This window comes from Eptatretus burgeri, chromosome 5 (assembly GCF_056783735.1).
Source record: "Eptatretus burgeri isolate ZD-2024b chromosome 5, Ebu_testis_v1, whole genome shotgun sequence".
Lineage (NCBI taxonomy): Eukaryota > Metazoa > Chordata > Myxini > Myxiniformes > Myxinidae > Eptatretus > Eptatretus burgeri.
Window position 1 is genome coordinate 5,653,662 of NC_140965.1, and position 69,672 is coordinate 5,723,333.

General features: G+C 43.5%; 1 protein-coding gene across 1 annotated transcript; it reads right to left on the minus strand.

The window, feature by feature from the left end:
* Nucleotides 1-7,996: 7,996 nt before the first annotated feature.
* Nucleotides 7,997-59,322, minus strand: BBS10 (Bardet-Biedl syndrome 10). Its single transcript, XM_085880542.1, has 4 exons — nt 58,956-59,322; nt 27,905-27,987; nt 20,300-20,531; nt 7,997-10,971 (listed from the first exon to the last, which is right to left on the minus strand). The coding sequence occupies exons 1-4, from the start codon at nt 59,015-59,017 to the stop codon at nt 9,186-9,188; spliced, it is 2,163 nt and encodes a 720-aa protein (XP_085736668.1). The 5' UTR covers nt 59,018-59,322; the 3' UTR covers nt 7,997-9,185.
* Nucleotides 59,323-69,672: the final 10,350 nt, after the last annotated feature.

Genomic DNA, 69,672 nt, shown 5'->3' on the forward strand with positions numbered 1-69,672 from the left:
CCAAGGAACTGTAGTTCTATTAGAGTGGTCATTGGTTTATTGGACATCTCCCTGACCAAGGTCCTTCTTGCCCATTTGGTCAGACGGCCAGCTATAGGAAGAGTCTGGGTTCGTTCCATATTCTATCTATTTCTTAATAATGGAGCTCACTTTTCTTAATAATGAAATCTTAATCTTAAATGAAATCTTAATCTTAATAAATATCTATTTCTTAATAATGGAGGTCTTGGAAACTTTGAACACTCTAGAAATTGTTGTATACCCTTCCCCAGGTCGATGCCTCCTCACAATTCTATCTCGGAGTTCTACGGACAGTTCCTTGGACTTCATGGTACAGTTTCTGCTCTGACATTCAGTCAACCGTGGGACCTTATATAGAAAGGTGTGTTTCTTTCTAAATCATGCCCAGTCACTTGAATTAGCCACAGGTGGACTCCAAATCAAGTTGTAGAGACATCTCAAGGATGATCAATGGAAATTGGATGCACCTGCGCTCAATTTGGTGCGTCATCGGCAAAGTCTGTGTCGGAGTGGCGACCCGTCCAGGATTGTAACCAATAGCAAAGGAGACTGCTTTGGCAGCACCAACGCTCTGCACAGAGTATGGTCCCAATGGATGGATAGGCAGAGTGTTTGAACACTTATTGATGTAAGACATTTCAGCTTTTCATTTTTAATTAATTCGTAAAAAATTTCTTAAAACAAGTTTCACTTCGTCATTATGGGATATTTTGTGTGGCTAAATATACATTTCAAATAGTTTTTAAAAAATAGCATTAAATTACAGAAACTGTGTGTATGGTACATTCTTCATTGAAATGCATCACAACGCGGACACTTAAAAAACAGTTTTGGTTGCTTTCGGCCCCTTCTGAGTGTGGGTCGAGGCCCGAGGCACCATTGCAAACGCAGTGTTGGTCCCAGGATGTCTCCGTGTCTATGTCCCAGACATCTCAAATGTGTCTGTGTCCAAACGTTTTGCTCTCTCTCTGGGTGTAACAAGGAAAAGCAATTTGTGGTTTGTTCTGTTGTTCCGCAATCGTGGCAACAGCGATATATATATTTTTTGTTTGTTTTACAAGAAGGCAGTTGTTCCCGTAATTGACGATTTTACCAGCAACCACAAGGAGTATTACTAAGAAAAATGAGAAAGTTAAGGATTTACCAAAAAAAACCAGCTGTTAACCGGTTTCAAAATGTGTGAAAGGAAGTCCCGAGCAGGGGGGTTTGTTCATTTAGACTTTGTGGCTATTTCATCATTCTCCTAAAGCAGACTTCAAAGAACACTGCCCCGCATAGTGAGATCCCACTAGCTGCACAAAATTATACCAGAACGGAACCACAAGTCTCACTCACTTAGTAACGCGTGTTCAGTGAGGTTTCGTAAGCATTGGGCACCAAAACGTTTTCTGATAGCTTTACAAATCACTGATCAGAAGTTCCGCCAGTGAGATGGACGGAAGTTGTTTTCACCTGTTAGTTTCTGAGCAGGATATCTCAAAAAGCGGTGGACGGATTCGGACAAAACTTGGTGGATGAATAATGTCATAAGGTAAGTAGAATGGCACTCAGTGGAGCACACACCTCCTCCAAGGTGAACAGTTTTATGTTTTGTATCCCGCTGATAGGCTGGATTTGGATCCAGACCTTAACAAAGATCGAACCAGCTTGTTCTTGTCACCTCCCGAACTCATCCACCAAGTTTTATAATAATCCATGCACAACTTTTTTGAAAAATCCCACTCACAGAAAAACAAGCGGGGGTGAAAACATAAGCACAGGTGGATTCTGTACAACGATGTGAGATTATTAAAGTTAAAATTCAAACATTGATAACAACTAAATGTGTTCACACTCTGCATGAGAGTATGAAAAACCCATGCCATTCAGCATGAGCAAATGCAATGTCAGTGAATTTCACAGTAATTTCTGTACAGACGACCATGCCTAGCCTTTTGTCGACCGAGTGTCTGTGAAAAGCACTTGGACGCATCACAGACATGCGTGCACCCTCAAATGGAGGACGTGGTTGTGACTGCCATGCATCGTGCATGGACACACAAATGGAAGACATTGCTGCCTCCACGTACATTACTCATTCACCAAATTTGCTGCTCAATGCCACTTATTTATCAATACTAATAAATGTCAGTGTGTCTCCTCCACAACTCAAAAACTATGAAACCGAACAGCCTGAAACTTTTCATGCATACTAACTAATAAAACTCCAAGGAAATGCAAGAGTGAAAATTGGGTGTTTGGGTTAATTAAAACACTCATTTTGAAGATATAATTAATGGCCTTATTTAATTATATCCTTCATCAGGCGCATCCTCGGTCACCACTCTCGATGAGCTATTAAGGTGTTACCTGGGTAACCTCGCTGGGATCTGAAGCCACCATGTTTTTTTGGCCTGCTCAACCATGCTTTGACTTGGAACAGGCCGCAACGATTTCTTAACAATAACATTTTTTTTCCACTTTCCTCACTCATATTATATCGAATGCCTGTTCATCATAGCGATGAATCGCTGGGTGCATTACAACGCTTAAAAATGCCTGGAGACGCCAGCGTTTGTGGCTTTATTTCATCTTCGCACATGCGATCACCACGAGTATCTCTTAAACTAAGGAGAGTTACAAAATGTAAGCTCCAGAATCAAAATTACAAGCAGTTCCGACTCCTAGAAAAGTGTTCATTTGTCCATTTCGGAAATATTTGACATTTTGGGCGTCTTCGGAGGTGTTTGTTTAACATGACGGTTCGGTGATTGCTAATCGCCTGCCAAGCAAGCTGTTTCTTAACCGTTTCATTGGAGTGCTTAAGCCAGCGCTCTACAATATTCGCACCGTCACTGAATACCGTACGTCCATCGACGTGAACAAAGTTCAGGGGTCACTCACATACGTTGTTAGCCACGTGTTGTTCTGCGGAGCAATAGGTGATGGCTGGCTCGCTGAAAATGTGAAATTTTATTTTACATGACGTTTCCTCTTTTTGTACAATCTTCCATTATATGACTCGTCACCGGCATAGATAAATACAAATAAAAATTGTTTCATTTTTAAAAGTTTCTTCAATCATTTTACTTGGCGAGCATTTAAGTTTCAATGGTGAGACCGCGCTTCTATACTGCAGGTAGGAAGCCAAAATAAATTATTTGATCACAATGAGTAAAAAATCTTTTCAGTGATGAAATAATGAATCACCACACCACGGCGGAAATCTGAGAGGTACGCATGCTTGCTCTGTGTCGTCTGGATTCCAATCCTGACCCAGCAATAAACTGTCATCCCGGTGTTTCACAAGCAGGGTGATTCATCACTGTGTGCCGTCTCTCGGATAGATGATAAACTGGGCGTCACACATGCTGAAATCCCTCACCCCTCTGCCTCCCAACCCTACCCCCTCTCCCTCTTTACGACCCCTCGCCTCCTTTCCTCTTCCCTCCCTCTATCTCTCTCCCACCCCTCCCCCTGCTCCAAAACCTTCTCTCTATTGACGGGGACGAGCATGTGCGAATCAGATTTGAAGTGAGCCGACCGGTGGGGTGCAAAGGTCGCTGCATGTACGAGCATGCATGCTGGCAGACCTTTGCCAGGAAGATAGCGCAGGTTTTAAATGCTCACACTCCAGGTCTCAAAGTATCCGAGTGTGTGTACGTACGAGTTGCTGTTGTTGCCTGCCATCTCCACATGTGGTGGATGGTTTTCATGATGTGAAACAGAGATCTACGAGGTCTCAAAGTGTATGTACACGTGTGTACGTGCAAGTTGCTGTTGTTGCCTAGCTCCACGTATGGGTGAGTTTCACCTGGAGGTGAAACAGAGACCTACCAGGTCTCACTGTGTGTGTGTGTGTGTGTGTGTGTGTGTGTGTGTGTGTGTGTGTGTGTGTGTGTGTGTGTGTGTGTGTGTGTGTGTGCTTGATTGGTATCTACATATGTGGGTTTCAGAATGTGGAATGGAGTCCTCCCAGGGTAGGCTCCCAGGCTCAAGGTATCCACCTACATTTCAGTAATGGGGTCACTATTCATTGACCAAGTTGTGAAGTTTTCTGTTCTCAAATTTTGTGTTGAGGGCTCTCTTCAGGACCATCATTGAACCCCGGACAGCTTCCAACTGTGGTTTGTTTGAAATAATATTCCCAGGGATGGTTTATAATATCTTTGTGAGGTTCTTTATCATTATTCCCATAGCCCCAACTGTTATTGGTACAACTTTGGCATTCTTCAGCTTCCAGGATCTTCTCACTTCATTCTTGAGGTCTTGGTATTTGGTCATTTTCTTGATTTCTGCATCGTTTAGTCGAAAATCACTGGTATTAACACCTCACTTAAGCCACTGTCACACCTTGACGATTGAGCCAGCGTATGCCGATTTTTGAAAAATTTGTCTAAAACGCTGGCACACGTCAAATACATTATGGGTACGTTTTGTATACGTTAAGACCACGCTGAAAAACACTGCCATACGTCGTAGTACGCTGGCTTTAAACGTTGTACTTTTGGGTTGTCCTCAAATTTTTGCATGCTTGAAATTTTACGACGTATGCCAGCATATGACTCACACGTTCCACTACGCTGGCCATAAGTCGTAGGCACGTTATGCGATCGTTGACACACGTTACTTGTAAGTTACTCATAAGTCGAAACACGTCGAGGTAATGTTTAGCGTACCCGAAACTTATTTCTAACCTTTGTGTAACATTTTGTAAGCACGCTACACGAACGTTGTTCACACTTTGCAACACGTTACTTGAAAGTTCCCAATACGTCGAAACACGTCAAAGTAATGTTTAGGGTACCCGTGACTTATTTATAACCTATGAGTAACGTGCTTGGGAATTATTTGTAAAGCATGTCCTTCGCACAAATACATATGTAGACGCACTTGACGTCTTCAGGACGTCCACAGAACTTAATGAACACGTTTCTAACTTACAGATACCGTATAATGGCGTATTGGCAGCATTTAGGGGAATTGGTATATAAAAAGGGGCTTCGGAGGAGGAACCCGTCTTTTTTTTAGACTTCGTGGTGATTACATGTCCATGTCATTCCGAGAGATGGAGGATATGGCAAGGCTGAGACGACAATACCTACCTGTCCTCGAACATCAACATGACCTCATCGAGTTGACACTGCACCAGTTGCGTGCCAATAGAGCCGGGAGAAGAAGACGTGAACGGAGAAGAAGGAACTGGGTCAGACCATGGATCGGGAGGCGACGCCATTACGGCATATATGACCAGCTCATGGTGGAACTCCGGAACGAGGACCATGCATCCTTCATCAACTTCCTGCGAATGCCCCCAGCGATGTTCGACGAGCTGCTAGCCACAGTGGGTCCAAGGATAACCAAGCATTATTATTAAATCATTTCAATAGTCCAGTGGAAGCGATTTAACTCGTTCAATGGAAACGATTTCAATTGCCAAGCACCAGCGTCCAAAAACAATAGGCGAGTGACAGCCATTTATTAAAAGTGAAGTTTCAGCCTATGTATACAAAACCTCACGTAATCGTCGACGATACGCTGCCACGCTTTGCATATGTTAGGCTATCGTTGGGTATAGGTTGTGGACGCCCAAAACACGCTAATCAATCGTTGGTATAACTTATGTATAAGTTATCGAAGCGTTCTGTGTTCATTACGAGTACATTATGCATTTGTCCAAGTCGTTTTGAATACTTTTAAAACTGAAACAAACAAAAAAGTTCATCGTTGGAATGAGAAAAAAAATTAGCTGAAAAGAACATCAAACAATGGTGCAAAGTAGTCTCCTATTCGTGGAGGCAACGAGGATCCATCATCACCCACACCCTCCCCATCACGCTCACCTACTACTACTGACATGGACATACTACTACTACCAGCAATACTACTACTACTCAACTGACACTCTCACCTACTACTACTACTACTGACATTGACATCTACTCAACATGGAGTCTGGAACACTGATGGGTTCCTCTTGTGAAGCCCATTTGTATATACCAATTCCCCTAAACGCTGCCAATACGCCATTATACGGTAGATATAAGTTAGAAACACGTTCAGTAAGTTCTGTGGTCGTCCGGAAGACGTCAATCAAATTCGTCTTCATACGACAATGTGCGTTTGAGATAAGTTACACATAGGTTCAAAGCACGCTACTCATAGGTTCAAAGCACGCTACTCATAGGTTTAAAGCATGTTACTCAAAGGTTAAAAATTAAGTTTCGGGTATGCTAAACATTACCTCGAAGTGTTTCGACTTATGAGTAACTTACAAGTAACATGTGTCAACGATCGCGGAGTGTGCAGAGAACTTATGCCAGCGTATGCGGAACTTGTGAGCCATAACTTGAGTACGTCGTAAAATTTTCAGGATGCTTGAAATTTCACGATGTACTAGACGTACCACGGAATATGACAGCGTACTTCCTCGTTTTTCAGCGTGCTCATAACGTATATACGACTTACCCATACTGTATTCGACGTGTGCCAGCGTTTTACTCACATTTTTCATAGGTCGGCATACGCTGGCTAAATCGTCAAGGTGTGACTGCGATGTTGACACTTCAATTTTCAGGTGGTTATGATTTAAATTGGCGTGCGGCAGGTTTTTAACAGAGAACGCCATGAGTTCGTCGGCGATACGAGCAGCGCGCTATGCTGAAGTTAAACTATCATTGGGCATAGGTTGTGAACGCCGACAACAGGCTAAGCATTCGTTGGTATAAGTTATCTATAACACAACAAAACGTTCTGTGCCCGTTACTAATATGTTATGCATACGACCAACACGTTATGAATAAGACCAAAACTTTAAAAAAAATCCTCAAAACTTCAGCGTACGCCAACGTTTTACATACATTTTTATACGTTGCCATTGCTGGCTAAAACATCAAGGTGTGACAGCGCCTTTAGCAATGTCTTCTTCTCTTTTTTGTACCCAAGTATGACATCTGCTCACAACACTTTGTTTTCGATGATCACGCTCGATGGGATCATTAGGTCGTACATGAGAGGTACATTTTCAGTGATTGCTTTTGGTTCATATTCCCACAAATTTTCTGGAACTGGGACATCAAAGTTTTTGCTGATGTACCAGCGGTTAACTTTACAAACCCTGTTGTCATTGTGTGTCCAGCTATTCTGACGTTTTTTTTTATTTTTATTTTTTTGTGTTCGACCATTAAGTATCACATATCATTGTCTTTGCTAACCCCACCTCCACCCTCACCTTTCTATCTTTTTTTTTCCTCCTCTCCTCCCCCTCCCTCTTTCCCCCTTCCTACTTTCCTCGCCCCTCCCTCTGTCCTCTCCCTCTCTCCTCTCCCCCCCACCCCTTAATATCCCCATCAGTGAAGCAACGGGTTGTATTTCCTTGTATTATAATAAAGAGTGAAAGACACTGGGCTGCCATGATAGCCTTGAGTGATGTGCACCCACCTCAGAGCTGTCTTGCCTGGGTTCAAAAGTTGACCCAGCCGTCAACTAGCACCCTGGTGTTTCGCATTCAGGGCGATGCGTCACCGTGTGCGCTATCCATCAGAAGGACATTAAGCCGGAGGACCACACGTCCTGCCAGCTCTGGTCACTGGTGGATGTTAAGGAGGCTACGGTGTCTTTCGCAAAGAGGAGGTGAGTTATCACCAGCACTCTGAATAAATTACAAATTCCTGCCAAAATCGCTTTCAGTCAAGCACAGGCCTGGCCATCCCGGTTCCAGAAACACTTGGGCCAGAACCGTTTCCTCCCGGCTGACCCAAGAAGGTGGGAATAATGGCTGCCACTAAAGAAGAGTAAAGTGACTAATTCTCCAATGATCAGACATAATAATTCTGGGTTTTTGAAGTGTAAGTTTAGTTTGTATTTCCTGCAAATGCAAATGAACTTGTAATACTGAAAATCTTATCGAACTGGTAACCACTAATAAGACTAGCAATTCAGTGAAATATATTAACGTACGCAGTTAAACATCCACTAAATTATATCCTGACCTACCATAATGGACAGAAGATAATTGAGGTTGTTCATGTGGTGCGACACATCTTCCCAGCAGCACGACAAAGCTGTGAAGGTAATACAGGAGTTTTTTGTTTTTTAAGTCAAGGGTGGAACAGCATTAAACAGGCCCTGCAGTCACGGATAGTTGTCAAACAGGTTCCACTGAAGCAATCAATGGCTGAAAAGGTGGCGAGGGGTGGTGACCCTCCAGGTGTGAGAAAAAAACATTGAGAAAAGGCAGTAATGGGAGAGGCATTGGGAGAAAATGGAGTGTTATGCTGGGAAATGTTGGCAGGACATGTGTATCGGGAAGGCAGGGAGGCACGAGGGGTGAGCAGGGGGTTAGGTCGTCAAAGAGAAGCAAGAACATAAACATTCAATTCCGATGCATAAAAGGGAAAATGTTAGAAACACTTATCAAATGTAACCGCTGTGAAACTTACTGAAATGATAGGGGAGTCTCGACTGCCAACCAGCTTTGTCTCTGGTTATCACCCTCAAAACACACATAAACATTTCTTTGAAAAGCTAAAGGCCAAACAAATGTCACCAATTGTTCTGGAGTGATGCATTATATTTGTTCATGTCATTAATCCAGCTTCAAGCTCATTATGGAAGAGATAAACTACAGATCATACAAGGTCAGTGCACAGAGATTGATGCAGATGCAGCGAAGGAAAAACATACGATGATGACTCAAAAATGTGATCTGTGAATTATCTAAAACTATAATGGTCGGCGCGGTCGTTTGTATGCAGCACGTGGCTGCGGATTAGCATCAGTTCTTGCAAGTGTGCCGCAGTGCCGCTAATGCAGTGCCTCCTGTAGGTTAGAGCAGAAATTTGGAATTGTTCAGGGTGCGGTGATGGCTCGACTACTCTTCACGAAGGGATCTTCAATGTCCACCAACTAAGGCTGGCAGACAGGACGCCCAGTGTAACGTCCGTCCGGCGGACGGCACACTTGTTCGTGTATTGCCCTGCCTGTGAAACACCAGAATGACAGTTTGTAGCTGGCCCAAGATTTGATCGCAGACTAGACAGCTCAGGTGCAGGTGCGCATACGTCTTGGCTATCCTGCCAGCCCAAACTATGATGGTAAAGCACAAGCACATTGCTATTCATACAGACTGCCAATATACTCACATAATGTGTGATCATTTCGTTTAAATGCAATAGAGTTACTCCTCAATCACTATCACCACTACCATCATCATCCTCATCGGAGCTATTAAGGCTGACAATTTTGGCCTTCCCATCGATGGGTACAACAGCATCTAATGTAAGCAGCTGCCTGCAGCATTGCACAACTGCATCGACGAGAAGACATTTTGTAGCAAGAACATCTACAGCATCCGTGTGACAAAGCAGGCCCTCTCTAATCCAACCGTTTGCTTTCAGAGAAGCTTGTGAGTCAGCCAACAACACAAGGAAGCGTCTCTTTGCTTGAGAACTGCAGCGGTTTTGCAGTAGTTGCTGGGGTATTGATAGCAGGGCTTTGGCCAACACCAAATAGGCCACGGTCTCGGAACCGTTGTCACTGTCCAGACGTGTGGCGTAGCTCATCAGAAAGTAATGCGTAAGAAGCTCGAAAGTGCCTCCAGCAGGAAGAAGACAGCCGGCGTTAATCAGATCATGCTGCTTGCCAGGTTCCAGTTGATCAGAAAGTATGAAAGCATTGCCAGCGACTTGAGATGACCTTAAAGTTGCATCTGAGTTCAAACATACACTCTTCTTACTCGTATCTGCAGCTCGGAGCTGTGGGAGTGTTGTGTTCGAAATTGGATGGCCCACCAGATTCTGCAGCATCATGTTGTCAGGAAGAAAACCATTAGCAGCGCTCTGCTCAATCGGCACGACAGTGTTATCTTCTGTAGTTTTAAACCATAGGCGAAGAGTTTTTAATGCTCCCAGAAATGCTGCAGAGGATTGAGACACAAGGCCCTTAATTGGAGCACAGAGTATCAAGCTACAAGGGAAGAATCCTTCCGAAGTTTTCTCCAACTGGAGGCAAACGCACCGCTGCTGCCCCAGGAGAACAGACTTCATGGAGGAAGCCTGTCCTACAAACCTGCAATCGATACAGGAAATCTCACTGAGTGACGGGCACGGAAAGATGTTGGCAAGTTTGCACAGCAATTGGCCTTCTTCTTCCGGAAGGCATTCGACCAGTGAAAGTTCATTCAATTTCAAATAAAACTGGAAACTTGGTATCTGTTTAACCGTGGACAAAACGGCATGCACGCCAATTTGCACAAGTCGTTCAACGAGTTTCTGGACATATCGGGAAGCCCCCAAATGACATTTCTGGAAATCGAGTTCATCGGAAAAGCTAAATGTAAGGTCATGCTCTTCAGAAGATAATGGCAGTAATGGTTCTGTGAAAACTACAAAAAAAACTAAAGACTTGTCCTTCAGTGAAGAATGTTGCACTGCAAAATCCCTGTGCAAAACAAGACCCTCCAGGTGATGTGATCGATCAACTGGACGACCCAGCACCTCGGTGCACAGCTCAAAATGGTTGTCCAACAGGAATCGAACAGTGCCACTCAGGCCGTGTAATCCACAAGCAAATCTCATGACAAAGTCACAGACCAAGGTTGTGAGTACACCAGACATCCTGGCATGAACCTTAGTTGCAAAATACGACTTAAGCACTCTTTTAAGAACTCGTCGTCCACGCTCATCGGTTGTCCAATCTTGTGCAACTGCATGACCTGGAATCTCTCCTTTGAAAATCTCGTGCAAGGTCTCTCTACTAACGGCTTGCAAATCTGAGGCGAGCCTCTTCTGCTGGGCCTTTCGAAATTTATCCCGAAAGCACGTGTTGCTGCTGCTGTGGCTGAGTAACCCCAGGTGTTCCGCTTCAAGAGTCTGTTTGCAACCTCGGAGCAAGGCAGAAAGCAACAGCACAAAGGATTTCGCGCCATCGCCAGTGGCTCGGCAATGAGTGGAGATGCAGTCAACCACCAACCTGGATGGTGAAAATGATTTTAAAAAGTTAATATACAACTGACGTCACATCGAGTATTAATCAATCAATTTACAATGCACAGCTGATAAAACTTCCAGTATTACCGTTATAACATTACATAGTTTCCAACATAACATTGTCTTTCAACCCTAAAGAGTCCCTGCCACCAGGAGCAAGCGAGCCATGGCCAATCTGGCTAGGCTGAAATCCCTTTCGCGTGGGAGTCGGAAGATTAAGGCCTTCATGGAGATGTGGGGTTATGACACAAATGACAATGACCTATGCAATTGGGGAGAAGCCCCCCAGACAATGGATAACCTCCTCGTCTGCCCTCTACTGCCAGAGCCATGCAGACCAAATGACCTGGAAGCTTTCAATGCACGTGTCACAGCCTGCGTCTTGCAGTGGCTGAGGAAGATGTGGCGACACGAGAAGAAGAAGAAGAAGAAGAAGAAGAAGAAGAAGAAGAAGAAGAAGAAGAAGAAGAAGAAGAAGAAGAAGAAGAAGAAGAAGAAGAAGAAGAAGAAGAAGAAGAAGAAGAAGAAGAAGAAGAAGAAGAAGAAGAAGAAGAAGAAGAAGAAGAAGAAGAAGAAGAAGAAGAAGAAGAAGAAGAAGAAGAAGAAGAAGAAGAAGAAGAAGAAGAAGAAGAAGAAGAAGAAGAAGAAGAAGAAGAAGAAGAAGAAGAAGAAGAAGAAGAAGAAGAAGAAGAAGAAGAAGAAGAAGAAGAAGAAGAAGAAGAAGAAGAAGAAGAAGAAGAAGAAAAAAACGAAGAAGAAAACGAAGAAGAAGAAGAAATAGTTAATGAGTTATTTGATGGTCAATTTCATTACACAAAGGTTTTTTTTGTACACATGATGGAGGCTCATGGAGGAGGTGGAGCGGAATTGAAGGGAACAAAATTGAAAGGGGGAAACACCAAAAGTAGAGTTTAAGTGAGAGTGAGAACAAGGGGAGGGGGAGAAAGATACATGGGGGGTGAACAAGCTGCACTCAAGTCGAATGAGGGAGAGGGGGGAACATCACAATAACCTGGGAAAAGGGAGTGCTTGGGAATGGGGAAATTTGGCGTACAAGAGGTCATGAGTATGGATGGAGGATGACCTGAGGTAGTGGTGAACAGCCGTTTTGAATCCCTGGAAGGAAGAATGGGATAGAACAGACTGAGGAAGTTGGTTCTACAGGTGAGAGAAAAGAAGAACAAATGAGTGGAGGTGAGTAGTGAGCCTGGATTTTGGGAGTTTAACAAGAAGAGGGTTACTGGCAGACAATGTGCACCCTGCAGAAACCTGGGTGAATCGGTGCCAAGAGAGGGCAGAGGATGCATGACCAAAAAGGAGGCGGTGCAACGCAGAGCGGTCACCAACCTGCTTGTGATGTGAGATCCCACTTGTTATCCCTTTGTATCAGAAGGCCATTGATGTGCAACATGCGAACCACCTGATAAATTTGTTTATCGTGCAGAAGCTGCAACTCAGACAGCAAGCACACTCTGAGATGGCAAGCAGTATTGTTGCGGAAATGGTCCTTAGTGTGTTATTAAATATAGGATTAGCCCAGATTCCCCCTTAAATGCATATTTAGTCAGGTTGTTCGGTAATTGGACGTTACATGTGTGTCGGGAGGTATAGCAGGCTGTCCAGTGTTCGTACAGTGGTGGTGGACCAGGAGGCGCCTTGCTTATTTTTCCTTCCCCTCTCCGAACTAGCCCCGCCCAGCGCTTTGAGAGAGTCAGTCGGCGAGAGGTGTCGGCAGCCAATTGGTGGAGAGCAGCTGCAATCTCGAGCGATGGACCAATCACGGGTCCCCGGGGGAGTGTCGAGAGAGTGAGTGCCAGGAAGGCAAGAGAGTAACTGCCTGAGTGTCAAGTCGCGATCTGCTGAATAAGCAACGGCTAGTGGGAGTCTGCGATCGGCTGTAAAAATAAACTGGCTGCGTTGTGAGTCTGGGATCTGCTTTGGTGAGAAGAGTGAGCCCCAGGAAGGCAGGAGGAACTGCATGAGGGGAGTCGGCGATTGACTTTTATGAGGAGGCCATCGACAGGTTCATCCGGAGTCCAGTGATGGAGCCTCGGACTGTCCCTCCTCACTGCACGGCTCGACACGTCTTGTAATCCCGTCGATCCGCCTGCAGAGCCCAATACCCCAATTTGGCCTGATCTGGTGAGCAGGCCAGGCCTGGATTTGTATGCTGGACCTTGTGAGAAGCCAGCTGGAGCACACTGTGGATCTTTCGCTCTTGTGCCGTCGACCTCACGGGGGCTGAACGCGCTGACGCTGGTGTGCAAGCGGTGCCGGGAGAATGAGTACGAGCGCCATCTTGCCACGCTGCATGCTCAAGCTGGATGCTCGAATCCGTTGACATCGGCTTGTCACGAGCCGCATTCGTGCCTTTGACACTTTTCCTCTCGTCCATGAGGCATCACCAAGTACTCTGTGTCTTGTCTGCATGTTGTCTAAAGGCCCGGTCACACCTTGACGTTTTAGCCAACGTATGCCGATTTTTGAATTTTTTTTCTAAAACGCTGGCACACGTTGAATACGTTATGGGTAAGTTTTGATAACATTGAGAGCACGCTGAAAAACACTGCCATACGTCGTTGTACGTTGGCTTTAAACGTTGTACTTTTCGGTTGTCCTCAAATTTTTTCATGCTTGAAATTTCACGACATATGCCGGCGTATGACTCACACGTTCTGCTACGCTGGCCACAAGTTGTATGCACGGTCTGTGATCGTTGACAGACGTCAACACATGCTACTTGTAAGTTAATCATAAGTTGAGACACGCCGAGGTAATGTTTAGCGTACCCGAAACTTATTTCTAACCTATGATTAACGTGTTGTTGGCACGTTACGCGATCGTTGCCACACATCGACAGACGTTACTTTTAAGTTACTCATAGGCTGAAAGACGTCGGTATAATGGATCGTCCTTGCATCAGCGTCCACGGCCACGGCCAGGACACTTATTTGCAGCATTCTTCAAACTTTTCTTCGGCATGACAAGGATGTTCACACTTCGATGTCTAGCTTGGCTATGATTCCAATTGTCCATCGGCAGCGTCTATATAAAATAGTCGAGTTTGAGCGATTTAACACGTTCAGAAGAAACGCTTCAAATTTCCAAACCCCAGCGTCAAAAAACAAAGGCGAGTGACAGCAATTTAAATCGTTCATTGTAAACAATGAAAATAGCTGAGTGGTACCGTTTAAAAGTCGTTGAGTGTAAAAAAAATCCAATTGTCGAGCACAAGCGTCTACTTTCAATAGTGGAGATGCAGCCATTTAAATCGTTGAGTTTATCATTTAAATCGTTAAACGCAAGGACGATCCATCATAACCCACACCCTCCCCCTCACACCCACCTACTACTGCCAACATGAACAAACTACAACTAATACTAATACTGATACTGATACTGATACTGTTACTGCTGACATGGACATCGACTCAAAAAGGACTCGAAAACACTGTTGGGTTCCCCTTTTATGAGCAGCATTTTTATATACCAATTCCCAAAACCGCTGGGAACACGTCTTTATATGGCAGTTGTAAGCTAGAAACACGTTAATTTATTTTTTTTTGTCGACCGGAAGACGTCATTGGAATACGTCTACATACGTCGATGTGTGTTGGGACTACGTAAAGAATTGGTTCAAAGCACGTCAAACATAAGTTAGAAATAAGTTTCGCGTAAAAAAGACATTACCGCGACGTGTTTCGACTTATGAGTAGCTTATAAGTAGCCTTTGTGGACGTGTGTAAGCGTGAACATATCGTGTGTAAAACTTATCCCCATCGCATGCGGAACGTGTGTCATACGCCGAGTACGTCGTAAAATTTTGAACATGTTTAAAATTTCTTGACGTACTCTACTTACTACGACGTATGATAGCGTACTTTAGCATTCTACTCACGTATACCAAACTTACTCATACCGTATTTGACGTGCCCCAACATTTTAGACACATTTTTCTTAGGTCGGCATACGCTGGCAAGATCGCCGAGGTGTGACCGCGATGTTGTCACTTCCATTTCTACGGCAGTTATGATTCGAATCGTTGTGCGTCAGCCTTTTAATAGGCTACGTCACGACATCGTCGGCGATGCGTGCAACGCGCTATGCCTAAGTTAGACTATCGTTGGGCATCGGTTGTGTAGGCTGACAACAGGTTCAGCATTCGTTGGTATAAGTTATCTATAACACAACGAAACATTCTGTGTCCATTACCAATGCGTTATACATAAGACCAAGTCGCTATGAATACGTCCGAATCTTTAAAAAAAAACATCAAAAGTTCAACGTAAGCCAGCGTTTTACATACATTTTAATACGTTGCGATCGCTGGCTAAAACGTCAAGGTGTGACCGGGCCTTAAGGTTTATCTCGCGAGGGTTCCCTTCGAAACCCGTAATCTGTAGCTCCCTAGTTAAGAGCGGGTTATAGATTGATTATAACATTGTCATGAATGTTTTGCTTGTGTCGTGTTCCCCGATGTGTCCCCAATAAATCTGGCTGATTCATATGAAAGTTGCCTGCATTGAGTTTATTCGTGCCGTGCTGAGGAAAATTCGCTCGATTTGTATTTAAAACCAAAATGGTTACGGACTGGCAGACTTCGCTCGGTCTCTGACAAACCCAGTCTGTAACCGGGGTCTATTTCCCCAACTGGCAAGGCACAGGTGTATTTTGGTATCGTGATCTGAGGCGCGTTACCCAAAATCTGTGCCGAGCCAGCCGGTGTTATAACCCCGGAGACGGCAGTGCTGTTAAGTGACGCCAAATATTCAACATTTGGCTGTCAAGAGAAGGGTGTGAATCCCGCCACCGCCGAATCCTTTACAGTATAACCTGATGTCAAAGAACGTCCAAGAAGCCCAGACCACTTGCCACCTGAAGTTCAGGGAGTAATTCTTCATGGTGCCGACGATAGCTCACCTACTCTTCACGAATAACAACGTGGGATCTTTTACGTCCAACAAATAATGTCGGCAGACGGGACACCCAGTTTAACGTCCATCCGGGGAACAGCACGCACGGTGATGAATCACCCTGCCTGCGAAACACCGGGGTGACAGTTTATAGCTGGGTTAGGATTCAAACCCAGGTTGGACCGCTTCAAAATGAGTGCACATACACTCTGGGCGGCCTAAAACAAATCCAAATTGGCAAATCCAGGAATTGGGTAGGGGGGGGGGGGTTCCAAATAAATTATTGTGAGCTGTGAGTGGTTTATTGTTTATTAGGTACTGTATTGATACAGTTTTTCTGAGGCTTCTGGCTTTTTTTTGTGGCACACTTTTGTGGGAGAGGGAGTTCTGGGTGACCAGGGAACCCCTGGGTTTGCCACTGTAATGGTAAATTTTTTTTGTTGGGAGGGGGGTCTCCGGGCAACCAGGAAACCCCCCTGGATTTGCCACTGCGGGCCATCCTGCCAGGCACCAGCCCATGGTTTTATTTATATACAAAGTTTTCATTAACCTTTTGCTTTCGTGCACAGTCAGTGATGTCCAAATGGTGAATGCCTGGGATGTTTTACCAACACCAAAGATGCTTTTTGTTCTTTTTTTTTTGTTACACTTTTATACGACGTTTAGAAAACCATAATTATCGGAAAGTTTAGAGCAGCTTAAAAGCAAGTACCATACTTGGTACAAGTACAAGTTAATCTACACTTGGGGTCCATCGAGTTGTAATTATTATCAGAAATCAACCAACCTTCATTCCCATTATATCCATGAATAGCGTCTAGTCGTGGATGGTGCAGCTGTAGTGAGTTTGACCCTTGACCTGTCCAGTCTGGGTTTGATTCCCGAGGCGACTATAAACCATCAGGTAGGTGCTTCACAGGCAGGGCATTACATCCCAAAGATGGAAGTAAAGCCCGACGTCTCGTTCGCTGGCATCAGCTCATGGCCGTTAAGGGCTTGACGGTGTCCGTCATTAAGAGTAACCGGGTTATGCTCACCCGAAACAAATTGCAAATTCACAACCAGATCAGCTACAATCGAACGACAACAAGCCAGGCCAGCTGGTTTGTGTGTCAGACTAAAAGGTTCCCACCGAGCCTGGTGTTGGCTCAGTGGTTAGGGTGTCAGCTTGGGATCCTAGGATCCTGAAGTGGTTAGGGTGGCGGCTTGGGATTCTAGGGTTCTGAAGTAGTTAGGGTGGAGGCTTGGGATTCTAGGGTTCTGAAGTAGTTAGGGTGGCGGCTTGGGATTCTAGGGTTCTAAAGTGGTTAGGGTGGCTGTTTGGGATTCTGGGGTCTTGAAGTGGTTAGGGTGGTGGCTTGGGATCCTAGGGTTCTGAAGTGGTTAGGGTGGCGGCTTGGGATCCTAGGGTTCTGAAGTGGTTAGGGTGGTGGCTTGGGATCCTAGGGTCCTGAAGTGGTTAGGGTGGCGGCTTGGGATCCTAGGGTTCTGAAGTGGTTAGGGTGGCTGTTTGGGATTCTGGGGTCTTGAAGTGGTTAGGGTGGTGGCTTGGGATCCTAGGGTTCTGAAGTGGTTAGGGTGGCGGCTTGGGATCCTAGGGTTCTGAAGTGGTTAGGGTGGTGGCTTGGGATCCTAGGGTCCTGAAGTGGTTAGGGTGGTGGCTTGGGATCCTAGGGTCCTGAGTTCAAGCCCCGTTGGCCGCTGAATTAATACACCAGGGGGTTGACTCAGCCTGTCATCCTTCCGAGGTCGGCGAAATGAGCACCAGTTTCAGTGTGTGTACTGGTAGAGGGGCACTGCATCAGCGACACAGTCGCGCGTCAAGAAATGATAGCTACCCCGGCAGCTAAGCTGCCATACGACCACCAAAGGTTCCCACGGCGAACCCCACAAGGTGAGAATACTGTAATTGCGACCGTTACATATGTAGTTGTAGTAGTCGTTTAAATTCACCATCCATTTGAATGGGATCAACAAGATATATATATATATATATATATATATATATATATATATATATATATATATATATATATATATATATATATATATATATATATGTAATTCCAGCAATGTGTGTGTGTGTGTGTGTGTGTGTGTGTGTGTGTGTGTGTGTGTGTGTGTGTGTGTGTGTGTGTGTGTGTGTGTGTGTGTGTGTGTGTGTGTGTGTGTGTGTTTGACCGCTGTTTCTCGACAACCACCGGTCCGATCTAATTGAAACTTGCCAGATATATTGTTGGGGACCTGAGGATGTGCCTTTTTAAGGTTTGATATTAATTGGACAAGTGCTTCCCAAGTTATGGCCATTTATTTACCAAACCAATGACAAGACACGTTGTTGCGTGGGTGTGGCCGATGGGGGAAGGGAAGCTCAGCCGCATTCGCCATTACAGGTTACAATGTACGGGCTTCCGGATAATGATGACTTCGTGTATTCTAATAATTTCTCGATTTCTTATGCGCATTTATAGATAAACACAATGCCCCCAAGTTATGATCGTTTTCATATTAGACGGTGCATAAATTTCGGTAACATCACAGTGCTGGTATGCTCCGAACCAGGAAGTAAATTTTTTTCTCTCTTCTCTTCTCTTTTTGTTTTTCCTTGCGACGACATTGCGAAAAGGTAAAATACGTTGGCGCTGATTGAATAATTGGCCATTAAAACCTAAATTGCGAATCATCGTAACTGTGATATGCGAACTTCCGCGCCACGCACGTACGGGCACGCGAGAGCGAAGAAACGGTCTGTGTGGTTGTTGTTTCTTGCTCGCGGTTGGAATATTTATTTATTAAATGTTTTATTTTTTTTTTACTGGCACGTACTGGTATATATAATTCCAGCAATCTGTGTGTGTGCGTGTGTGTCTGTGACCGCCGTTTCTCGATAGCCGCTGGTCCGATCTGATTGAAACTTGCCAGGAATATTGCCGGGGATCCTCGGATGTGCCTTTTCAAGGTTTGATGTTAATTGGACGAGCGGTTCCCAAGTTATGGGCATTTTATTGCTTTTTTCAGTGTTGGAAAGGTGTATACCTCGCAGCTGAAGTGTCGTTCCACCTTATCATGCCATTTTTCCCAAAGATATCTCAGAATAATGATAACAGCATATTAATAATAATAATAGCACAATAATTGGCAGTAATAAAAAGAATAACGTGATACAATGACCAATGTCTGTCAACCAATAACGACCTATATATTGTCCGTCAACCAATAATGACCAATAACGTCTGTCAACCAATGACAGGACACGGTGCTATGACATCACAATTAATGTTTATTTATTTATTTTTGCACGATTGACGTCACAATTCTTCTTCTTCGTTTGGTATGACGTCACAATCGACACTGGGGACCTGAGTATGTGCCTTTTCAAGGTTTGATATCGTTCTTCATCCGTTTCAGCTGTTTCCCAAGTGTTTCCCAATGTTTGAAAGCTGTTTTTTTTCCCAAGCTTTGAATTAATTGTTCAAATTATTAATGAATCCCAAGGTTTGAATTTTCCCAAGGGAAACAGCTGTTTCCCAAGGGTTTGAAAGCTGTTTTTTCCCAAGGTTTGAATTAATTGTTGTGCTTGGTAGACATTTGTGAATACATTTACAGAGAGAGGGGCGAGAGAGGAGGGGGAGAGAGAGGAGGGGAGAAAGAGGAGGGCGAGAGAGGAGGGGAGAGAGGGGGCGAGAGAGGAGGGGCGAGACTAGGGGGGGCGAGAGGAGGGTGTTTTTCCCCAGGTGTTTTTCCCCATGTTTCCCAGGTGTTTCCCAAGTTATGGCCATTTATGATACGGTTGGTCCGATCTAATTGAAAAAATGCCCCAATCCAGTCGTTTATGAGTGCGAAGGAACGAAGCTGCACCTACGGGCCCGCACGTGTGTGTGTGTGTGTGTGTGTGTGTGTGTGTGTGTGTGTGTGTGTGTGTGTGTGTGTGTGTGTGTGTGTGTGTGTGTGTGTGTATATATATATATATAGGCTAATGCTGTCTGTCTGTCCCACCCTGAAACACGGAAACGCTCCTCGAGGAAAAAAATTATTAATTGCATAAAGTAAATAGAAACCTCCGGGATAATAAAATTAAAAAAAAAAAATCATCAGACAAAAATATTGTTCCCGGGCGGTGTATAACCACAAAGCGCTGCCTCGATCGCTACTGGGAAAATTTTTTTTTGCTGTTAAGAAAATATATAACCTCCCATTTTCGAGCTCTTTCAAGCAGAATAAGAATTGAAAAGGGTTCCTTTATACAATTTTTTGTTTTTATATCGTATTTTTACCACGACCTTGTGGTCGTTTTCATTAATTAGATTCAACACTCCATTTTCGTCGGTTTATTATGAACGTGAAGAGCTCAGGACGTAACACGTGTCACGTGAGAGGTAATAATATTTAAATAAATACCGAGCGGCGGGATGAGCCAGGAGCAGAGATCCGAGGATCTGGTTTCCATCGGACGTGATGACCATCCGGTCCTCAGAACGGCGAGCGAGCACCACGTGTCCGCCTTCTGGACCAAGGCAGGGCGCCACGGCGGCCCGCAAGCAGTCAGTCAGGCACAGCAAGCTGGACAGGTCGAGCGGCACCTCCATCACTTCGTGACGACCACAGCACAAGCACTTAATGCCGTCAGGATCTTAAAACAACGAGAAAGGAAGAAAAACAACGTCAACGTTCAAGCGAAACAAAATTGAGTGCTGTTCAGCACCATGGCAACCGGATGTATACACCGAGTTGATTGGCTGAGGCATTGACCAATTGGCGATGCGCTTACTGAGCGGCTAAAGTCATGTGACTCGCTCTCTGATGTCATTTCCGGGTCCGTTGGCTCAAAGGGTTCTCATGATCGGGGGATTCGAGCGATTTGACCTCGTAGTTGATTAAACTGAAAGGGAAGAGTTCATCGGGTCACAAGTTGTGTCTGGTAGAACGCGGGACAAGACCGTCGGGACAAATGGGATGACTTTTCATGTCGACAACGTCCAGCCGTTTGTTTAAACGGTTTTATATACAGTACACCGTACTGTACATCATTGCGAAATGTGTGTCGCGGCTCCTTGTAAATCTCTGTAAACATTACAAGGACATTCATACGAACAATGGGGGCGACTTATCGATTGGAAATTAATCAATCCTCGTCAATATAATCAATACATCAACTTCCAATGGTCTGTTTCGCTTGATCGGACAAAATGAGTCATCGATTTATTACGTACAATGTTCGAGATTGCACCACTACTCCGTCAACTTAAAAAAATAAAACGAGTGGAGCCCGGGGGTCAAGGGAGTGAACCCCAGGGGACGTGGCCCCCACCGTCCCTCCCGACTCCAGTGTTGGTTGTTGCCCGTTTGGAAATGATGTTGGACGGGCATCCAGGGAATAATAGGATGAACGAAAGGAAACCACAAGTGTTGAATCGGTCATGCCAGTTCAACATACAACATACAAGCATGAAAACCCCCCCCAAAGACCTTCCATTGAAGCACGACATGACAGATGTGTGAAAGTTCCTCTTCGGCGTTGGTTGTTGTTATCTCCATGTGCAGGTTTGTGGTTGTTCTCCAGTATCGTTGTTGATCAAGTACGTGTAGCTGGGTTCGGTGCGCCATCTCACAAGCCCCCGATGTGTCACGTTCCCTTTCCCATTCCATTTGATAGAAATGCTCATTATGTCGTTTTTTTTGTCTTTTTTCACTCTTATACTGAGGATCGAGATGTCATCATTTGTCTCCGCGTTCGACGCCATTTAGGAAATATTTGTTGCCGTCGTCTTGTTTTGTTGTTTCATGTTCTTGCTTGTTATTGCCGCTCCTTGTGCTGCTGCGATTCCTCTCCGTGCTCCTGCTGCTCCTGCCGTCCTGCTCCTTGTGCTGCTGCTCCTCTCTGTGTTCCTGCTGCTCCTGCCGTCCTCCTTGTGCTGCTGCTACTCCTCTCCGTGCTCCTGCAGTCCTGCTCCTTGTGCTGCTCCTGCAGTCCTGCTCCTTGTGCTGCTGCTGCTCCTCTCTGTGTTCCTGCTGCTCCTGCAGTCCTTCTCCTTGTGCTGCGACTCCTTGTGTTGCTGCTCTTCTCTGTGCTCCTGCTGCTCCTGCAGTCCTGCTCCTTGTGCTGCTTCTTGTGCTGCTCCTGCTCCTCTCCGTGCTCCTGCAATCCTGCTTCTTGTGCTGCTGCTGCTCTTCTCTGTGTTCCTGCTGCTCCTCTGTGTTCTTGCTGCTCCTTGTACTGCTGCTACTCCTCTCCGTGCTCCTGCAGTCCTGCTCCTGCAGTCCTCCTCGTGCTGCTGCTACTGCTCTCCGTGCTCCTGCTGCTCCTCCTCTCCGTGCTCCTGCTGCTCCTCGTGCTGCTCCTGCAGTCCTGCTCCTTGTGCTGCTCCTCGTGCTGCTCCTGCAGTCCTGCTCCTTGTGCTGCTGCTACTGCTCTCCGTGCTCCTGCTGCTCCTGCAGTCCTCCTCGTGCTGCTGCTACTGCTCTCCGTGCTCCTGCTGCTCCTCCTCTCCGTGCTCCTGCTGCTCCTCGTGCTGCTCCTGCAGTCCTGCTCCTTGTGCTGCTCCTCGTGCTGCTCCTGCAGTCCTGCTCCTTGTGCTGCTCCTCCTGCTGCTCCTGCAGTCCTGCTCCTTGTGCTGCTGCTCATGCTCCTGCTACTCCTCTCCGTGCTCCTGCTGCTCGTGCTGCTCCTGCTCCTGCTCCTTGTACTGCTGTTGTGGCAGCAGCATTTTCTTTTTGTGTGCGTGCGCATTTTTTTTTGTGCATTTTGCTCGTTACCTCCACCACCGAAGATGAAGGAGGTTATGTTTTCACCCCTTTCTGTCTGTTTGTTTGTTTACAGGATATCTCAAAAAGTTTTGGACAGATCCAGATTAAATTTTGTGGACAGGTTGGGTGTGTGACAAGGACAAACAGATTCGATTTTTGTGAAGATCCGGATCCAGATCCAACGACTTGAATTTTTTAAGTGTTTCTTCACCATTGAGGGATAGGGACAAAAACGATATAGTCCTGTGTTGCATGATATTACAAAAATGTATATGTTCTCATGAATCGAGCATTACATGGCGGAGGTATGCGCTCCACCGAGTGACCTTCGAGTATATAAGTGGGTTAAGTGTGGTTTAGACATCTATATTATAAAAGGAGCCGTGTCTGTCTGTTTGTTTGTCATGTTATAACTTGAGAACGCATTTCAATGAAACCAACAACAGTGGATTCCGAGAACTCTGGATCCAGATGCAATATATAATAATTATTATTATTGGTTCGCAGGCGCCAGCAGTGACCACTATTTTTGTTGTGTCTGTCTGTCTGTCTGTTTGTGACTCTCTCCAGCGCATAGCTCCGTGACGTTTGATGTGATCTTGATGAAACTTGGACACAAGCTAGATATCATGGTCGAGTTGTGTCTTTTTGTATGAGGGGCATCCCATGCCCCCCTTGTGGGCAGAGCCACGCCCACTTGAACTTTTTATTTATTTTCTCGATTTTTTTTCTCGCAATTTCATTTCCAAGAAGCTGTGTGTAATGTCCATAAGTACAACATATAAAAAAAATCCGATTTGATTTGGTCAATTTTGACGGAAGAGACAGGTTTTTACAGTTGGGCTTCCTCAAAAGCTTCCACTAACTCAATTGTACCTATCGTGGCATTGTTCAATAATGCCCGCGAACCATCGTCGCCTCCCGGCTAGTTATAATAATAATAATAATAATAATAATAATAATAATAATAATAATAATAATTAAAACTGGTAAACCAGTAATCCCGGGCTTCAAGGCGTGCCTCCATTTTAACAAATTTCAACACCATCACCCTGTCACATGATGTGGGTTATCCGAGTTAGAAAGTTAGTTCAAGTCTGCAATGTGGCCCAGCTACGGGGTCCCTCGAGTTATATCGATGAAGGACTGAAAAGCCCATAGCAATACATGATAGAGAAAGAAACTTCACATTGGACAAATCGAGGCTGGACAAATTTTCAAGTCCCCAAAAAAGTCCAATAACTCCACATTTGCATATTAATGTAAATGGCAAACTTGTAGAACGTGAAAATATCTTCCAGAATTTGTGGTCACTTTTTGTCTATCTTCTTTGGTTTTCATTTTACGACATGTCAAAAATGGGTGATTTTAAACTTTGGGGGGCTCTGAGGCCTCACTGGGGTAAAATACAGACAAAGCGTAAACATATTTGGAATCCCCTCTTCAAGGCCTATCAGAATCTGTCATTACATTTTTAGAACTCTCATTTGCATATTTGGCATATTTAATGAGGCGAATCCGCATCATTTTAATCATATAAATTATGCAACGATTTTGACGAAATTAACAACTTAACATTACAATGGAACCTTGCAAATGTGTGCAAAAGTTTGAGGCTGTCGTATTATCCCTTCTGGAGAAGAAGATGTTTTTAGGTTTTGGAGAAAATCCAATATGGCCGCCAGACCACGTGACCTACGTCATCAAAATTTTCAAAGTATAAACTTCAGGTGGAGAGTAATTCAATGTATAAGTTTCATTGAATTTCATCCAAGCGTTGTTTTTATTTTATGACATTTCAAAAATGGGTCATTTTCAACTTTGGGGGGCTCTGGGGGCTCACTGGGGTCAAATACAGACATAGTATAAATATATTGGGAGTCCCCTGTTTATGTGCTATCTAAATTTGCCATTAAATTTTTTCAACTCTCATTTGCATATTTTGCATATTTAATGAGGCGAATCGGCATCATTTTAAATCATATTAATTATGTAACGATTTCGACCAAATTAACAAATTCACATTAACATCGAACTTAGCAAATGTGTGCAAAAGATTGAGGCTGTCAGATTATCCCTTCTGGAGAAGAAGATGTTTTTAGGTTTTGGATAAAATCCAATATGGCCGCCATACCACGTGACCTACGTCATCAAATGTTTCATAGTATAAACTTCAGGTGGTGAGTAATAATCCTGTAAAGTTTCGTTGAATTTCATCCGACAGTTTTCCCTCCAGATCCGCCACAAAATCGGTCAGTAGAACATAAAAACGCCGTTAATAATAATAATACTAACGAATTCAATAGGGCTTCAGCCATGCTTGAAGCCCTAATAAATATATTGGGAGTCCCCTGTTTATGTGCTATCTAAATTTGTCATTAAATTTTTTCAACTCTCATTTGCATATTTTGCATATTTAATGAGGCGAATTGGCATCATTTTAAATCATATTAATTATGTAACGATTTCGACGAAATTAACAAATTCACATTAACATCGAAGTTAGCAAACGTGTGCAAAAGATTGAGGCTGTCAGATTATCCCTTCTGGAGAAGAAGAGGTTTTTAGGTTTTGGATAAAATCCAATATGGCCGCCATACCACGTGACCTACGTCATCAAAATTTTTAAAGTATAATCTTCAGGTGGAGAGTAATTAAATTGATAAGTTTCATTGAATTTCATCCAAGCGTTGTTTTTATTTTATGACATTTAAAAAATGGGTCATTTTCAACTTTGGGGGGCTCTGGGGGCTCACTGGGGTCAAATACAGACATAGTATAAATATATTGGGAGTCCCCTGTTTATGTGCTATCTAAATTTGTCATTAAATTTTTTCAACTCTCATTTGCATATTTTGCATATTTAATGAGGCGAATTGGCATCATTTTAAATCATATTAATTATGTAACGATTTCGACCAAATTAACAAATTCACATTAGCATCGAACTTAGCAAATGTGTGCAAAAGATTGAGGCTGTCAGATTATCCCTTCTGGAGAAGAAGATGTTTTTAGGTTTTGGATAAAATCCAATATGGCCGCCATACCACGTGACCTACGTCATCAAATGTTTCATAGTATAAACTTCAGGTGGTGAGTAATAATCCTGTAAAGTTTCGTTGAATTTCATCCGACAGTTTTCCCTCCAGATCCGCCACAAAATCGGTCAGTAGAACATAAAAACGCCGTTAATAATAATAATAATACTAACGAATTCAATAGGGCTTCAGCACTTGCTTGAAGCCCTAATAAAGGGCAGTTTGTGTATGGGTACATGGACACACGTGGTGGAACCGCAAACACCAACTTGTGACGCTGGTTATCCACACATGGAGGACAAAATCTCCAAGGAATCCTTTTTTCTTCTTGCCCCATAAATTAGCCATCGAAGCAAAGATTGATTTTCCCATCAGCGAAGCGACCGGTCCTACATGCTTGTATGTAGGAAGTAGGAATCACCACTACGTGATTCATCATCCTTAACTTGGTTGAGCAAATTGATAAGATGAGACATGAACGCAGGAGTTTGATTTTTACATGCAACCCTTGGATTGGATTATTATGACATGTTGCTGCAACTGCAGAAGTTCAACGGCATTTGTACAGAAAGTTGGAGGGAGAAGAAAGAGGACATTTCCAATGGGAGAGAAGATTGCCGAGAAAACCCCACACAGGTCCTCTGGCAGGCTTGTGAGTCGATAATTAAAGGCAGTGGGGGCATGCTCCCGCCGGCTTCTCTGCCTTTCGCGCCTTTCTTCATTCTCTCATCCGTGGTGGATGGATATGGATAGACAAATAAATGTATTCATATATCAATGGCTGAAGCTGTTAAAAGGGCATTTATCAGAGTGTTGGAAACATTATACCAAATTATAAGTTTGAAGGTTCCCGTGATATTAACCAGCTCGAATAATATTTAATCCAACAAGATTGTGCAGAGGTAGTGCAATTACCTGTGATCTTTGAACGCGCTCGTTAGTCTGGGTTCGATTCCTGACCTGATTATAAAGTATTGGATTGGTGATTCGCAGGTCGGGCATTGCGTCACAATGTGCGCCGTGTCCATCAATTGGACGTCAAGCTGGTTTGTGCCGTCTAATAGCATTTGTGAGTCGATGTTAAAGATCTCACGGTGTCATTCATAAAGAGTAAACGAGATATTGTCCGGACCCTGAACGAATGACTAATTCTTCCTGAAATTGGCGACAGTCAAAGGTCAGGATCGGCAGTCACTTTGTGATTGATTTGGACAAAAAATTATCCCCCGCCGCACAACAAGGTGAAAATCATTGCGGCGGTGGTCGTAGTTTTGTCAACCTTATGCAATTTGGAAGGATTTTATGCTCATACTGAAAAACAGAAAAAGTTACACGTTATTTGTGATTTTTGTTTGGCAAATCAGAAATAATATCATGATGAGTGAAGTGGCCTCTCCCTAGTATCGCATCATTAACTAGAAGGGCACTCGGTAGAGCGCATACCTCCGCCACGTAATGCCTGATCCACGAGAACATATCGGGGCCAATACATTTTTGAAATATCATGCTATAAAGTAAGATACCGTTTTTGGTCCCGATCTTTCAATGGTGAAGAATCACTTTAAAAATTAAATAATTCTCGTATCCAGATCCGGATCCGGATCTTCACCAAAATCGAATCAATTAGTCCTCGCGAAACACCAAACCTGTCCTCCAAGTTTCGTCCGAATCCGTGCACAACTTTTTGAGATGTCCTGCACACAGACACACAGACAGACAGAGAGCGGTGAAAACATAACCTCCTTCACCTTCGGTGACCGAAGTAATAATGGCTGATAACTTTAGCTCGCAGACCATATCACATTATTATCGTCAATCAGTTCATCAGTTTCTTTATACCAGCACAGAAGCATTTTTCTGAAGTCGGCCTGTTTCGCATTGCCACCTCAATTTGTGGGAGCCTTCCTCCGGGAGAGGCTTCACAATGCTTGGGACCCAGGTTCAAATCCCACATACTATGGCTCACAATGCTTGGGTCAAACCGCTCTCATATTTCTCCATCGTCTACTAACGTCCGTAATTGTCTCCGAGCTGTTGAGCCTGACTTTGAATCACGACCCAGCTACAAACTGTCACCCTGGTGTTTCGCACGTGCCGTCGCTCGACAAACTATGTGTCCTGTCCGCTAGCATTAGTTGGTGGATGTCAAAGATCCCAGGGTGTCCTTCACGAAGAGTATGCGAGTTACGGTTGGCACCCTGGAAAAATTACAAATTCCTGCCTGGATGCTGGCGAGCAAGTGGTCTGGTCTTCCTCGAGGGTTCCTGCCATCTTGGAGCGTGTTTGCTGTCTGAGCAGCAGCATCTGCACGAAAAAAAAACAATACAAAGTGACCAGGTGGTTGGCATGTTTCATATTATTTGGATACAAAGAGAATACAGCACTAATATCCAATAGTAATACCATCGTCCTGCATGTGATTTATGCACAAAGTACCTCTTGAGAGTTGGATCAATATTTCCTTGAGAGACATTTAGATTTTACAAGAGGCAGAATAATGAGGAAGATGGATGTGAAATCTGCTTGACATTTTAAAAAATTTCTAACCAATGAACAGTTTTGGGATAATTAGTTTGCAAAAAAGATTCCGTCAGAGACTACTATTTTCATTGGTTATTGGGTAATCCTTTATGTAATCCATTACAGTAATGCAAGTGAGTAATGGAAGGGATTGCTTGGAAGATTGGAATCTTAATTACCTGGAGTTAGAAGCCTGGCGTCGAAATTATGTCAGCTTCATGGAGGGGGGGGGGGGCAATATTCTCCTGGGTCACGTACCCACGTAAATTTAAAAAATGGCCACGAAGCTGAATAAGATCGATGTCCACTTTTAATAACAAACATTCTGAAATCCTTGTAGGTGAGAGCAGATGCACAATAGTCACAAATTGGGATGACAATACGACGGGGTTTGTGACCACCTACAGCCTGCTGCGAGCAAGAATAGAGCGGCTCTTCTGCTCAATGCTATCCTTCTTTATAGAAATGTAGTCTCTTGAAAACTTTTCATGACTATCTACAGTCCTGAGAGTGGAATGTTTTGTCTCACATATTCAATTCAACAATGACATCAAAATCCATCAATTCAACAGACTTACATCGATACAATGGACCGAAAAAAAACAGCAATGATTGTTTTGTCACATACTGTATATAACTAATATCTATACAAATAAAGTGTGTGTGTGTGTGTGTGTTTTGTTGATGGTATGGGGAATGGAAACCTCCCAGGGTGGGCTCAAAGTATCCACCTTCATCTCAGTAAGGGGGTCACGATTCATGGACCAAGCTGTGATGTTTTCTGTTCTCAGTTTTGTGCCGAGGGCTCTCTTCAGGATCGTCACTGAACCCCAGACAGCTTCCAACTGTAGTTCGTTTGTAATAATATTCCCAGGGATGGTTTTTAGCTCACCTGTAAAGTATTCCAGGGAGCTTATGGGATGGTGCGTCGTCCGTCCGTCCACAAATACTTGCAACTTGTTCTCAGAAACTACACATACGATTTCAATGAAATTTGACCACAACCTTCATCACGCGTGATGGGATAAAAAACAGGGGTCTGGAGGGGTCTACAAAGGGAGTTTACGGGTGGGGTGGGGGGGGGTTGCCCTCCCCCATAAAGGTGATTTGTTTTCTTCTTCGAAATGATATAAGCAATTCCGATGAAACTTCACGACAACCTTCATCAGTCATGACGTACCAAAGTTTGTTCCCAACATCATAAAAATCTGGCTCTCGGGTGATTTAAAGGAGGTTGCCCCCAAAATATGTATTTTCTTTCTTCTCAGAAACTACACATACAATTCCGATGAAACTTGACCACCATCTTCACCACCCGTGATGTGCTAAAGTTTATTCATGACATTAAAAACAAATTGGGGTCGAAGGGGTTCTACGGGGGTCGGAGGGGGGGGGTTGTCCTCCAAAATATGTATTTGCTTTCCTTTCTGAAACCACACACACAATTTCGATGAAACTTGACCACAACCTTTATCACTCATGATGTACTAAGGTTTGTTCATGGCATTAAAAAAAACAATCCAGAGGTATTTACTTCTTCTCCGTTATATATTGTCACGGGTCCAGCCAGTTAGGTTAATTCCCTCGACCCAATTGTCGTGGATGGGCGGTTAACACCGACCAGGCCGGATTGCCGAGCGGTATTCCTTCGAGGTGGAAATGTGGTCCTCAGAGATTATGGCACACGCGGAAAGGGAAGGGCGGCACGGACATAGCAGACAGAAGCACAGCACAAGGAGGTTTATCTCGAACCCACAACAGATATACAGATACCAGCAACTTAAAATAAACATGGGGATCTGATGAAAATATATCAAATATTTACAAGGGTGATAATTCAAAGTGTAATAATAAAACGTGAAGTTAATTAAAGCCGAAAGTCGAGGCGCTTTTCTACACATGGACTTTAACACAGACAAGTGGAAAACAAAAGAAAAGCAAATCCTCCCTTTATTCTGGCACTTAGTTTTGTCCAGAGATGGTCTCTATTGAACTTTGCGATCGAGCTGCTTCGTCCTGCGCGGGAAGATGAGCCCAAAATGGCGCCGAGCTGCTCACTGGGCGGGAAACATACATGAGGTAATTTCTGAGGTGGTATTCAATGCCAGGGCTCACCAACTGCCATGCGACTTCGTCGATCGCACTTGCCAACGCCGCTGCTCTCTGAAGAATGGTGCCGCTCCCTTCGGTGACATGCACGAGGCTTCGAAGTCGGTCTCTCACGACCCAGCCAAGATTCAAAGGTCAGCATCTTGCTCCACCATGCGAGCCAATTCGCCTCAGCATGAATATGAGAATCATGCCACCGCCTTCATGCATCGAAGGAAAGCCAGCCGTAATGCCCTGATCTTACACGCCATATCCTAGCTCCGTTGTCTCTCGACCGCATCCCTCACACCCAAAAAACCCAACTCCTCTTCCGCCTCGCTTCTGACGTCACACCCATCAATCATCCACCTCTGGGCATAGCTTGTTGGCATGAAATCGGGAAGGCAGGGCTTCTGCCTGCTCGGCACGTTTGGCTCGCTTGTTGTTATAAAAATGTAATTCCTGTTATTGCTGGCTAGTAAATGCAAAAACGGAGGAAAATGTCACAGAGGGCAATTACACACTGGGGGAATTGGCAACACATCACCTCCCCTCCCCCATGTGATGACAAGTAACACTTAAGCTCACAGTTTCCCGAACTAATCTACATTGAGATGTCTTCTACATGTCCATGGACCAAGCAACTCTATACAATCCTAACTTGCTTTAAAAGTCCTCCATCAACCCCCATAACCGTAAAAAATATTTTGTGGGTCATCCATGCCGACCAGTGGTTGCCTGGTTATCTTATCCAGCCGCTACCAGGTGAGCGGCCAGCGGTCTTTCATTGAGATGTCTTCTACACGTTTCATATCTTTGTCATCATTCCTGAAGGTCCAACTTTCACTGATACAACTTTGGCATTCTTCAGCTTCCAGGATCTTTTCACTTCATTCTTGAGGTCTTAGTGTTTGGTCATTTTCTTGATTTCTGCATCGTTTAGTCCAAAATTACTGGTATTAACACCTCACTAAGCAATGCCTTCTTCTCTTTTTTGAACCGAAGTATGATATCTGGTGCTTTGTTTTTGATGTTCCCGCTCGATGGGATCATTATGTCATGCGTGAGCGGTAGGTACTTCCATGTTTTCAGCAATTCCTTTTGGTTCATTTTCCCACAATTTTTTTGGAACTGGGACATCAAAGTTTTTGTAGATGTGCCAGCGGATTATTTTACAAACTTTGTTGTGTCATTGTGTGTACAGCTGTTCTGACATGAGTTGTTTGTTTCTGTGTGTGTGTGTTCGGTCATTAAGCATAACATATCATTCTCTTTTACTTACCCTACCTGCACCCCTCACCTTTCTCTCTTTATTTTTTCATATTTCTCTCTCTATCTCTCTCACCCCCTCCCACAGTGTGTAGCAACCTGTGGTGAGGCATAGCTCTCCCCACCTCCCCTCTCTTCCTCGCTCTTCCCCTCCCTCTCTCATGTCTTCCTTTCTCTTCCTCACCTCCCTCCTCTCCACCCCCATCAGCGAAGTGACGGGTTGTAGTTGCTGGTATAAAATACAAAGCTCATTCTAACAACTCACTGATTTATATGTTTGGTACCTTCTGGGTGACGTAGAAAGCTGAAATATCATGTGCTGATGGAAATCAAAGCCGATACACGAGGAGAGATCACAGAACCGTTGGAAAGCGTCCGTGAATGAAAATATAAATCAATGACAAAAAATAAATAAATAAATGCAGGTGAGCGACCTGAGACAATGGGGAAGCATGGTAATTTCATGTGACGACGGACATCAAAGCCAGTACACCAGGAAAAATCACAGAATCACCAGAATCCTCCGTAAATTATATAATAAATAAATGAAAAAAATAAAGGCAGGTCAACGACCCGAGACAATGAGGAAGCACGACGGTTCCTTCTTGCATACAATGTGTAACCATACCCTGCTAGTATATATATATATATATATATATATATATATATATATATATATATATATATATATATATATACATATATACATACATACATACATACATACATACATACATACATACATATATATATATATATATATATATATATATATATATATATATATATATATATATATATATATATATATATATATATATATATGTGTAGTTACGAATTCGGCCTGGTGTGTTGGCGCAGTTGTTAGGGCAGCGGCTTGGGATCCAAAAGGTCCTGAGTTCAAGCCCCATTGGGCCACTGAATTAATACACCAGGGGGTTGACTCAGCCTGTCATCCTTCCGATGTCGGCGAAATGAGTACCAGTGTACTGGGCCGGTGTATACCCCGGTTAAAATAGGTGTACCATATCCCTGTGTTGTAAGAGGCGACCAGGGTTGTGTCAGGAAGGGCATCCGGTGTAAAACATGTGCCAAATCACGATGCGAATCATACAGATGATCCGCTGTGGCGACCCCTAACAGGAGCAGCCGAAAGAAGAAGAAGATATATAGTTACGAATTCGCACCCGCCGGCGTGCGGACAGCCGATTTTAGCCGAATCGCGGCCGTACGCCCACCGGACGAACAATTCAGTCGCGACTTTCCGGAACAGCGCCGAAAACCAGTCACGGGTGTGATCCAAGCGCACACTACGGCCGAGTCAATATTCTACCCGTGCGTGACAGGGTCAATCGCCAAATTGTCGATATACCTAATTATTCGCGCGGGCAGCCTACCGAGAGACCGTACCTCAGCGAGGTCTGCTCGGACACGAACCGCTTAAGCGGTTCGTTCCGTTCTGGGATAACCGAGCGGGGTATTATCGCGAGACCTCGCTGGACCCGATTCTTTTATCGGCTATCAAAAAGCCCGCTACCATTCCGAAATGCAGTATGGCGTTTCAATGGGGAAAATGACACGACGAACAGGTTCACATTCAAATAAGCACATTTATTATTTTCCACACGTATACAATCAAGCAATAAATTGGTGAAACACGTATGCACTTTTACAGCCAAACATAATGTAAAGGAAAGAGCTAATACCGTCTATAACTAATCATGTACAGTCACTTATATAGTTCTACTTGCGGACATGGCGCCACAACATTCACACAAATAAAAGCAACAAAAAGACCCCCTCAAAGATAAGGGGGTCAGACTGGACCCCTTCGGGTCTTTATGTCCAAGGAGCTTGGTTGACTGAAGGAACTCCAAGAGGCCGCCACAGGTTACCTCCACCCTCGTGGTGACTTGCTTGGGCGTCCCTCTTGGACCCTCTCCAGCTCCTCACCGACTGACTTCCACTCGCCTCTCCACTTGCTTCTCCTCGACGACCCACCACTCGGTTCTCCTCGATGACACACACCCCGTTCTCCTCGACGACACACACACACACACACACACACACACACACACACACACACACACACACACACACACACACACACACACACACACACACACACACACACACACACACACACACACACACACACACTTCGCTGCGTTCAGCGCTCGCTTTTATCTCCACAGCCCTCGCCCCTCCCTTCCAGCACGTGCGCGAAGATTCCAGAAGCAGGGCGTTTTCCTCGCTGAGTACTTCTGTCGGCGATCATCTCTTCACAGCTTTCGTCTTTTCCGCACGTGTCTGTCGTTGGGGTGAAGGGTGAGGCCGTCGTCCTTTCTCCCCCGATGAATGCCAGGTTTCTCGTAACCGTGCTGAGGTGGAAATGCGGTGGTGGTGTATTTGGCATTATGGTGGCGTGGCTGGCGTTTTGTGGGGGTCTTGATCGTGGTGTGGCTAGCATTCGTGGTGGTCGTGAGGGTGGTGTGGTTGGGCGGTGGTGGTTAAGGTGGTTGGTGTGAAGGCGGCTGTTCGTTGTGTGTGGGGATGTTAGTGGTTGACGAGAAGGTGGTTGTGGTGATCGTGCTTGTTGTGGTTGGTGGCGCTTTGTGGTGGTAGTAATGGCGGTTGGTCCAAAATAACGATAGTAAAAGAAAAACGGCTAACTCAAAGATCACAGCCCGGGTGACATGAATAATTCCCATAAGACAATGGTGGGGAAATCTATCTGAACACGGACTTATCGGCATAACTGAACTAAGGACCTATATGGTGTTCTGCGAATTTCCACAGCCGTAACTATATATATACATACACACATACACGTGTTTATATGTTGTTATGGCGACGGGTACCGAGTGTATTATGAGGAGGATAATCCTCATTTCTACTCAGAAGAACCAGATCTGGGGCCACCACTCACAATTAACTTCGTGATACGGTGGGTTGTTTGACAACCACGAATGTCAATCAGTTAACCATGAGTTCTAGTGTCCTCCGTCTAAATTGCCATTTCACGAGAGTTCACACGGCCTCCTGACCGTGGAAAGCGCCCTCGGCGATGCACCAATCTTATCTTGCTTAGATCCTCATTGGAGCAGCCGAGCGTTTACCGCTGGTGCGTGCCGACTCTGACAGGTTAATTAGTTTGGGAATTACTTCCCAGTCTATTGAGGTTCGGACAATGCTGGATCAATGAAAGCGCCCTCGGCGATGCACCAATCTTTTCTTGATTAGATCCTCATTGGAGCAGCCGAGCGTTTACCGCTAGTGCGTGCGGACTATGACAGGTTAATTAGTTTGGGAATTACTTCCCAGTCTATCTAGGTTCGGACAATGCTGGATCAATGAAAGGAAATGGTAACCACGGACAGGTTGAAACGTCAACAAGGATGTTATTATGAAGAAAAATAAATAAACCAAATAACTTTTTATTTCCTTGTGGTGTAAATGGATGAATTCAAATCAATCAAATATTCAATCAACAAAATAATCTCAAGCAATTAATTCAACAAGCATTTTTAGAAAAATGGACAAAGAGCAGATAAGGATGCTTATCACTATGCCTTACTTAACAATTAAACACTTGACATGGGTACCCAGCAGACCATTCAGGGGGAAAAGAAACCCGGTCTTGGCTTACCAAGGCAGAAGTCGTTGTGTGTCTACTAAAATGACCCAAAATGTGTGAGCGTGCCTTGGTCCCCTGTCAGCGTCCTCAATCGCAAGGGCTACATACCCACCCACAAACAGGTTCGAACACCAATCGACATCACATCATCACCCCCAGACACCAGGTATGCCAAGAATCAGGTACGCCAAGAGCCAGGTACCGAGCAGAACCAGCAGGTACGGTCCAACTGTGACCAACTGCTGTTGCTGTTGTCCCCAACCTCAGGAGCTGTAACCAATGGTCAGGCATGCGGTTTTGCAGAACCACAAAAAAAAGATTATATATATATATATATATATATATATATATATATATATATATATATATATTGTTATGGTTCTGGGGAACCGTATCAATCCAAAGCAATAGCAACCATCATACAGTGGTCACTAGACAGTTATTCTATTAATATACGTTCAGATAGACCCTTCCCTTTTGTCTACTCCAGCCTGACAACGGGACAGTGCGTTGTGTAAACTTCATAGCTTGGTCTGATTAAATCTCTGCACTCATTCCTATAATTTTTTCTACTCTTATTCCTGAGGTATATCCCAGGCACGTGCTCCCTTGGCTGTGAGATGGGTCCTCAGCGAAGACCAAGAAGGCATTACGCCGGACACCGCTCTGCAGAAATCACAGCCTGCCAAACGCACGTGCAGCGATAATTTCCAAACCGAGGAGATGGAAGAAACGGCACCCGAAATGCTGACAACTTGCAAAGCGCATGTGTCCACGCCCTTTCCAACCCATTACTGCATTTAATAATAATATCTATCTTCTTGTTCAACTCAACCCTACGCAACATAATTATATCCAAACTTTTCCCTCAATTCCGTGTCATAGATCAGGGCTGGCACCATGCATCCCACCGCCGTTGATAACCGCGAACACGATGCTCGATGGCGGGCGGACCCGCACGCTGGCCACGTGCTTAATGGCGGATTCGCGCGCGACTGTGATACTTTGTCATCATGCAGAACAAGGCATGAATTACACACATCTTTGGTTGAGTCTGCACATGGGGTTACAATTACATCTTACCATCGGTCTTTGCTCAACACGACGGCAACAAATGTCTTCCGCGGATGGCAGACATCCTCCCGCACCTCCGCCTCAATGCAGCTGCTATCAGGCAGAGGCATGCTGTGCAGCCGGATCGCTTGGGCCGCCTGGCGCACCATGGAGTAGGCACAATGACCAGCGCCAACCACGGGGCGCCGGGGAACGGTACGGAGTTTGGTGCAAGGCAATTCATGTCATGGTGCTCAGAGCGAGACAATTCCGCAGCTTGGAACCATCTGGCCGGAAGTAAAGTGGAGCCGCTTCGGTCATGGCGGCCAGTTCGTGTGCTGGCAAGGACCCAACCAGAGCGCCCGATTCGGGTGACGACACATCGCTTCGGGTCATCGCCCCCGCCCTGCACCACCAGATTGATAAAAGGAGACGGGTCGCAGGGCAGTGGGAGGAGGGTCGTCATTCCAGAGTAGTCGTCGTTCGAGTGTCGTTCGTGTGTCGTCGTTCCTGCTCGCTCAGTCCTGTCGATTCGTCTTGCTCATCCTGGCCTGGAATTCATCTTCAACCTTTCACCTGCTGGCTACACCTTCTTCACCAACTCGTTGCTGACTCTGCCTTCTTCACCACTTCTCCACTCTTCTCCGCCCACTTGCTTTGGACTCCGCTTCTCTCTCCACGCATTAGCTTTTGGCTCCACCCAAGTCCCTCCCTTCACGCCTGAAGGTCGTGTCTCATTCTCTGGACCGACGTTAGCTGCACGAAGTGCCACGAGGCAAGAGACGACGTGCCAGCTGTCAGGGAGGTATCCCCCAGCAGAGCATTCCCCCAAGCTGTATTAGTGGCACGATCAGGCAATCGTGCAAGGTATTGAGAGACTGTTAGCCTCATCTCCTCTCCTTTTTCTCTTCATTGGTGTGTGTGTGTGTGTGTGTGTGTGTGTGTGTGTGTGTGTGTGTGTGTGTGTGTGTGTGTGTGTGTGTGTGTGTGTGATGCCTGTCCTCATTTAAGTTAACAGTGTGGAAGAATAATATCGGGATAACTCTGCTCTGTGTCTGCTTTTGTAAGTTGCTTGTATATTGCCGCACCTATCACATTTCTTACTATTTCTGCAACAACAAACAATAAAAGCTATATTCACAGTGCCACATATCTTTCCTCGCCTGCCTATTAATAAATCCTTTTTAGAAATGTTCCCAGCTCGTTTTCGTATTTTCTTTCAGTGATTGAGCATGGTCTGTATCCTAACTTTGCCGGGACTTTGTTCCCAACGATCCATTCCTTTTAGCCGGTACGTCTTTGGCAGTGTCGCTCGGCTGCATTCGGTCTGGTAAAGTGATCCGGTTCGGACAAGGCGTACCAAGGGCATGTTCCCAGGTAATTAAATCACCTGATTAATTAGGTAACCAGGTAACCCATAGACGGGAGGACCCTAGGTCATGCGGTTGAGTTATTGGCATTCACCATTGGTTAGCGACCCGCCGCGTCACGGAATTATCCATGTATGATGGCCTGCAATTCCAGGGAGTCTGGTGGGAACCCGAGATAGCTTCCTCCCATGGTGGTCTTCTCACCAGACCCCCGGCCCGCAACAATATATATATATATATATATATATATATATATATGTATATATATATATATATATATATATATATATATATATATGTGTGTGTGTGTGTGTGTGTGTGTGTGTGTGTGTGTGAAATTGAAGGCCATCCACCAGGAAAAATCACAGAACCGTCAGAAAGCATCCGTAAATGAAAATATAAACAAGCAGTCATAGACTGATACGAAATCGTCAACTTGACCTCTGACCTTGTCTAATAAAAGCTGTCTCCAGAGAAGGTAGCGACGCAAACCAGAAGTTTCTTCGATGATTCTGTACCAAACCATCAAAAATCGAATGTTTGACCTCACTGTGACCTTGACCTTTGACCAATTTTGACCAAAATATAATCAGCACAAGCCATTAGTCTCCTGAATCACGTGGTGTAATTTGACATTGGTAGCTTCTTCCGTTCTCGAGTTATCGTGCCTACAAACAAACAAGCAGTCATAGACTGGTACTTACGAAATCGTCAACTTGACCTCAAACCTTGTCTAATAAAAGCTGTCTCTGGAGAAGGTAGCGACGCAAACCAGAAGTTTCTACGATGATTCTGTACCAAACCATCAAAAATCGAATGTTTTGGATGTTTGACCTCACTGTGACCTTGACCTTTGACCGATTTTGACCAAAAGCTAATCAGCGCGAGCCATCACCCTCCTGAATCACGTGGTGTAATTTGACATTGGTAACTTCTTCCGTTCTCGAGTTATCTGTACCAAACCATAAAAAATCGAATATTTGACCTCACTGTGACCTTGACCTTTGACCGATTTTGACCAAAATCTAATCAGCACTAGCCATCACCCTCCTGAATCACGTGGTGTAACTTGACATTGGTAGCCTCTTCCGTTCTCGAGTTATGGTGCCTACAAACAAACAAACAAACAAGCAGTCATAGACTGGTACTTACGAAATCGTCAACTTGACCTCTGATCTTGTCTAATGAAAGCTGTCTCAAGAGAAGGTAGCAACGCAAACCAGAAGTTTATACGATGATTCTGTACCAAACCATCAAAAATCGAATGTTTGACCTCACTGTGACCTTGACGTTTGACTGATTTTGACCAAAATCTAATCAGCACTAGCCAACACCCTCCTGAATCACGTGGTGTAATTTGACATTGGTTGCTTCTTCTGTTCTCGAGTTCTCGTGCCTACAAACAAATAAACAAACAAGCAGTCATAGACTGGTACTTACGAAATCGTCAACTTGACCTCTGACCTTGACGAATAAAAGCTGTCTCGAGAGAAGGTAGCGACGCAAACCAGAAGTTTCTACAATGATTCTGTTCCAAACCATCAAAAAACGAATATTTGACGTCACTGTGACCTTGACCTTTGAGCGATTTTGACCAAAATCTAATCAGCACTAGCCATCACCCTCCTGAATCACGTGGTGTAATTTGACATTGGTAGCTTCTTCCGTTCTCGAGTTATCGTGCCTACAAACAAACAAACAAACAAGCAGTCATAGACTGGTACTTACGAAATCGTCAACTTGACCTCTGACCTTGTCGAATAAAAGCTGTCTCTCGAGAAGGTAGCGACGCAAAGCAGAAGTTTCTGCAATGATTCTGTACCAAACCATCAAAAATCGACTGTTTTGGATGTTTGACCCCACTGTGACCTTGACCTTTGACCGATTTTGACCAAAATCTAATCAGCACTAGCCATCACCCTCCTGAATCACGTGGTGTAATTTGACATTGGTAGCTTCTTCCGTTCTCGAGTTCTCGTGCCTACAAACAAACAAACAAACAAACAGAAACGGAAGGCATCGATATACTTCCGAAATCTTTAGATTTCGTAAGTAACAAACAAGCAGTCATAGACTGGTACTTACGAAATCGTCAACTTGACCTCTGACCTTGACGAATAAAAGCTGTCTCTCGAGAAGGTAGCGACGCAAACCAGAAGTTTCTACGATGATTCTGTACCAAACCATCAAAAATCGAATGTTTTGGATGTTTGACCTCACTGTGACCTTGACCTTTGACCCATTTTGACCAAAATCTAATCAGCGCTCGCCAACACTGTCCTGAATCACGTGGTGTAATTTGACATTGGAAGCTTCTTCCGTTCTCGAGTTATCATTTTTTGGATGTTTGACCTCACGGTGACCTTGACCTTTGACCGAATTTGACCAAAATCTAATCAGCACTAGCCATCAGCCTCCTGAATCACGTGGTGTAATTTGACATTGGTAGCTTCTTCCGTTCTCGAGTTATCTGTACCAAACCATCAAAAATCGAATATTTGACCTCACTGTGACCTTGACCTTTGACCGATTTTGACCAAAATCTAATCAGCACAAGCCATCACCCTCCTGAATCACGTGGTCTAATTTGACATTGGTAGCTTCTTCCGTTCTTGAGTTATCGTGCCTACAAACAAACAAACAAACAAACAAACAAACAGAAACGGAAGGCATCAATATACTTACGAAATCTTTAGATTTCGTAAGTAACAAACAAACAAGCAGTCATAGACTGGTACTTAGGAAATCGTCAACTTGACCTCTGACCTTGTCTAATAAAAGCTGTCTGGAGAAGGTAGCGACGCAAACCAGAAGTTTCTACGATGATTCTGTATCAAACCATCAAAAATCGTAACGTCGACCGAAGCAAAAATCTCCATTTCTCCACGCAATTAGATTATACCTTAACGTAACTCAACGACGCGTCTGCTCGAGCGCACTGCATCATGGGACGACCCGTGACTCGTCGAGTGAAATATTTTTTATACAATCTTAAAACGTCTCCAAAACATCCGATTTTACCAGAATTTCGACAACCGAGTTTTAAGCGTCCTAAGCGATCGCAAAAACCGAAGATAAAATTAAAATCGAAGTCAAAACGAACTCGTAACGTCGAGCGAAGCAAAAATCTCCATTTCTCCACAGGAATTTACGGAATTATGTTTGACCTCACTGTGACCTTGACCGTTGACCGATTTTGACCAAAATCTAATCAGCACTAGCTATCACCCTCCTGAATCACGTCGTGTAATTTGACATTGGTAGCTTCTTCCGTTCTCGAGTTATCGTGCCTACAAACAAACAAACAAACAAGCAGTCATAGACTGGTACTTACGAAATCGTCAACTTGACCTCTGACCTTGTCGAATAAAAGCTGTCTCTCGAGAAGGTAGCGACGCAAAGCAGAAGTTTCTGCAATGATTCTGTACCAAACCATCAAAAATCGACTGTTTTGGATGTTTGACCCCAATGTGACCTTGACCTTTGACCGATTTTGACCAAAATCTAATCAGCACTAGCCATCACCCTCCTGAATCACGTGGTGTAATTTGACATTGGTAGCTTCTTCCGTTCTCGAGTTCTCGTGCCTACAAACAAACAAACAAACAAACAGAAACGGAAGGCATCGATATACTTCCGAAATCTTTAGATTTCGTAAGTAACAAACAAGCAGTCATAGACTGGTACTTACGAAATCGTCAACTTGACCTCTGACCTTGACGAATAAAAGCTGTCTCTCGAGAAGGTAGCGACGCAAACCAGAAGTTTCTACGATGATTCTGTACCAAACCATCAAAAATCGAATGTTTTGGATGTTTGACCTCACTGTGACCTTGACCTTTGACCCATTTTGACCAAAATCTAATCAGCACAAGCCATCATCCTCCTGAATCACGTGGTCTAATTTGACATTGGTAGCTTCTTCCGTTCTTGAGTTATCGTGCCTACAAACAAACAAACAAACAAACAAACAAACAAACAAACAAACAGAAACGGAAGGCATCAATATACTTACGAAATCTTTAGATTTCGTAAGTAACAAACAAACAAGCAGTCATAGACTGGTACTTAGGAAATCGTCAACTTGACCTCTGACCTTGTCTAATAAAAGCTGTCTGGAGAAGGTAGCGACGCAAACCAGAAGTTTCTACGATGATTCTGTATCAAACCATCAAAAATCGTAACGTCGACCGAAGCAAAAATCTCCATTTCTCCACGCAATTAGATTATACCTTAACGTAACTCAATGACGCGTCTGCTCGAGCGCACTGCATCATGGGACGACCCGTGACTCGTCGAGTGAAATATTTTTTATACAATCTTAAAACGTCTCCAAAACATCCGATTTTACCAGAATTTCGACAACCGAGTTTTAAGCGTCCTAAGCGATCGCAAAAACCGAAGATAAAATTAAAATCGAAGTCAAAACGAACTCGTAACGTCGAGCAAAGCAAAAATCTCCATTTCTCCACATGAATTTACGGAATTATGTTTGACCTCACTGTGACCTTGACCGTTGACCGATTTTGACCAAAATCTAATCAGCACTAGCTATCACCCTCCTGAATCACGTGGTGTAATTTGACATTGGTAGCTTCTTCCGTTCTCGAGTTATCGTGCCTACAAACAAACAAACAAACAAGCAGTCATAGACTGGTACTTACGAAATCGTCAACTTGACCTCTGACCTTGTCGAATAAAAGCTGTCTCTCGAGAAGGTAGCGACGCAAAGCAGAAGTTTCTGCAATGATTCTGTACCAAACCATCAAAAATCGACTGTTTTGGATGTTTGACCCCACTGTGACCTTGACCTTTGACCGATTTTGACCAAAATCTAATCAGCACTAGCCATCACCCTCCTGAATCACGTGGTGTAATTTGACATTGGTAGCTTCTTCCGTTCTCGAGTTCTCGTGCCTACAAACAAACAAACAAACAAACAGAAACGGAAGGCATCGATATACTTCCGAAATCTTTAGATTTCGTAAGTAACAAACAAGCAGTCATAGACTGGTACTTACGAAATCGTCAACTTGACCTCTGACCTTGACGAATAAAAGCTGTCTCTCGAGAAGGTAGCGACGCAAACCAGAAGTTTCTACGATGATTCTGTACCAAACCATCAAAAATCGAATGTTTTGGATGTTTGACCTCACTGTGACCTTGACCTTTGACCCATTTTGACCAAAATCTAATCAGCACAAGCCATCATCCTCCTGAATCACGTGGTCTAATTTGACATTGGTAGCTTCTTCCGTTCTTGAGTTATCGTGCCTACAAACAAACAAACAAACAAACAAACAAACAAACAAACAAACAGAAACGGAAGGCATCAATATACTTACGAAATCTTTAGATTTCGTAAGTAACAAACAAACAAGCAGTCATAGACTGGTACTTAGGAAATCGTCAACTTGACCTCTGACCTTGTCTAATAAAAGCTGTCTGGAGAAGGTAGCGACGCAAACCAGAAGTTTCTACGAGGATTCTGTATCAAACCATCAAAAATCGTAACGTCGACCGAAGCAAAAATCTCCATTTCTCCACGCAATTAGATTATACCTTAACGTAACTCAATGACGCGTCTGCTCGAGCGCACTGCATCATGGGACGACCCGTGACTCGTCGAGTGAAATATTTTTTATACAATCTTAAAACGTCTCCAAAACATCCGATTTTACCAGAATTTCGACAACCGAGTTTTAAGCGTCCTAAGCGATCGCAAAAACCGAAGATAAAATTAAAATCGAAGTCAAAACGAACTCGTAACGTCGAGCAAAGCAAAAATCTCCATTTCTCCACATGAATTTACGGAATTATGTTTGACCTCACTGTGACCTTGACCGTTGACCGATTTTGACCAAAATCTAATCAGCACTAGCTATCACCCTCCTGAATCACGTGGTGTAATTTGACATTGGTAGCTTCTTCCGTTCTCGAGTTATCGTGCCTACAAACAAACAAACAAACAAGCAGTCATAGACTGGTACTTACGAAATCGTCAACTTGACCTCTGACCTTGTCGAATAAAAGCTGTCTCTCGAGAAGGTAGCGACGCAAAGCAGAAGTTTCTGCAATGATTCTGTACCAAACCATCAAAAATCGACTGTTTTGGATGTTTGACCCCACTGTGACCTTGACCTTTGACCGATTTTGACCAAAATCTAATCAGCACTAGCCATCACCCTCCTGAATCACGTGGTGTAATTTGACATTGGTAGCTTCTTCCGTTCTCGAGTTCTCGTGCCTACAAACAAACAAACAAACAAACAGAAACGGAAGGCATCGATATACTTCCGAAATCTTTAGATTTCGTAAGTAACAAACAAGCAGTCATAGACTGGTACTTACGAAATCGTCAACTTGACCTCTGACCTTGACGAATAAAAGCTGTCTCTCGAGAAGGTAGCGACGCAAACCAGAAGTTTCTACGATGATTCTGTACCAAACCATCAAAAATCGAATGTTTTGGATGTTTGACCTCACTGTGACCTTGACCTTTGACCCATTTTGACCAAAATCTAATCAGCACAAGCCATCATCCTCCTGAATCACGTGGTCTAATTTGACATTGGTAGCTTCTTCCGTTCTTGAGTTATCGTGCCTACAAACAAACAAACAAACAAACAAACAAACAAACAGAAACGGAAGGCATCAATAAACTTAGGAAATCTTTAGATTTCGTAAGTAACAAACAAACAAGCAGTCATAGACTGGTACTTAGGAAATCGTCAACTTGACCTCTGACCTTGTCTAATAAAAGCTGTCTGGAGAAGGTAGCGACGCAAACCAGAAGTTTCTACGAGGATTCTGTATCAAACCATCAAAAATCGTAACGTCGACCGAAGCAAAAATCTCCATTTCTCCACACAATTATATTATACCTTAACGTAACTCAACGACGCGTCTGCTCGAGCGCACTGCATCATGGGACGACCCGTGACTCGTCGAGTGAAATATTTTTTATACAATCTTAAAACGTCTCCAAAACATCCGATTTTACCAGAATTTCGACAACCGAGTTTTAAGCGTCCTAAGCGATCGCAAAAACCGAAGATAAAATTAAAATCGAAGTCAAAACGAACTCGTAACGTCGAGCGAAGCAAAAATCTCCATTTCTCCACATGAATTTACGGAATTATGTTTGACCTCACTGTGACCTTGACCGTTGACCGATTTTGACCAAAATCTAATCAGCACTAGCTATCACCCTCCTGAATCACGTCGTGTAATTTGACATTGGTAGCTTCTTCCGTTCTCGAGTTATCGTGCCTACAAACAAACAAACAAACAAACAAACAAACAGAAACGGAAGGCATCAATATACTCACGAAATCTTTAGATTTCGGAACACACACACACACACACACACACACACACACACACACACACACACACACACACACACACACACACACACACACACACACACACACACACACACGATGGAAGTCATCAATAAACTTACGAAATCTTTAGATTTCGTAAGTAAAAAATGGAGAAAGTAAATGAAAAAAATTAATGCACATGAGTGACCCCAGACAATAGGGAAGCATGGTAATTTCGCGCGCTGACGGACATCGAAGCTGATACACTGGGAAAATTTGCATACCATCAACAAGTGTCTGTAACTGAAAATATAAATAAATGAAAAAATAAATGAAAAAACAAATGCAGGTGAGCGACCCGAGACAATGGGGAAGCATGGTTCGTTATTGCTTACAATGTGTAAGCATGCCTAGCCAGTCTCATGGAGTAGGGTAGTACTCCACATGGAGGGATGAAATGGGAAACAAATGGCCACCCATTCAATTGTGGACACAATGATAGGCTTATAAACTCCTGAAGAGTGAAGTCAATAGCATTTAAAAGCCATAACTTTTAATCTCGAGCGATTTCTGAACTCTCAAGACTTAAAAAGTTGTCAGAATACATCGCTGAAGTATCACATCAAGAGATCACTAAAACGCAAATTTGTACTTCTTCTTCTTCCTTTCTCAAAACAATGTAAAACTGCAGCCCAACCTAACTCTATAACTGTTGAAAACATGATGATTATTCCAATGCAAAGAAGTTACTTTGTCTCTGGGTTAGTGCATGCAATGCAAAATTTAAAAATATACAAAACATTCATCGCTTTATTAGGAAAAGAAATCAAACGTAAATGTGGGCTTCACCAAACTAGGCCAGGATCGTGATGCGATACATATCCAAACCGTCCCCATAATCAACTGAAACAAGTATTAAAACAATTTTATAATATCGATGAATTTAATCCATTCCAAAATAACAAAATATACAAAACATTAAGCATTTTATTACTTTAAAATTGCAGAAAGAAGAAAAAAAAAACATTTTAAGAAAATGTAAAAACATAGAGGGATGAAATTTCAAGAAAAAAAAAACAACCATTGGTATCTCCGATATCTCTTTATCATTGGTATCTCCCGTGATGAGGCCGAGTCTTCGGGCCTCTCACTCCCTCACCGCAGACAGGTCGGTGGTCTTTCTGTCTTCTACAGTCTCCTCTCCAGTCTCACCCCCCCCAGCTCTCTCTGCGATTTGTCCCCACCACATTTCCACAGGGCGCTCAAGGTCCGCCAACAACCCCCTTCTGGTAAAACTACCAAAATCACGAATCACTGCTCACCTTCACTCTTTCATTCTTCATTTTTTTTCCCGCCTTTGGAATAAACTTCCTCACTCTGTTCAATCCCATTCTTCCCTCCAGGCCTTCAAAACAGCTGTTCACCACCACCTCTTATCGTCCCCCACCCAAAACCTTGATCTTTTCTACCCCCGTTAATCCACCCCAAACCCACCTCCTTCAAATTCCCTTCTTTCCTTCCTGAAAGTCCCTGTAATGTCCATCTTGTATTCTCCATGTTCCCCACCCCATCCCTCTCCCTTCCACAGATCTCCTAATGTCTGTTCCCCACTGTTTTGTCCTTCCCCCTCCCACCCCTCTTGTCTCATGCCCCCCTTGCTGTACATTGTGTGTTAGGTCTCACACGAGCCTCGACAAGGTATACAAAACAAACAAACAAAAACCAAACAAGGTTGGAATGACACCACATTACGACACCGCAATCCTCTTATGGATTACCATCACGACATCTTTTGACATTCTACTTTTGTTGTAGGATTGTCATGGATGAATAAGGATGAAGAAGGAGAAGAAGAATAACAATGAAGAATGACACCACATTACGACGTCACAATATGACACCACAATCCTCTTCTGGTTCGATTCCAGGCAATCCTACTCGATTGATTCCGGGCCTAGCTAGACTCAGCTAGGAGGAGCGGTTGAAGGAGACAGGGCTTTATTCACTGGAAAGGAAGTGGTTATGAGGAGATATGGTAGAGATGTTTAAGATCATGAAAGGTAGAGATAAAATAAGTGAAGATGAATTATTCAAGAGTAGACAGTGACAGGACCAGGGCCAGAGCCTGACAGTAAAGAGTAGGAGAGTTAAGACGGTAGTAAGGGAGGGGACTTTTACTCAGAGAGTAGTTAATGCATGGAATGGTCTCCCTGGAAAGGTCGTGGCAGCAGAAACAGGAGATAAGTTTAAATTGGAATTAGATAGGTTCCTGGAAATTATGGAGATAGAGGGGAATGGGGATGTTGATAAGACTTTTAGATAGTTTGAGTATTGATGGGTGATTGTGTTCATGTATATGGAGTTCTGTTGGTGGGGGTCTTGTCAAGGGGGGGGGGTTGTGTGGTTGATGTATGTTCTTAACCAAGCCCATGCCCCCTCCCCGAAGTGAAGAAAAAATACAAAAAAAATTTCTTTCATTAATTAAAAACATTTTGTATTTTTTGCATTTTCTTTGGATCTCGGGTTGAGTGGTGTTCGTGCAGGCATGATGGGCTGAATGGCCTCCACCTGTGTTGGATTTCCTTGTTGGTTTGCCTGGTGTTGGCTTAATGGTTAGGTTGGTGAGCTTTGGATCATAGGTTCCCGAGTACAAATCCCGCTCAGAATTAATACCAGGTGGGGTTGACTCCGCCTGTCATCCTTCCGAGGTCGGCAAAATGAGCGCCAGCTTGCTGGTATCCTGTGTCGGAGTGGCGACCCGTCCAGGAAGGATTGTGCCCAATAGCCAAGGAGACTGTTTAGGCAGCACCAACGCTCTGCACAGAGTATGGTCCTAATCTCCTCCTCTTGTTGGTTTAGCATCACGATATCTTTTGACCTTGTTCCATCACAATCCCACAACAAAAGGAAAATGTCAAAAGATATCGTGATGCTAAACCAGAAGAGGATTCTGGTGTCGTATTGTGACATCATAACATGGTGTCATTCTTCATTGTTATTCATCAATGTGTGCGTCATCCCTCCAAAGGACTGTTAAACTGGGTGTCCCGCCTGCCAGCATTAGTTGGTGGATGTTAAAGATCCAATGGCACCCTGAACAAATTACTAATTTGTTCGTGGTTAGCGAGAGCTTTATATATATATATATATATATGCTCTGCAGAGATAAAGAGTGATTGGAAGAAGTTGCTGTGGACAGGTGGGAAGGCCGATTACATGATATTTAGGATCACACTTACACATCTCTTTTAAACTCTTCAACAATAGTGGAATCAGCTCTCATCCAATTACGTTAGTTTCCCAACAAATGCTCATTGACACTGATGCATGGCATGAGAAAAATAAACCTTCAGGTCTAGAAGGGAAACTCAGTCCACACTGTAAAGGTGAACGCGATGGTTAGAACTGTTAAGCGACTGAGTCTCGGCATCTTGAAAATGCGTTCAACAAAATGTGGAGTGCTCAACGATCGTGGTTTACAAAAGTGTTATCTGCCAATTTCAACGCTATTGTTGAGGTTTGCCGCAGCATCATTAGAAAATGTTTACACCACATTCCTGGCATTAGAATACAGTCGGGGAAACTTCCACGAAGTCCTGTTCTTCTGCTGAACTACCGATTCCGTGAAGTTACAGAAAAAAAACAACTTTCAGATGGGAATCTCTGCAGCTTATGTTGCATTATTCAAAGACTAAAGGGAACATGGATTTTCTTTCTGCTGGAAGAGAAAATCCTCGAATAGAAGTTTGTGCGCTGGCTCCAGTAATATATTTTGTCGTACTTGTATGGGATGTAATTGTCGGGATGACTGACAAAGGGTACCGTCTGCTGTGGCCTTCTACGTGCTTATGCTATTCACCGGGCTGATAGGATGGCTGCGAGGTGCACGCGCCTACCACCAAGCTGTCTAGCTGTGTACGGAGTGCTGTTGGTGGGGGTCTTGTCAAGGGGGGTTGTGTGGTTGATGTATGTTTTTAACCAAGCCCATGCCCATACAAAAAAAACCTATGCCAATGCCATCAACTAGGCCACCTTGAAGCACAGCAAGACATTCCTCCCCATCAACACCCAGACAAAAGGGAAACACAATTGACAGCCAATTTGACTATAGCATAAAAAAAATTAAATTTATTTGAATCCCGACCCAGCTTTAAACCGTCATCCCGGTGGACGTTAAAGATCCCACGGTGTCCTTCGCGAAGAGTACGCGAGCTATCACCGGCACTCTGAACAAATTACAAATACCCTGCCCTGACTTCCAGTGTTGGAGTGACGACCAGTCGAGGATTGTGCTCTCGAGCTAACAAAACTGCCTCGACAGCCCCCAAGTGCCTGACGACGTGAGAAAGAAGGAGTCTGAGAGATGAGAGAGATGCAATTCATCAGCAAAACACAACTTGCAGCTTGCTGGTCCTTCCTGGAATAGACTTAGTAGAAAACCGTCTACATCATGTTGCATTCAAGAAAAGGCAGACAATAAAACCACCACCCCTCCTTTCTGCCAAACTCCTTTCCTTGTTTTACCATCCTCCTATATGCTCCCTGTCTCCCTTACCCTCCCCATCTCTCCTCTCGCTATCCTCCCCCTCTCGTTTTCTTCTCCATGGTAATTTTCTCATTTTACAAACCTTCTCTCACACAAGGTTGCAAGAGAGTAAAGGATACTCGAACATGCATGATGCGTATCAATTGTAGAAGTGAATCAAGTGTCCCCCTCTAGCTTGTTGCTGTTGTCGGGTTTATTTCTACAATTGGTGCCCCCGATTTTTAATGGTACCACAGAGTTTATTCGACCCATAGGAGTACTGAACCACCAATTAGAAGAAAAAAAAATTCTGGTTATTTCTTCCTGCACTCTCAACACTCCAAATAGCCTGGTGTTGGCTGAGTGGTTAGGGCGGTGGCTTGGGATCCTAGGGTCCTGAGTTCGAGCCCGATTGACCACTGAATTAACACTAGGGGGTTGACTCAGCCTGTCATCCTTCCAAGGTCGGCGAAATGAGCACCATTATAATGGTAGTAGGGGCACTGCATCAGCGGCAGAGCTATGCCCCTAACGATGATGCGACCAGCAGCCAAAAAGGCAGCACACGATGGGAACGGTCCAAATTTCCAAACTGTATCAATTTCCGAGAGGGAATCTCGGAGCCGGCTGGGACTTTCAAAATAAAATTTTGCATCAATAATTTGAATAGAAAGTGTGCATGGTTGACCTCATTTCAGCTTTGACCTAATTCTTAAGGTCATGACCTAATTAGTAATTTAACATTCTTCACCGTCACTCGACTAAAGTTTGTCCGATTGGAACGAAATTGCCCTCGCTAGATAGCTGCGGCAAGGAGTATTTACGCTAAATTTACATCATACCCCTCCGGGTTAAAGGTCAAGGTCTTACATCCATTGGAGTACGAAACCACCCTTTAGGATTTTCTCCCTTTTTTCTGCCGACATCTGAGCTATATCGCGGAGTCGGCTGGGACTTTCAGAATGAAATTTTGCGTCAATAATGGGAATAGAAAGTATGCGGTGTGGAAGAAAAAAAAAATTACATTCATGTACTCTCGATTATAATTGTTGCTGGTGCTTTATAAATTTAATTTTTTATGCTATCGTCAAATTGGCTGTCAATTGTGTTTCCCTTTTGTCTGGGTGTTGATGGGGGGGGGGGGGATGTCTTGCTGTGCTACAGGCTGGCCTGGTTGATGGCACTGCAACTTTTGCTATGATTATGTCATTCTCTTTCACCCGGTGGACACGTATTGCAGTTCGAGTTCTTTTGCCTAATGCTCATAAGACCCATGTGCTCACTGCCTTTTATATACACAATTCCTTATATTCATTTCTTTGAAAGACCTATAACCTACAGTCTTATCCTGTACTCCTTTTGGTTGTCTGCTTTTTAGTATTTTGTCTGATTCTCACCAAGGCCAGCTGAAAGTCACCATGTTCTCTCTCCCTTTGAATCTCCCAGCCCTCTCCACTCCCACGAAAGCATATAAATGTCAGAAATGTAAACTTAGCTTTGTACAAATCATTGGGATGTTTACATCTCAGTGCTTTGGACTCCGTCGTACCATGAAATAAATGTTCTCTGATCAAATGTACTTTTCATTGTGGACAGCGAATTAATTGTTTCTTACAAATTGAGGAACAGGATTTACACCAGGTCGGTTAATAGAACAAATCAGAAAATTCCACAACAGCGGGGTTGACATCATTTTTTGACCGTGGCCTAAGTTTTAAGGTCATGACCCAATTATAGGCATTTTAACATTTTTCACAATAACTCCACTAACGTTTGTGCAACTAGAACGAAATTGCCCTCTCTAGGGAGCCAAGAGCAAGTCGCATTTACATCATACCCCTCCGGGTTAAAGGTCAAGGTCAAATGGCGGTCTGAAAAAAAAACAAAAAAAAAAAACGCGTTTTTCTGTCATCGCTCAATTTTGCCAATGCGGGATCTCAAAGACCGCTTGGCCTTCCAAGATGTTTTTGCACAATAATAGTGCACCTGCACTGAAGTTGTGCACCTGATATTTGTTTCGTATCCTTGACCTACTTTCTTTGGATTGTGACCCAATTAATAAAAAACACCTTTTTGATCATAACTTGAATAATTTTCCTCCAAGTTTTATTATGTTGAGTTTTATGGCTAGAATGTCGATGAAGACACATTTTCTTTATTTACGCTCTATGCCTAAATGTTGAAGGTCAAGGTCATACGGTGGTCCGAAAGAAATATGACCATCATTGGATCGCAGGCTGAGGGTAAGTCGTGGGTGATCACAGATATCTGGTTAGTTTGTTATCATGAAAGAATTAAAATAACTAAAATAAAGATGCTTTATGGTGAACCCTTCATGCTGACAACGTTCTTATTGTGATGCTACATATCCAGTATGAGGTTATGAAAATTGATTCTGATTCATGCGACTGAGTCCTAATAACTTAGTGTCGATGTAATGTTGGGAGGGGAGGGTGGGGGTGGTGGGGTCTAAAGCAAATAAACTTCGAAAGGTGATGTGGATGAGATGACCTGAGATGGAACATCATCATCATCAGGCAGCTTTACATTGATTTGAAGATGATGACATGATACACATCCTCCCTTTCCCACACAAATATCCACTGTTTTGTCAGAACACAAAGCTGTCTGTATACATCATTGGAGGGAGTGGGGTGGTGGGGGGGGGGGTTGGTTCAATACCGTTTGGCTACATAATTCTCTTTATCCCAAAATCTTTCTAGGTATAGTCTCAACCAGTTTTTTTTTAATTGTGTGTGTGTGTGTGTGTGTGTGTGTGTGTGTGTGTGTGTGTGTGTGTGTGTGTGTGTGTGTGTGTGTGTGTGTGTGTGTCCAGGCCGTAACTTTTTACCATTTGAGCTTTTGTCTTCAAATTTTTAACATAGCTTTTATTATGAGAATATGGAGAACACAAGTTAATAATTTGGTCAAAAGGTGAAAATGTCAAAGGTCAGCGTCACATGAAATCATCAATTTTCATTGTACCCAGAGTACCCCGGGAGGTGACGGTACTTCCCCCAAGCTCAGTGGTGGTGTCAAGTATCACCACAAAAAGCTGTCTACTTCTGGTTGCTTTCACAAGGCAACCAGGGTGCCTTTGCTATGGCTATGTGTTTGTTTGGGTTCTTGATGACCCTCGTTGTGGTCTTGTACATGACAAAGAGGTTGTTAAGCTAATATTCCTTCTTCCTCTATATCTTTTAAATAATTCAAAGTGTTTGTGTGTTTTTGTTTATTACTCTTCCAATGCCAAACCGTAGCACCTAAAGACCCTAAATTTTTGGACTTGCTCATTCAGAATCTGGCCAATGTTTTAAGCTTATACACATTGGCCATGAAGACTGTTTTGAGGCCAAAGGCTGCTATAAAGTGCATATTGAGATTTGCGGTCACGCAGTACTGGCGCCGGCCCGCAGGGAAAAGGTAACCACCACAAGGCCAATAACTCCATAACTTTTCAATGTCCAACACGTCCCAAAAACCCCACCAGGAAAAGCTCACCACCATGACGGTTATAACTCCATATGTTTTCAATGCACAACATGTGCCAGAACCCCTACATCATTTTTAAACCCCACTGATGAAGTCACCAGATGCATTATGGTTTTGGGTCGTCCATCTATCCGTACATACGTACAGTCGTGGCCAAAAGTATTGACACCCTTGCACGTTTTTCAAATAATGCACCATTTCTTCCTTTAAAATTGTTGAAATTAAAATATCTTTTGTTAGCCAGAAATGTATATCTTTGGTTTTCAGTGGAACAAAACAAAAAAAAAATCTGAAAAAAATTACTAAATCTTAGCTTATTCCACACAGATATCCTAAAATGGTGTGGACAATATTTTTGGCACCTTTTAGAAGTTGTTTGAAATAATTAGACTTCAAGCAGGTCATTCGCCTTTACTTTGGAATTGAACTCACCTGTGGTGAGTTGTGGGTGCCTGCAAAATAAAAATTGCTCATTCAACCCGTTTGAATGGAGAAAAGGAGTCATGCTGTTGTTTTGTGTCACTGTATGTACCGCAATGAGCATGGAGAAAAGAAAGAAAACCAGAGAATTGTCTGAGGAGGTCAAACACAAGATTGGAGCCAAGCATGGACAATCTCAAGGCTACAAGTCCATCTCTAGAGACCTTGATGTTCCGGTCCACCGTACGCAATGTTATCGGGTAGTTTAAGGCTCATGGCACTGTCGCCAACCTTCCTGGATGTGGCTGCAAGAGGAAACTTGATCGAAGATTGAAGCAAAGGATTGTTTGAATTGTAGAGAAAGCCCCTCGATCAACTGCCAAAGAGATTCAAGCTGACCTTCAGAAACAAAGTATGACAGTTTCAACTCGCACCATCCGTCGCCAACTCAACGAAAGGGGGTTATATGGTAGGAGACCCAGCTGCTGAGAGAGAGAAAGAGAGAAAGAGAGAAAGAGAGAAAGAGAGAAAGAGAGAAAGAGAGAAAGAGAGAAAGAGAGAAAGAGAGAAAGAGAGAAAGAGAGAAAGAGAGAAAGAGAGAAAGAGAGAAAGAGAGAAAGAGAGAAAGAGAGAAAGAGAGAAAGAGAGAAAGAGAGAAAGAGAGAAAGAGAGAAAGAGAGAAAGAGAGAAAGAGAGAAAGAGAGAAAGAGAGAAAGAGAGAAAGAGAGAAAGAGAGAAAGAGAGAAAGAGAGAAAGAGAGAAAGAGAGAAAGAGAGAAAGAGAGAAAGAGAGAAAGAGAGAAAGAGAGAAAGAGAGAGAGAGAGAGAGAGAGAGAGAGAGAGAGAGAGAGAGAGAGGGGGAGAGAGAGAAAGAGAGAGCGGGCAAGAGAGAGAGAGAGAGAGAGAGAGAGAGAGAGAGAGAGAGAGAGAGAGAGAGAGAGAGAGAGAGAGAGAGAGAGAGAGACACACACACAAAAGAAAGCCAACTGGAGTTTGCCAAAACACACCTGAACAAACCAAAATCCTTCTGGGAGAATGTCCTGTGGACAGATGAGACCAAATGAGAGCTTTTTGGTGAAGAACATCATCTCTATGTTTACAGAAAGCAAAATGAAACCTTCAAAGAAAAGAACACCTTCCCTGCAGTCAAACATGGAGGAGGTTCAGTGATGTTTTGGGGTTGCTGTGCTGCCTCTGGAACTGGGTGCCTTGAATGTGTGCATGGCATCATGAAATCAGGAGATTACCAAGGCATTTTGGAGCGCAATGTTCAACACAGAGTCAGAAAGCTGGGTCTCCATCGAAGGTCATGGGTCTGGCAGCAGGACAATGATCCCAAAACGCACTTCTAAAAGCAACCAGGAATGGTTCAAGACAAAACGCTGGTCTGTTCTGAAGTGACCAGCAATGAGTCCAGATCTAAATCCCATTGATCACCTGTGGAGAGATATGAAAACGGCAGTTGGGAGAAGGCATCCTTCAAATCTCGGAGAACTGGAGCAGTTTGCATAAGAGGAGTGGGACAAACTACCAGTAGAGAGGTATAGGAAGCTCATTCATGGTTACAGGAAGTGCTTCACTGCAGTTATTTTGTCCAAAGGCCACGATACCAAAAATTAAATTGAGGGTGTCGATGCCATTTATTTTTATTTTCGAATTTAAAAGGATATATTAAGTTCTGAATCAAAAACAACAGTTCTGTAATATTAACGGTGAAATCAAGAATTGTGGAGACAAAATACTTTGGTCAATTTCAACTTATTTTTTCGAGAAAATTGTGAGTTATTTGAATGAAGTGCAAGGGTGTCAATATTTTTGGCCACGACTGTACGTTAGACTAATTTTCTGTTTTTCATGCAACTGCTTATCCAATTGACACAAAAATTTCACCATCGGAGCGACGACTCGTGTGGAATGTTTTAATGATAATTATGACATCATGGGTCATGTGGCAGCCATGTTAGAACAAAAAGGAAAAACTTTGGACCTCTGTATCTCCGAAACCGATCCATTGAAAAAAAATTTGAAACTTGGCAAATGTAAAGTACTCCCCCCATGGGAAATAAGTGTGATTTTTTTTTTGATGATGTCATAGGTGACTTATTTATGATGTCGTAATTGCATACGTCGAGTTCTTTATCCGATTAGTTTGAAAATTTTTGAGGGTCATCAAGAACTAAATTGTATAGGGTGGAGGGTGGGGGGGGGGATTGATCACGTCATTGGTCACATGGTTCAGCAACCATATTGTTTGACATAAAAACCTTAAAATATCTTCTTCTCTGAAATGGCTGAACAGATCGAGGCAAAACTTTATACTTATGACCGCCTGTCCATGAGGGACAAAAGGTTCGCACATGTGATGCCATAGGACATGGTTTGGCAGCTATGATTTTTTGAAGAATAAACTTTTTAAAATCCTCTTCTCTAGAACAGCTTGACAGATCGAGAGGAAACTTCACCCACATGTTCCCCAAGATTTGTGAATACCAGGGTGTTCATGAATAATTAATAGGTCACATGGTCTGGCAGCCATATTGGATTGGATTAAAATATTTAAAAAAATTATTTCTCTTGAACCCCTTCACTGATCGACATTAAATCATAGTTATGATTGAATAGTCATGTGGTATTGTTGTGGGGCCGTGACGTCGGCCGCGACCATGACCGCGAGACGGAGCCGCAAGTCGGCTCGACCGATCGCCCAGAATTCAGATCGTACTTCTCCGGAAAACTCCGGAGAATACGGGTCCTTTGCTTTGGACCATGAAGCGTCAATATTTCCACCACGTGGTACAGGGTTATTCGCCAAATCTCAAAATATCTAGAGACCACGTGGCGATCTACCGAGTCTTCACACCCTCGACGGCACCCGTAGGGAAACGAACCGCTTAGCAAGCTCGTTCCATGTGCGATTCTGAGTGGTTTAATCGCCGAGAACCGTCGGTCCCGATTGTCCCGTTATAACCGCAATGGCCAGCTAATCTCCGGCACACAACACGCTCAGTCAATGAAAGAAGGGATGCGAACGAACTGAACGATTTAACAATCGGGGTTTATTACCTTCATATTCTGCGAAAGGTTATGTTTTGGTCACTGTGTATTTATTTATTTGTGAATATGTGTGTTTGTTTGTTATTCGCATAACTCAGAGAGAATTAAACCTAATTGCATGAAATTTGGTGGGATGATTCGTGATTATCCAAGGACGATTTGATTAGATTTTGGGAGTGATCAGGTCAAAGGTCAAGGTCAAGGTCATGAAAAGGTCAAAAACAAACTTTTGAGCATAACTTCCTTCATAAGACAGCTATCGACATGCAACCAACGCCATATTGCTCCATGACGAAATACCTTTCCGGTACGTGGTGTCAGATTTGACGTGACGTCATCAGAAGTGCGTCAAAATGACGTCACAAGATGACGTAAATTTTCAATTTTCGACCTCATCAGTTTTGATCATACCGTTTTGTAGGACTTACCTTAAGGATGTCACACACCAAATTTGACGTCGTTCGGACTGACCGTTATGACGTTTGAACATAACGTTTTTCAATTGTGGTTTTTTTTTTCGTTTATTTTTTCAACGTTTTTCAAAATGTCCTGATATTTTATATTCAAATATCTATGTAATTTGTAAAGGAAATTGTCCCAAATCCAGGCATTATGATCAGTACCAAAATATCTGCTTATTTATGAACAAGTTTTGCAAATTAACTATATGGTCAAGGTCAAGATCACACTCAAGGTCAAAATATACTTGTAGGCATAACTTCAGATCTAATAGAGCTATTGACATGAAACCAACGTTAAAATGTTCTGTAAAATAAGAGCTTTCAGGATGGTAGTCCGCGATTGGTAGTGACGTCATTGGAAGTGCGTCAAAATGACGTCACAAGATGACGTCATTTTTAAACTTTCAATTTTTTTCAGTGTTTATCATTCCATTTTGTTGGACTCCCCTCAATGACGTCTAACACCAAATTTGACGTCCATCGGACTGATGGTTGTGACGTCATGGACGTTTTTCAAATGTGCCCGGAAAAAAGTAGCGGCGGTGAAGGTATGCGCTCTACCGAGTGCCCGTTCTAGTTTATAATGCAATAGGTGGGGAATGAGGGAAGCACGTCAGGCAAGAGCTAAACTGAATAATAGAAAAGCAAATAATGTACAGCAAGCACTTATACAATTACTACTTAGAGGACGGGCCCACCGACACACACACACACACACACACACACACACACACACACACACACACACACACACACACACACACACACACACACACACACACACACACACACACGAAGTAGTGGCTGACGCCTTTATTTCGGCCTTCAGCTCGGAGGATAGTGGAGCTGCATACCAGGGTCTATTTTGGACCTGTCCGCCTCGTGCGGTCTTCAAGCGAGACGAGAGACCAGCCCAGCGTCGTGGAGCTGCGACCTGTGCCCGAGATGTCCAGCGAGCGTCCAGACGCAACCCGCGCTCGAGATGACCAGTGAGCATCGGGATCCGATGAGCGCAGACGCCGGCGACAGGATCAGCCCAATCTCTCTACGACGACGAAAACGACGACCACGACAGGATAGCGCCGTCCGATCGACTGACTCCCCTTTTATGTGCTCCGTGCGTGGCTCGACCCCTCCCCCCCTCAGCGCGCTGCCCAGCGCATCGGTGGGTGGGGGCTCGACCTTTCCCTTAGTAAGCACGCGGAGGACGCCGGGAGCTGAGGGTTTTTGCTGTTGATCGGTGGGTGGGGCTCGACCTTTCCCCTCGTAAGCGCGCGGAGGACGCCGGGAGCTGAGGGTATTCTCCTCTGCAGCACTTCCGAAACCAACGGTCATTTTGTTGCTGTCGTTGCGGAAGATGAGGTTTTCCTTCTAAAACTCCTAACTATTAAAACAAGCAGTCATAGACTGGTCCTTACGAAATCGTCAACTTGACCTCTGACCTTGTCTAATAAAATCTGTCTCTGGAGAAGGTAGCGACGCAAACCAGAAGTTTATATGATGATTCTGTAGCAAACCATCAAAAATCGAATGTTTGACCTCACTGTGACCTTGACCTTTGACCGATTTTGACCAAAATCTAATCAGCGCTAGTCATCACCCTCATGAATCATGTGGTGTAATTTGACATTGGTAGCTTCTTCCGTTCTCGAGTTACCGCGGATTAACGTAACGTAAAAGTCACACTCGGCGGCCCCCCCCAACTCGAAAGGATGCCAGGGCTTGCGCGATGACGTCAGCGCGCACACACAAAACCTCGCCACGTGACGAGCCGTGACGCGGCGGGTGAAATATTTTTATACAATCTTAAAACGTCTCCAAAACATCCGATTTTTACCAGAATTTCGACAACCAAGTGTTATGCGTCCTAAGCGATCACAAAAACAGAAGAAAACATTAAAATCAAAGTTAAAATGAACTCATAATGTCGACCGAAGCAAAAATACTCCATTTCTCCACAGGAATTCACAGAATTATTTAATATTATTTGAGAACACTGAAATTTTTCAAACAGCCATAACTCGACGAATTGACACACAAATTCCGCCGAACTTACCTCGATCTTCCAAACTCACGCTCCGTCAACAATACCTGTGGTAACTTTTCTTGAGTTATCATGTTTTGGATGTTTGACCTCACTGTGACCTTGACCCTTGACCGATTTTGACGAAAATCTAATCAGCGCCAGCCATCACCCTCCTGAATCACGTGGTGTAATTTGACATTGGTAGCTTCTTCTGTTCTCGAGTTATCGTGCCTACAAACAAACAAACAAACAAACAAGCAGTCATAGACTGGTACTTACGAAATCGTCAACTAGACGGTTAAGAGCCACAAAAGGTGAATCCTACAGCAGATCAAGTTGACAAGTTAATTTATCTTATACTTTTAATTAATCTATAAACTTGTACGTGAAAATACATGCCGTGGATTCAACACATTTCTCAACTGCAATTGCTAACTCACCCCAGCTAATCTATATGGCAGCAGCAGCCAACCGATACATGATTGACATTTGGCATAGACTATGCAATTTTCAAACAGCACATATTGTGAACTACTCATAATGTATTGGAAATTAAATATATATTTTGTTGGAATGAACATTCAGTTTACTAAATTTTCTAATATCAATAAAATTTAAAGTTGTCAGTAAAATCTTGTTCAACATGTACTGTCCCAAACATAGATATGATGAACATGCAAATTGATTTTAAAACGAGCGCGTAATGCCGTGTGTTACAAATCCCCCTCATTTGCATAATCTTCAGTTCAGCCTCAGATATGACACCCGACATATATCTCATAAAACATCCGATTTTTACCAGAATTTCGACAACCGAGTATTAAGCATACTTAACCGTTACCAAAAGTGAAGACAGGATTGAAATTGACTTAAAAAAATACCCCCGAGCGGGAGTGCCGGTCATCTCTGCTGGAGGTCGAAAGTAAGTAACTCTGTGCCAGACTGGAATAGGGGCCGTTCATAAAGTACGTACGCTCTACTTCCGGGTTTCAAAACCACCCACCCCCCTCTGTATGTAGGCTAGTGACCCCACCCACCCCCTTTGTATGTAGGCTAGTGACCCCCACCCACCCCCTCTGTATGTAGGCTAGTGACCCCCACCCACCCCTCTGTATGTAGGCTAGTGACCACCCACCCACCTACCCCCATATGTGTCTCATATCACATCACAATACTTGAAGATTACAACGAACTGTAGATTTATCTCAAATGCTTCAGTAATTATTAACTATAGTAATACAGTAATATGGAACAATTATTGACGTCCACGGATTCAACATCACGTCTAAAATGTTCCTGTGAACGGGGATATTTTTCCCCCTCGCGATGACGACAGGCTCACCTTCATCTTCTGAAACGCTTTCATGTAGTCTGACACCACTTTCATAAAGTATGTATGCAGCCGTCGTACCACCCACCCACCCCTGTATGCAGGCCGTACGCGGGCTTTAAACCACCCACCCCCCTCATACATCGCTAATCGCTTGCAAAGCCAGCAGTTCCTTATGAACCGATGTTTGTAAGTCATGACGATGCAGTCCCTAACGGTGTAATTTACCTTTTTCTTTTAATATCACAGCACGTCATTTATGAAAATAAAAGTACAAATTGACATTCAAGACAATGTTAAAAATGAAAGCAAGTGTGCATATAAACTTGTGTTCCATTGTTTTAGTTAAATCTGACAAAAGCTTCAAATATAATATTTGTCTTGGAGAGTTCCGGTTCTGAATTTAATACTTTTTTTTGTATGTACTTTATGAACGGCCCATACAGGGAATCAGAGCGAAGTTTGAAGGGCTACAAAATCGGAACGAGAGCAAATTTCAAAAAAATGGCTCATGTTGTTCTAGATAATAGTCCATAGTATCTGAATCACTAATAACATTTGATCTCTCTTCATAAATGAGGGAGGAGAGACGATTTGAAATCGACGATTTTCGCAACTTTGACAGCCTCATGACGTTGACCTCGACCTTCGACGACCTTGAAAGTTATATCGTTATGCATGTCTCATCGACCTCTATCCATTCCACTATTGGTTATTTGTCTCCACTCGGTTTGATTGTGGACGGCCGTACGGACGGACGGACGGACAGACTTCGAGACTTATTATTAGGTCATCTCAACTGAGATGATAGAGATGACCTAACGAGCACGTAATGCCGTGTGTTAGAATCCCCCTCATAAGCATAATCTTCAGTGCATAATACCTCAGATACGACACCCGACATAAATCTCATAAAACATCCGATTTTTACCAGAATTTCGACAACCGAGATTTAAGCGTCCTAAGCGATCGCAAAAAACGAAGACAAAATTAAAATCGAAATTAAAACGAACTCGTAACGTCGAGCGAAGCAAAAATCTCCATTTCTCCACGCAATTATTTAATATCATTTTATCAAAGTCACAAAACCGTAATATTCGGCCATCCACCAACAATCTTTACATAATCCGACGGCTCAGTGAGTCAGGAATGCGACGATAACCTTTATTGGGATAAAAAATGACTTTTTAACACCATCCTTATTGAAAACACCGTCAGCGCGCACACGCAAAACCTTAACGTCACTCAACGACACGTCTGCTCGAGCGAACTGGATCATGGGACGACCCGTGACGCGTCGAGTGAAATATTTTTTTATACAATCTTAAAACGCCTCCAAAACATCCGATTTTTACCAGAATTTCGACAACCGAGTGGTAAGCGTCCTAAGCGATCGAAAAACCGAAGACAAAATTAAGATCGAAGTTAAAACGAACTCGTAACGTCGAGCGAAGCAAAAATACTCCATTTGTCCACGTGAATTTACGGAATTATGTTTGACCTCACTGTGACCTTGACCTTTGACCGATTTTGACCAAAATCTAATCAGCGCTAGCCATCACCCTCCTGAATCACGTGGTGTAATTTGACATTGGTAGCTTCTTCCGTTCTCGAGTTATCGTGCCTACAAACAAACACACAAACACACAAACACACAAACACACAAACACACAAACACACAAACACACAAACAGATGACGGAAGTCATCAATATACTTATGAAATCTTTAGATTGATTCTGTACAACACCATCAAAAATCAAATGTTTGACCTGACGAAATCTTTAGATTTCGTAAGTAATAAATCACAGCGCATTTACATTGATTCACCCACAAGACAAGGGAAGGAAGCTATCTATAAAACACATACTTACCAATATAACTAATATGTAGGACCTAAATGTTGTGTGCGATAGGTTTCAAATGCGTAACAGTATATATATACATATATATATATATATATATATATATATATATATATATATATATATATATATATATATATATATATATATATGTTTTAAATTTCAACCTGATCGGATGCATGGTCTGGCAGCCAGAATTATTTAATATTCTGAATCTTGGTTCAGCGATTTAAATCAAACTTGGTACAAGTATGTATAATGATGTAATAATGTGGGCGGAGGAATATCTGTCGATGTTGCAATGTCAAAGAGTGCCCTTCTAGTTTACCACACAGCACTGGGTACGCAGACTGGTCTTCTATAACTATGACGATTCAATCCAATGAAACCCGTTCTCAACCAGCATTCCAAGTCTCACCACCAAGGGTACCCAAGTCCAGGCTGCCAAGTATCTTCTGTGCTCATATCAGGGGGGTTTGTGGCAATTTTTCTGCAGACAATACTTATGGCAAATGAACTCTTTGGATCTGCTTAATTGTGAAACTCGTTTACACATTGAAGTGTAATTTGAATCTTTTGTAGTGTCTGCCGATGTCCTCCATCGATGTGATTTCGCACCTTTTCTGACTGTGAGGTCTCCCTTGAAGATATGACACAATGGTTTGTGTGCTTTCACCTGGTATTGCTGCATTTCATTGTCTATATTTTTTGTCGATCTCCATTATCGCCCACTGATGATATTTTCGATGCTATCACTGACAGTATTAATATATAGTGCTTTTTCACAATCCAACTGCTGGTATAATGGTCTTTGGAGACTTCAATGTCCATCACAAAGAATGGTTAGTCCACTCTCACAGCACAGATGCTCCTGATGACATTGCACTTAACTTTGCCATGTCTCATGACCTCACTCAGATCATTGCAGCTCCTACTGAAATTACTGATCAAGTTAATGACAACAGGGATGTTGTTGATCTATTTTTGTGCGAAAATCCTGGGGAGATTGATTGTACTGCAAAAATCTTCCCCCAACCCACGAGGAAACTCTGGTCATGTCAAAATCGAAGTTCATGTTTCTTAGAGTATTGACAAAATTAGAGTATAGACAGAAGCTGGAGAACCAGTTTGTAACTAATAATGCTCGAGCCGTTTGGCAAGGTCTTTGGAATATTTATCTTTACAAGGAGAAGAGGGGTGCCACGAATGTCGAAGACCCCAAGCTTCCCGACAAGTTGAACATGTTCCTCAGCAGCTTTGATCACCAGAATACTGTGCCCGTTACAGTTTCTTTCCCGGTTACTGATTCACTGCTTCTTCGGCCTTTTACTGTGGAGGAGGCTGAAGTGAGGCATCTTTTCAGGAAACAGAATATTAGAAAAGCAGCTGGTCCTGATGGTGTTTCTACTGCAACTCTTAAGCATTGTTCACAACAACTGTCCTATGTTTTTGTTTGTATTTTCAACAGCTCTTTGCTACAGTCTATAGTGCCTCTTTGTTTTAAATCTTCTATTATATTATCCATGTGTTAAATAAATTGAAGGTGACAATGCTCAACGATTATATACCCGTGGCTCTCACGTCAGTCGTGATGAAGGTGTTTGAGCATTTGGTTCTCAAGCACCTTCAGTCTATCACCACCTGTCGCCTGTAGGCCTGATCCTCGTCAGTTTGCCTATCGGAAATATCATTCGATTGATGATGCTGTTGCCTTAGTATCTTGAATGTTCAAGTCGTTATGCTCGTATTGTTTTTAGTTCTGCTTTTAATACCATTCTCCCTCAGAAACTATTAAAATAAAATCCAGTCCCTTGACCTTCCTCCCTCAATTTGCTACTGGGTTTTCTCCTTAACTGATCACAAACAGTCGAATTAAACAATAAGTTATCCGAGACTATTGTCTTAGATGCTGGTGCTCCACAAGGGTGTGTGCCGTCACCTCTTCTCTATTCCTCACCAATGACTGGGTGTCTCATCATGAGTCTGTGCAGCTCGTGAAGTTTGCCGACGACACGACCATCGAGGGCATTATTGTGAATCCTGATGAGTCAGAATACCTTCAGGAAGATAATGGGTTTGTGTTGTGGTGCAAACACAACAACCTCGAACTGAATATTGTGAAGACTAAGGAGATGGTTGTTGGACTTTTGTAGGACAAAAAGTTCAGTGGACCCTCTTACCATCAATGGTGAAGTTATTGAAGTTGTTGACTGCTTTAAACTTCTCGGTACAACCATTACCAGTAGTTTAAATTGTGACCACAACACAGATATTATCAGGGAAGCTCAGCAACGGCTCCACTTCCTGCGGCAGCTAATGAAGTTTGGCCTTTGCCCGGAGATTCTCATCCAGTTTTATCGGGCCATAATAGAAAGTATTTTGACTTTTTCTCTGTATGTGTGTGGTATGGTAGGTGCACCCAATGATGGAACCTTCGGCTCCAGAGGGTTGTGCACACTGCTGGTTGGATAGTTGGATGTGTGTTGTCTTCTTTGGCTTCAATTTACACAGAGCGTACTGTGACTAGAGCGCGGAGGATAGTCTCTGATGCCTCATGTACAGCTAATGTCCTGTTTCATCTTTTGACATCTGGGAGGCGAGAAAGGTCACTTAGGTGTCGGACAAATCGCTTTAGGAATAGTTGTTTTCCTCAAGAAGTTATTGTCCTGTACAATTCCATGACCACATAAGCAGCAGTCTTCTGTCGACATGTTTTTGTGATGTGCTACTGTTTGGATTGTTGGGTTGTTGCTGAATGCTCGGATAGGGAGAGGGGTGGGCATGCTATTAATTTGCAGTTTTATTACCGATGACTGTCATGGTATTTAATGGTTTATTTTTGCTCATCATGTTAATCATGTGTATGGTTATGTGACGTGAAAGTGGGCTTGGCTGTTTGGTTAGGTGGGGGTAGAGGAGGCTGAACATGAGTGGTTAGGTCGGAGAGGGAGGAGGGTGAACACGAGGGATTGTATCATTATAATTTTGTCAATTTTTGACATTTTGTTGTGCTTTCGATGTATTGAGCGATTGGTTGTTGGTGGAGCTTTGAGTTTATTTTGCATTCACTTTTATCGTCTCATGTATTCTGGTTGATTTTGCTGAGGTGTATGATTTATTGTGATTGTATGTGTGACCAACACCAAGATACACTCCTTGTTTAAATTAAACTTGGTGAAATAAAGTTCTTCTTCTTCTTCTTCTTCTTCTTCTTCTTCTTCTTCTTCTTCTTCTTCTTCTTCTTCTTCTTCTTCTTCTTCTTCTTCTTCTTCTTCCTCACCATCAACTGTTGTTCATCCTGCCCATCAAAATGTTTATCAATATGGAAAAGCTGACCAGGATGGCTTGCATTCTTTTCTTGCTGATGTTCACTGAAACTCAATCCTTTGTCACAACCCACCTGAAGCTGTGAAGGAGGTTACTGAGTGGATCTGTGTTGGTATGGACCTTTTTATCCCTTCTTGGACACACCAACTGAAATCACACTCGCAGCCATGGGTCACTCGTGCTTGTGTTGCTACTATCGCCCAACACAACCACTTTTTCAATCAGTATCGTGTTGGCTCGAGTGAGGCACGTCACTTGTTTGGCCTTGCAAGCAACCACTGTATTAGAGAACGCTCAGCGACAGTATGCAGAATGTGTTTGTGATTCTCTCCCAAGTCGACGGCTAGGTTCCAGAGATTCTTGGAGAAATGCTAATCAGCATCCTCAACCATAACTGATCATCAATCTCTGTCCTCTTCAATAGCCCTGAAGTGCTTACTTCTCCGACTGAGAAAGTCAACCTCTTCGCTGAGCATTTTGCTCCAAACTCTACACCTGATGATCACAGACACCCATTTCCCACTTGTCCTTCTCGTGTTGAACCCAGTTTTTTTTAACATTATTATCACACCCAGGAAAGTTGAAAAGATTATTCAAGGACTTGACATCTCAAAATATACTGGACCAGATGGAATCCATGCAAATGCTTTGAAGGTCTGTTTACCAGAACTCTCTTCTGTTCTCTCAAAACTGTATAGCTGGTGTCTGTCGAAGTCTGTGTTTCCACCCGACTGGAAATACGTAGGCTTCTGTAGTCCCTGTCTTTGAAGGCTTTGGTGAGAAATCAGACCCTTCCAACTGTCAGCAGATTAGCCTTGAAACCATTATGAGCAAAGTGTTTAAATCCCTGATCAAACTGCAACTCGTGAGTCATTTAGAAACCTACAACCTCCTAAATGATTCCTAGTATGGCTTCCGACATTCAAGGTCTACCGATGATGTTCCATCACCTATCACTGAACATGTGACTAGGGCTTTGGATGATCGTGGTTGTTGCTTTCGACATCTCAAAGGCTTTTGACAAAGTGTCACACAAGAGGCTCATCTACAAGCTGTATTACATGACATTTCTGAACAATTGCTTGCGACAATTTCTGACTTCCTTGAGAACCGCCAAATCTCTGTGGTACGTGCGGGACCGTCGTCCCCTGCACAAAATATGAATGCAGGTGTTCCTCATGGGTGTATTGAGCCCTTCCATTGTTCGCGTTATCTGTCAATGAGGTGCCTGATCGTATTCTTTCACAGTTAACCATTTACACAGATGATTCAGCACTGTATACTACACACCCAGGGGGGAAGAACCATGTCTCCTCCTTCCCGTGTCCAGACCAGTGCCACTCTTAATCAGGTCCTAGAGATAATGATAAACTGGGGAAACGACTGGCTCATTACTTTCAACCAAAAGACTCACTTATTGTCTGTGTCCAGCTCCAGATCACCATGTTTTCCAACACTGTCTATAGATTCTTCACCTTTGCACGAACTCCCTGGTATCCATCTGCTTGGACTGGATATAAGCTCAAACCTCAGCTGGGAAAAGTACATCTCTAGTCTAGCCAAAAGAGCCCACCAGTGCGTCAGCTGTTTATTTCGTGTTTGGCGACACCTTCATCCAGCTGCAATGCTCCATCTATACAAGACCACTGTACGAGCTGTCATGTAGTATGGTTGTCATATTTGGGCTGGTACTCCAGCCTGTCACCTATCCCTCCTTGACAGAATCCGGTGATGTGCTGCCAATCCAGTGGACAGGTGTTAGCATCATCCCTGGAACCTCTCTCAGTCTACTGCTCTGTAGATTATTTGAGCCTTTTCTATCGACATTTTCACGGAATGTGATCCGAGGGTCTCGCACAGGTTGTTCTACCTAAGCGTACGTTTAGTCACTGTCCACGTTTGGCAGTTTTGTTCCGATCCCTACACTGTACCTGTCCCAAGGAGTAACACGACCAGGTACCCTTCCAGTATCTCTTTGGAACTCTTTACCTGCATCCTGCTTCCCCCTCAATCCTAACATTCAAGGGGAATGTAAATATATTCCTCTTTCTCTTTAACATCTATACAGGTCTGGCTCATAAAATTGGAATAACGCGGCGAGCGCTTGATAAAATCGACTGCGAACGATCAATCGCTCAATTTTTCTTTGCCATCTGACATATAAAGAAATAATATTATCTTGGTAAATGTAAAAAAAGATTCTGAAGATTTACTTCCAATAAAAACCAGTCGCCAGTTGTGGTCTGAATACTTGTGTTTAAATATTAGAATAAGCAATTTCAGGTCTCAAAAACATTAGAATAGATGACGTTCTCATGTTGAGATACCTATCGAAATTCAGTTCGTTTCTCATTCTAGGGATTGTAAGGTCTCGTGATGCACCTGTACCTGTACTACATGAATGTGTTTACCCAAGGGAAGGAGGGAGGATGGAAGGGACAGGTATAGAGGGAGGGAGTGCATCTCACAACAGGGCCCCCTCGAGGAGTGACATCGGAGAGTCCAGTGTCGAGTCCACTGTGCGTGATGGTGATCAACTTGCTTGTGATTATTCCTTTTGGCATAATCTGAAGATGATTCAGACAAGACAAGCAGCAGATGTCACTCGATAAGTGCAAGGCACAGTCAAATTCATGAACGGTCTATACGTAGTGTATTGGGTGTTGTACGTGGGTGATGTTTGGGTTGGTGGTGACTGTGGGGGGTGGGAAGGGTGGGAGAGGTTTCCTGCTGAAATTGCTTGGACCTGGCTGGTTAAAGAACTTTGGTGGGTAAACGTTGGTGGAAAGGGTCTTTGCTTGATTTGTCAGAGGGTGGTGATCGGTTGAAGAACATTGATGATGTTTGTTGGCTGGTTCCACGACAGGTGCACGCATTGGTGGGGGTGGGGGTGCCATGGGGGGGGGGTGGGGGTGCAGCAGGTGTAGGTGATATGAGTGTTTACTCCGGGTGGAGGACTCCAGGGGTGTGGGAAAGGAGGCACAGTGAATATTAAAAGGAGGAACAGTGAGTATTAAAAGGAGGAACAGTGAGTATTAAAAGGAGGAACAGTGAGTATTAAAAGGAGGCACAGTGAGTATTAAAAGGAGGCACAGTGAGTTTTAAAAGGAGGACCAGTGAGTATTAAAAGGAGACACAGTGAGTATTAAAAGGAGGAACAGTGAGTATTAAAAGGAGACACAGTGAGTATTAAAAGGAGGAACAGTGAGTATTAAAAGGAGGAACAGTGAGTATTAAAAGGAGGCACAGTGAGTATTAAAAGGAGGAACAGTGAGTATTAAAAGGAGGCACAGTGAGTATTAAAAAGAGGCACAGTGAGTATTAAAAGGAGGACCAGTGAGTATTAAAAGTAGGAACAGTGAGTATTAAAAGGATGCACAGTGAGTATTAAAAGGAGGGACAGTGAGTATTTAAAGGAGGCACAGTGAGTATTAAAAGAAGGACCAGTGAGTATTAAAAGGAGGAACAGTGAGTATTAAAAGGAGGAACAGTGAGTATTAAAAGGAGGACCAGTGAGTATTAAAAGGAGGAACAGTGAGTATTAAAAGGAGGCACAGTGAGTATTTAAAGGAGGCACAGTGAGTATTAAAAGGAGGGACAGTGAGTATTTAAAGGAGGCACAGTGAGTATTAAAAGAAGGACCAGTGAGTATTAAAAGGAGGAACAGTGAGTATTAAAAGGAGGAACAGTGAGTATTAAAAGGAGGGACAGTGAGTATTTAAAGGAGGCACAGTGAGTATTAAAAGGAGGGACAGTGAGTATTTAAAGGAGGCACAGTGAGTATTAAAAGGAGGAACAGTGAGTATTAAAAGGAGGCACAGTGAGTATTAAAAGGAGGGACAGTGAGTATTTAAAGGGGGAACAGTGAGTATTAAAAGGAGGCACAGTGAGTATTAAAAGGAGGGACAGTGAGTATTTAAAGGAGGCACAGTGAGTATTAAAAGGAGACACAGTGAGTATTAAAAGGAGGAAAAGTGAGTATTAAAAGGAGGAACAGTGAGTATTTAAAGGAGGCACAGTGAGTATTAAAAGGAGGCACAGTGAGTATTAAAAGGAGGGACAGTGAGTATTAAAAGGAGGGACAGTGAGTATTAAAAGGAGGAACAGTGAGTATTAAAAGGAGGAACAGTGAGTATTAAAAGGAGGCACAGTGAGTATTAAAAGGAGGACCAGTGAGTATTAAAAGGAGGAACAGTGAGTATTAAAAGGAGGCACAGTGAGTATTA

What these genes read in the sequence shown, in the direction of transcription:
- BBS10 (XM_085880542.1), bottom strand. Translation starts at nt 59,017, where the DNA reads ATGATAACTCAAGAAAAGTTACCACAGGTATTGTTGACGGAGCGTGAG. An exon ending in CGTGAGTTTGGAAGATCGAG is followed by an intron (nt 27,988 to 58,955) that starts GTAAGTTCGGCG and finishes TTTTTCGTGCAG; the next exon opens with ATGCTGCTGCTCAGACAGCA. An exon ending in CTGGCTCATCCCGCCGCTCG is followed by an intron (nt 10,972 to 20,299) that starts GTATTTATTTAA and finishes TTCACCATCCAG; the next exon opens with GTTGGTGGTTGACTGCATCT.